This window comes from Sphaeramia orbicularis, chromosome 1 (assembly GCF_902148855.1).
Source record: "Sphaeramia orbicularis chromosome 1, fSphaOr1.1, whole genome shotgun sequence".
Taxonomy (NCBI): domain Eukaryota; kingdom Metazoa; phylum Chordata; class Actinopteri; order Kurtiformes; family Apogonidae; genus Sphaeramia; species Sphaeramia orbicularis.
In genome coordinates, this window is record NC_043957.1 from 46244194 (window position 1) to 46316282 (window position 72089).

Below are 72089 nucleotides of genomic sequence, written 5' to 3' on the forward strand. Positions count from 1 at the left end.
ATTTACTAAATGTTGACATAACACAAGTGCGTAATGTTGTTTTTTCCATTAAATCACAAATGTGATGATTTGTTTATTTATTATCGCAAGATGACATGAGAAGTCATTCCATAAACATGGTGGCAAACGTAAATATCCTGTTGATTTACAGATATATTCATTATTATTATATATTACCCCTCTATCCTGTACTAAATTTAAAAATGATTCAGTTTCCTGGTGTGTTCACACATACTGTGCCATGTTTCTTTTAAAATGCTTCTACTTTGCTTGTTGGAACGTCTGTCAACATCCATTTTTTATTCACGTGACTGGTTGCGGAAAAAGGTCTTTCCATTGCAGTTTTACATGATATACCATTTGCGCTACGCCTGAAACTTGCCAGCGCAAAAACTTTAATCAAAAAAACGAGAGCTGTGGCAAAATTGTAATTTTTCCATTTGGTATGTCTTTATGCGCAAGTTATATTTGTGCAATTTGAGGGTCAATGGAAAAGTGACTAATTTTAGTTTAGCATTAGCAGGTAAAGCATACAGATTCACATCTAAATATTATTTAAATGCATAACAGCAATGATCATTAAACAAAGACATGGGGTATGTGGATGCTTCAGCCTTTCATGCATGAAGCAGAATTATAAGATTTAAGGCATTTGGGAGTATTTCAGTGTGTAAAGGGCAAGGGTGCAAGCCTAAGATGAATATCATGATCTCCAATCCCTCAGATGGCACCGCATCAAGAATTACCATTCATCTATGTTTGATCGAACCACATGGGCTCCGGATTACTGTGATAAACGTATGTCAAACCTAAAGTAGAGCATTACATCCATAAATGCCAACTTTGCAGAATTCCCATCTTTAGTCCAGAGCACACAGCATCTATCTCTTCCAAAAAAGACCACAGTCTGTGTTTCCACTGAGCGATGATCCACCCCAGATGCCTCCAAATCCCTCAACATTCCAATAATTTTCTCACATATTTCTTAACAGACCTTAGCCCAGGACTAGGACGAAATCATGATTAAAACGGCCTTTCACATCACATTGTTTTTCACATTATCTAAACTCATCATTAGTCATAACTGCCCCTGTTCCACCTTTTTATTGAACATGTTTCAGATTGAATGTGAGGAATAGATCTATATTTACCAATGAAATGAAGTTGACCAGACAAACGTGTTCATACTGTTGAGAATATGAACATTTTGTAGACATATTGTCTACAAAACTTTATACATTTTAATATCCCTGCATCCTTTTTCAATTTACATTTTCCATACTATTTCAATGATTTCCTGTTTGAGGGTTTACATTACATTAACGTATGAATGTGCAACACGATGATGATCATGTGACAATAGAATAATACTTATCACCTTATGGAATCCTCTATAGAGTTTTTAATGCAAAATTTTTTAAAAAATTTGTTCAAATAATATTGAAATAAAGTACAGATACAGGCATGGAGACAAACATGTAGGAAAGTGAATATGAAATAGAGCAGCGTATGTGGTGGTTTGGGCATTAAAAGTCAATGATTTTAGTTGAGTGTTTTCTCTTTGCCTTGTTAAGTTTTATATGTTATTTCATATTATTTTTTAAATGCATTGATAATTTGGACAAATATAAAATAATAAAAATATAATTCAAACTGTAATAACATGGAACTTCCCATGTGCCCATTTTATAAAGTGTTTTCATTGAATTTACAGAAACTGTCTTAAACTTTATATGTATGATGATTTTCATGTATCATCTATATGACGTGACCCAATATGATCACATTGTGCTGCTCTAAAATTTCTTGGAATAACATAATTACAAAATTTTGTTTAGGTAATGTCATCAAGCCTCTACCACGTAAAAAGTCCGTTTGCATATCCATTTGAGTGAGTACCTGTCATGAAATACCACCTTTGTTCTGACATGCTAACATGCTAACATGCTACCTCCTCAGTCCCCAAAAAAGGGGTGTCCAAAAACAAGATAAAAACGCTAAATCTGAGAAAAAAGTACTCAAAACAAGCAAAATATCTGACCGTGCAGCAAGAAAATTTCACTTGACAAGATTTTGTGAATTAAGATTGCTAAATCTAGAAATAAGCATGTCTACAGATGTATGAACACTCAGGACATGTCCACATGAAACTGCATCTGTTCCTATCCAATCTTTTTCTTTGTCGTTTTCAAAAAAGTGCTTTGTAGACACAGAATCATTTCAGGAAATATTTGCGTCCACATGAAACCACTGAAAACGATGTAGGACTGATACTAGGCCTGTATGTGGCGTTGTAATGCTCTTGCAAAAAACGGAGAAGAAGACGTAGAACATGCGCATAAAGTTTACTTGGTTCTACTGGATATGATCCAGTTTTTCCTTCTGGTTCTCCCTCTCCGCAGTAGATCCAAGAGCATGTAAGGAATATTGTTAGCTATGGTTGTTTGTTGCTCATTGTAATGAAAGAGTAGCTTAAGATTTTGATTTAACATTACCAATAAGCTCAATAGCTGCTGTAGCACGAGCACTAGTCTGTAGTCCGCCATTGTTGTTGTGAAGTGGGGTCTTGCTTCCGGGGCTAAAGGTTAGAGAGGCGGGGCTATGACATAATCATGTTAGAGAAGTTACAGTTTGGTCATACAGACAAAGACGCGAAACCGACGATTTCAGAGTTATCCATTCTGGGACCCGGTTTCAAAAAGTTGCGGTTTCAGTAGTCGCTTTTCCATTGACCCTCAAATATAACTTGCACATAAAAATTTACCTAATGGAAAAATGACAATTTCGCCAAAAGTCTTATTTTTTGATTAAAAGTTTTTGCGCTGGCAAGAGGTAGTTTTTCAGGCATAGCCAAATGGTATATCACGCAAAACTGCAATGGAAAGACCTTTTTTCGCAACTAGAGTCAGGTGAATTAAAAAAAACGATGTTGACGTACGTTACCACAAATGAAGAAGAAGAAACATGTCGCGGTGTGTGTGGACACACCAGGAAACCCAATCATTTTTTAACTTAGTATGAGATAGAGGGGTAATATATAATAACAATAATGAATATATCTGTAAATCAACACCGTATTTTACGTTCGTCAGCCATGTTTATGGAATGACTTCTTGTGTCATCTCGAGATAATAAATAAACAAATTATCGCATTTGTGATTTAATGGAAAAACCAACATTACGCACTTCTGTTTTTTTAACATTTAGTAAATATCGGTAAAGTTTTGCACAGATAGCCAATGGAAAAGTGACTACTGACTGAAAATGCTGATTTCGTGTGGATGAAAAGCCTATCCGATACAAAACTTTTGCGTTTACAACCGAAACCGTTTTCATCTAGACAGGGCCTTAAAATAAGAAATTAACTCTTAAAACAAGTTAAATTATCTAACGCTTCTAAATCTAAGTTTCTTTTTTTTTTTTTTTTATCTCGGTAAGAACCAAATAATTTGCAGTGAGAGCCTGAGGACTTTAAATCCCAGTTCCTGAGCGACGAGTGGGAGGTGTTTTATGAAGGAGGGGGGGACGATTAGAGAGCTGTCTGTGATGTTATTTAATCTCACTGGCCAGGGAGTGAGCGAACTAGCACGCCCCTGATACATGTTATCAACCTTTGATGACGAGCGATGGGGGGGGGGATCCGGCGCCTCAACACCATACTGCTGCCAACGTCTCCGCCACAGAATGCTCCACGCCGTCTGTCTTGGCCGGCCCTTTCCAGTCAGCAGCTCAATTTGGGTGATGGCAAGCGCGCTCAGTCAGGGGAGAAGTCGGTCCCGGATGATTTCCTCCCTCTCTGCTCATTCTCCTCAGCGTTGGCATTCCTCCCCACCTCAGCAACCGCCCAAATGTGCCTCTGTCCGCTCGTTCCCTCCTACTGTCCCCTTCACCCCCATAACTGCTCACACCCCCTACCCATGAAAACCCCAAGAACCTGCAATTGCTCAGTTGCTTGCTCTATCTCAGGAGCCTGTCTCGCATCACCCCCACCCACCATCCTTCCTTCTCTTGCTTTTCCTCGTCCCTACACCCCCTGTCCCACCCCCCCCCCCCCCCAGTGCATTCCAGCATGACAAACCACATGGGATTTCACTAGTCCTTTAAAGTCTGCTGCCTCTGGGAACCACTCTTCTCCATGCAACATTTTAGTATTCGAGAGAATACGTGACTGGGGAGGCAACCATCGTTGTTCCATTCCTTCTATTTCCTCCTGCTTGTTATTTCTGTTGTAGTTTTGAGTAGAAAAAAAAAAAAAAAAAAGTCGGAAATGGTAGTTATCAGGTGATTATAGTTGATCACTTCCTTTTTTCATCGAATCTTCCACATCAAACATTTCTGTCAAGGTGTCTTTTACTGAAGTCTTTTTTTTTTTTTTTTATTTTAACACATAAAAGCATCACAACAACAATATACAAATTCTTAGTAATCTTTAAAACCAAAACACATTTACACATGCAACAATAGGGTTTAAGACAATGAGTAACTTATTGAATAATTTTGTTTTTGGAATGTGTTAATGTCTTTGTAGGAGAAAGGACTGTTGTTTTTTTGCTCTGCAGGGGACAAGTCCAAACTATCCCTCAGCTCCAGAACAACATCTGATATGTTAAATATGTATAGTGTACGGTAATTAATTCTAAATTTGAGTGATTTTCAACATAACCTACAGTTCCTTTTACTGGCATTACTCGCTACCTTTTAGACAGTTACAACCTTTAGTGCATCAAACTGAAAGAAAGGACAAAAGGAAGAAAGAAAAAAAACATTTGATCACCTACATAAGTTTATATAAAAAAAAAAAAAAACTGGATCATCTTTGAAAGTATGACCTCCAGACACCATTCTGACTCATAAATGTCTGGTGCTGTCACAGTCAAATGATGCCTAATTAGGTTTTTAAGAACTGAAACTCACCACTCAAGACAATGTGCCCCGCTGTGTAGTGAATCCATTCAAATGAGAAAACTTGCGAACAAGTTCATCAAAGACGGAGAAGGAGCAGTTGTCCTTCCAGCTGTCATTCTCAAGCAGACTCGTCATGCAGACAGTGACGGTCCTAACATTAGTTTGGCATTTCAAAATGGTTTCCAGATGAAATAAAAGACAAAACTCTGATAACTCAGTTTGATAAGAAAAAAAAATCACCAGAAATGAAAAAAAGGAAGAATAATCAACAGAATAGGTTATTGCTCCAGAGTAAAGTGTGTTGTATTTGTTATATTTCAATCCTTGTGGCCATTTCTGTTTGACGGATTCAGTGTGATTGTATGATTGTCTGTTTGAGTCCTTTACATAGGATTGGCTGTAAAACTTACAGCCACAACACTGAAAACACATTCATAGACACCAAAAATATACATCATGATACTGTCAAAAGGTACAATAATTACACAGAAAAGGAAATTACAGAGTTAAAACAACACCATTATGTTTTCATTTATCTTTTGTCAGTCCACTTTTTGTCCCTCCGTTTCTCCATATCCGTCAGGTGTGTTGGGCTCTGTGAACCCATCAAGTGGTCCTGGCAGAGAGTCATGAGTCCCACCTGCCCTCCTGCTGGATGGGGGGGCCACGGCTCGCCTCTCTAAAAGAACCACCGAAACGCTTCACCGTTGTTGACCGGCGTCCTCTGCGGGAGACACAATGTGAAGGACATGTTTTAATTTACAGGTTTTTCGAGGTCATGTCATTGTCATGTCATGTATTCTCACACTGTAAAAAAAACCCCGTAAAAAAACGTAATATTCTGGCAGCAGGGGTGCCGAAAAAATACTGTTAAATAAGGGAAAATAGCTATCTCATAAAAATACAGTAATTTTCCATCATTTAAATACAGTTTTTTGCCCTAACTTTACATGAGATTTTGCTTTTTTTTTTTTTTTTTTTGACTTTTTAATGTTTAATAAAGAATGTTTTCAGGTATTAAAACAATCAAATTACCCATATATATATATATATATATATATATATATATATATATATATATATATATATATATAAATAATTTTCAATGAGGCTAAGTTGTACAATCCACTGATAAAACTCTATTTGGACAGTTTATCAGTGCTTATACATGTTATACATTCACAAAAATACATTTATTCAACATTTTTGTTGTGAAACCTCCCGTAATTACACAAGATATTTGACAATTAACAAACAAGTCTTGTTAAACTTACAGAACAAATACTTATTTTATGGTTAATTGTCAGTAATTTTATCTCATTTTATTATTATTATTTTTTTTTTTTACAATATTAAACTTTAAATTAACAGTTTAATCTCATAAATAGAAAATAAATATTTGTGAAATTATGATACATTTGCAAATATATTTTAACTGTATTTTTCTGTGGAAAAAAGAAAAATTTCTTCTAAAAAATGGAAATTTTGATTGGGTTGGTATGGGGGTCACCACTGGTTCTGTGTGTGTGTGTGGGGGGGTTATACTTTGTGTGTCATAGAACCTTGTATTATAAAATGTGAATTTCTTTTTCTTTTGTACTGTACTTCTGAGATGCACAATGAAAACAAATAAAAAATTGATCAAAAAAAAAAAAACAAAAACAAAAAGGAAATTTTATGGTTATATCACAGTTACAGTTTTTTCATGTTATTTTACATTTCACATGTAAAATCAGTCTATTTTTTGTCATTTCACTGATATTTTCCTGTATCTTAAAAATACAGGAAAAATCTGTAAAATAAACAGTGAAAATTCTGTTAAATTACAGATTGTTTTTTTACAGTGCAGGAAAAAAAACCCCAAAAAAACATGGCTTCTCAGAAACAACAGGCATATTCCGACATCAGTAATCAATAATGTTCAGAGTAGCAGCGGATTACAGCACTTTGAATATACATTAAGTAAAGTAAAAACCCACCAGGGCGCTTAAAATGGCTATAACCCACGAGCCCAAACCGAGTATTTCATCAAAGAGGCAGCCAAGGTGATTACATCCATGTCCCACCCACACCCAAATAATCATTACACTGGATGAAATATTCAATACAAATTCCCAAGAAACAACAATGAGGCATTTAATTACTGTGAGCTCTAGCTGCAGTGAGGGGGAACAGTGCATCATTTCAATTTGAGCCTCCGCCAGCAGCCATCCCTCCTCCTTCGCCTAAAAACCTCTATGCCAGAGTGACAACCTCTCCTTTCCGTAACTCATTTGGAAGTCAGAGACACAAAATACTGAAGTTTCCAACCAATCCCCATGACCAATTAGTACATTTTTTTGATTTTTTTTTCCTTTTTTTTTTTCCGGGGCTGTTGACAGAGGGGGAAATGGTGCATAATCACAACTAAAATCACTTTAGTCTGAGTGGAGGGCAATTTGACATTTTAATACCAAGTGTCATCTGTGGCTCCTTAAATGCATGCTGATGAGCGCCTTGGTACCAGACAAGCTCCTACAGCTGTGCCGTTTATGAACCACATGTGTAAACAGTATTTACAGCATACAGTGGAGCCGGGCAGGAATTTAACGGTACTGAAATCAGACTTTAAGGATGTGAACTTATCTGTGTTTTAAAAGTAAATGATGTTAGAATGAACTGTTACACAATTGTGACATCCTGCATTTACTATTACATACAATTCCAGCCAGATATTTAATAGAAAAGGATATACTATTAATATTACGGTATTTAAACCCAGCCTATGCAATGTCTATCACCTGGTGTCTTTCAATTAAAACACTAACAGAAGACTTTTACTATTATAAATATCTCTTTGACTCAGTAGGAGGTCATATTTAACCATAAGGGAATATAAAGACATTTTATTCACATTATATTGGTTCATTCTAATCATATAGCTATGATTAATGTTTATGTTAACGAAAGAAATGCAACAGCACGTAAAGGTAATCAAATGAAACAGGTCAGGATTTTATAAAGAATAACATGACACATTTCTCTGACATGTTTAACATGTTGCATTGGAAATAGCTGATATAACACAACTGCGTAAAGAAATTAATTGAAATTGGCGAGGTTTATAACATATATAAGTACCTGGTAACTGTGCTACCAGTAACTTAACAATATAAATATAAAAGGAAGTATTAATATAAGCCACAGGATATTTCAGTATTTTAACATTGAAAGATTACATGTTAGAGCTTTATTTCATATTTTTAATTATGTACTTTACTTTACTTTACTTTATTTTACCAAGCTGGCTCTAAAGCTATTCTGAATGTATGTAACTATTTAAAGTATAAATTTGGTCGATGTTTATTATTCTGACACTTTCTCAGTAGTATTAGAATAAAGTAGAAAAAAAAATTAACATGACATTAACAGATTTCCAATATTAGTCCATCCTTTGTCCCCAATGGAGTATATTCATTTAGAACAGTTGTTTCCACACTTTTTACAGTGGCGTACCCCCTGAAATATACTTTTTAGTCAAGTATCCCCAACTCTCATTTGAGAATTTTTTATTGAAAAAAAATTGGGCAAAATTTGTTCCTGTGCCAAAGGTGTCTGTTCAAAACTTTGTAAACAAACAACATATATTTAACTGTATATATATATATATATATATATATATATAAAAAGTTTTTTAAAGTACATTTTGTGTGCAAAATATAAACAGAAAAATGCCCTCTTTCATTGATAAGAAAAATGAATAAATAAATTGGTCATTAATTAATAAATGAACCTTTCATCAACAAAAAATAATGACTTAGCGACTTAAATAAACTTATTTTGAATAATATAAAATACAAATGTTCTTAAAGTGTTACCAAAGCTTAAACAAGATGATTTACAATTAAACTATTGTATGAAAGTATTTATTGTGTTTTATATTTCAGCATTAATTCTCATTATTTATTTTGTCTTTGGTACATGATGACTTATTTAATGCATTTGTCCAAAAAAATTTCAACTACCCCCTGGGCTTCTTCCAAGTACCCCTGGGGGGTATGCGTACCCCACTTTGGGAACCCCTGACTTAGAAAGTAAATATATCAGGGAGTTTTTTTGTGTGGTTAATAATCCAGCCAATGGTGGGAGCTGTGCATTGTGGCTGCTATAGTGACTAAACATACCTAAAAAATAATTATAGGACATGATTAAACATAAAAATAACCCCCACGAGCTAAACAGTCACCAGAAGGCAAAAGCATCTACTGATCTAAAACCTTTAATAACTTTTGAAACACTCGTCCTATCAATACATTGAAATAATTCAGGTAAAATGCACTTTTTTTTTTTTTTTTTTTTTTTTAAGCAATATTTGATTTTTCTTTTTTAGACACTTAGAGGATCTGTAGTAACCCATGCAGTTTGAAAAAATGGTAATGGTTGTACATGATTTATTCATTTAGGTTGTTTTTAATGTTAATTAGTGATACACTGTAAACCCAGATAAATTGAGTTTACATCAAAAACTGAGAAAAGTGGTTGCCTTAAAAAAATTAAGTAATGATTAATGAACTTTTTAAGTACGTTTAACTTACATATAACTAAGATTTTAAGTTAATTTACTTAAAAAGTTCATTAATCATTACTTTTTTTTTTTTTTTTTTTTTTTTTGAGGCAACCACTTTTCTCCATTTCTTTAAAGTAAACTCAACTTATCCAGGCTTACAAAGTATAGTTTGCTGAAAAAGTTGCTGTTTCTTCAGTTTTCTCTGTTTTGATATAATTATCTCTGAATTTACACTAAGCTGTTTTGAAAATGTGCACAACTGCAGAGGATAATATTGTAATAAGTAATAATAAATCATTTAGGAAAGGATAAATGTGGGGAAAGTGCTAAGAAAATCGTTCTAGGTTTTTAAGGGTTAACATAATGTACCTATCAGTCACAACCTTAATCACTTAACTTGTATCTGATATTTAGCTGTAAAACAACAGATGATACTCAAATAAACACATTTTCCACATTGTTCCCCTCCAGTGTATGTAATGCCATAACATGCACACACACAAACGTTCATTTTTATGTATGCTACAATCATTTACTGTTTTTTTAACACTCCATGAAACAATTAATATTATCCTTTCAAGTGAATAATGGAGGGACCCAGATCAGTAGGATCCCATCACAACTAATTAAAAGTTACAGATTAAGTCAGACATTGTGTTTTGAAGGGTCAAGATGCAGAAGAGCTGATGTTTTCTGAGGTTTTTTTTTTTGTTTGTTTGTTTTGTTTTTTTCACTGTCTAATTGCAATGAGTTGACACCCTCCATCTTGTTATGTCAGTGTCGCACCAATAATTTTATTTATTTTTTTCCTTTTGGAAGCAATTAGGCTTTTATAAATACATTTAACGCTGTTTCTACTCGATAAGATGTTCAGTAGTAGACAAACAAAAAGGATGTCTGTGTGATGTGAAATTAAGGTGCCAGGAGATAAAGTCACTTATGAACATTGGTAACACTATGGAGCACATTCCTGTTAGTTGGTGCAGATGACAGTAAATGTATGAGACAAAAAAAAAAAAAAAAAATGCAGGAAGCCAACAAAGTAAACACAGTTGTGAGATACAAAGGCTTTGAATTTAAAGAAATGTTTAGATCTGTGGTATACCATCACTAATAATACATCTACGGTCCCAAAAGCAGTGAAACACACCCTCCTCTGATGTTGAGGATACAGCTTTAAGATACAGATTACTCTACTGCTCTGCTCTGATGCAATTATGATACGTGGTTTTACTCTGATTAATATCATATATTACACTCAGCAATTAGAATATGCTGGAGGTGCCTTGATTTAAGTAACAACAGCAACAAAATGCAAATAAAACTTAATCTCATTAGTTGTTATTAATGGTAAATTGCTGTATAGATTATATTACTATGACTTTAAAATTAGTTAATACAGCATATACACCTTTATAGTGGCAGAAAAAATTATTAGACCTTCAAAAGTCATCAAAAACAATGGTTATGTAATCAAGTACAAACTCCTGTGTGTATCATGTGACTAAAACAGACAGAAAAGAAAACATGGAATGCCTAAAAGCACTGTTTTTGTCAGTACAATGCCACAGATCAGTGGTTCCCGACCTTTTTTGGCTCGTGATCCCATTTTAACATCATAAATTTCTGGCGACCCCAGACGTTCAAAATGGAGATTTTTTTTTTTTTTTTTTTTGGGCTAAAATTAATTTATTTTTGATCATGTAATAGTTTGCTTCAGTGCTTCAGTTTCAGTTTTAGAGTTTGTCATGTCTTTTATGTATTGTGATTGTCTCTCTCAACTCACCACATCTTTTTCATTAGTAAGTAGTTTTTGTTTTTTTTCTATCAATTACTAGAAATTTCAGGTGACCCCATTTGAATTCCAGGTGACCCTACGTGGGGTCCTGACCCCAAGGTTGAAAAACACTGCCATAGGTATTGATGTAAGAACTGAAGTGATTTTGGTTATTATCAAGAAAACCTGGAAAATGGATAGATATCAGCTCTGAAATGAAACTCTTATGAGCTATTTTTGTTATCATTGTATTTGTCCAAATAAATGTACCTTTAGTTGTACCAGGCATTAAAATGAACATGAAATTGAAGAAAACAAGGATGGTCTAAATTTTTTCTGCAACTGTATGTGAATAGCGAAGATCTTAGCTATGTAAGATTCACTGACGACTCTGGATTAGTTTGTGTGATTTTGGAGTATTTAGATAGATAGATAGATAGATAGATAGACTTCATTAATCTCCAAGGGGAAATACAAAATACGGTCACCGCTCCACAGAAGCAGGCATACCATATCAACAATCAATAAGTAAATAAATGCAGAGTATAAGTAGCTAAGAATAAGTTAGATTAAAAAGAAAGTAGAATTAAAAGACAAAATGTGTTTTCTACCAATCACATAAAAACAGAAAAGCCAAAATCCCCCGAGGATAGAAGTGTTCCTTTTATGATAATAGAAGTATTTGCATAAGCCATGTTTGGCCTTTAACCTGTCCTGCACAATATGTTACATTTATTTTTTGTAAATAATCATATTCTATATCATATTCAAATAAACCAACAAATAAAAAACTCAAAACAATTAAACAAATGTTAAACTACTACAGTATTGTAAGTCAAAATTCCACACTATACATTATGCTTCACAAAAAAATCTAGTGTTGAGGTAAGGTTTGTATGTGTACAAATATACTTCTTTGTTTTTTTTTTTTGTTTTGTTTTTTTGTAATTGTAATTTTACTTTTACTTAAAGCTGCAGGAGCAGGAAAACAATTGACATTGTCCTTTTGTAGCTCTCTCCTCTCAGTCCAAATCAAAAGACTAAATGTAATATATCATTTATAATCTAATAGAACATAATAAACCTAATGTTGTTTGATGCTGTCAGGTTATTGAGGCACTGAGTTGAACAGCATCACATCCCATTGGTGGTTACAGCTGTCAATCATGTATTTACCCCGCCCCTTCAATACCAGTCTGAAAAAGCCTGTGATAAGACTAAGTGTGTGGATCGGTAGATTTTCTGCAGCATAAAACACAAGTAAAGAAGTGTCATGTTGCTTCAGCTCACTCGATTTACAATATGCTGAGAGGTAATTGTGGAAGTTTTGCAACGTGACACTAACAAACTACGACAAATAACGGTTTACTGCAGTACAGTTCAAATTATACAATAATATAGAATAAAACAAAAGCTCTGTGTACTACAGAATGTGTTTGGAAATGACAGGATCTGTTGTTCTAAGACTGGACAGACTATAGTGGACAGTCAATAGAAGTAAAAAAAAAAAAAAAAAAAAAAAAAAAAGAACATATAAGCCCTAGGCACAAACATGAAGGAATCTGAATCAATTACCTATATTTAAGAGACAAACTCATCTTTAAGTTTATTCCACTTTAAGTGTATATATGCTATGGTGGAACAAAGTGTAGATAGCCTCCTCCAAACTGCACAAATGAATTTCCAGTATGTCCATGGGAATAACCAGTGGCTTTGCCGATGTTGGTTCACGGGGTATTGGTAGCTTTGTGTAAACCTAGTAAACCTAGCAAACATAACCTCATTAGTTTTGCTTACTTAAGCTTAAGCCACATCCATAGTAGATATTAAACACCTGTTAGAGGTTGCATCAAGGATAATTATTTTAATATGACAAAATCATAACCTCCTGAGACCCAGCAATGCCTTTTTGTCCTCTGTATGGGACAAAAGTTTGACAGTTTTACTTAAAAAATCTGATCCATTGCAAAGGACATTCCATTAAAAAATAAATAAATAAATAAAAATAATTAAAAAATGTATCTGAAAAAACTGTCGGATTATGCAGTTTCCAATCAAGACAATTGTTTAATGTAAAAAAAAAAGCTAAAATTTTCACTTTCCTTGGCCTCAGGAGGATAACTGCTACATAACTTATCATCGAGTACATTTAAGATTCTGATTTGACGTTACAAAATTGGTTTTACTTTCGCTCAAGTGTATTTTCACGACAATGACAGTACATTTGAGACAAATAGTTGAGTAATCTAAACACATTCTTACATAATTTTGAGGCTTGAACTAGTGTGACTGATCAATTTTAGCAGAATTCTAATTGAGTGCCAACACATTTCTTTTTAAAAAATGTACTTTAAAAAAGCACATACTAAGAGCTTCAGCAAAATTCTTGCATCGCTTTGACAGTTCTTCTCACAAACAGAGATGAGAATGAACCGACGCTGACAGTTCCAGACATCATGTGCACATCCTCACAAGATCTGAAGCGTTCACTGGGGCATTTAGCGCCTTATGCTTTGCTCCGTTAGCCGAGAATGCGATGCTACTATAAGGGATGAGGCAAAGAGGAAAGCAAGGGGAGGTGAGAATGTTTATCTTGATCCATATTCTCACATTGATCAGTCCCTGGTGGAAGTACGGCTCGCCAGAGACAATAATGACCCTGATCTGGGCACTCGGCATGTCTCTGTTTTGTTAAGTTCCCGCATTATCGATCCAGTGGGGCTCTCGAGTGCTGCTTGGATTCACTCCCGGGCCTCTTCGCCTCGGCACACTGCAGTGACCAGGCACAAAGAAGGCTCAATTAGCACAGCTCCACGTTGTCTGCTCCTCTACCTGCATGCGCCTTCAGAATCACTCCATCAACCAACAGGGAGAGGGAGAGAGAGAGAGAGAGAGAGAGAAGGGGGGGAGAGAGAGAGACAAAAAAAAAAAAAAATAGAAACAACAAAGAGCAAAGCAGAGGCAGGAAGGGAGAAAGGAAAAGTGGGAAAAACAGAAAAGAAAAAGGAGTAGGGAAGGTAAGGGCTGATAGTGTCACGCTAGGCACGATGGAGCAACACTAAGGTTTCACCTCAAATCAAGACACTATGGCAGCAGCTCAGCCTCACGTCAACACCGCTGCCTCTGCAGCAGAGCATACATAACAAGCTGGCTACAATGACACACCGAGGGAAAGACAATTTCCCGCTCTGGCTATGCACACGACCGAGTATTGAACTGACTGAAGGAGGGAGGTAGAGATTTTCGTAGACCTCAAATTAACCCCACCACACCACCTCAGTAGGCAGTGTATTCTAAGTGTCTGCTGGTGGTTTTTGGTGATAACGACACAGTAAAACTGACATGTGGTGGAATATTTCTCTGTGGATTCTGGTGAGGCGGTGTGAGGTCTCTGGGCAGCCGGCGCCCTGTGATCCTAACTGAACCTGGCAGGTGCAGTTAATGCCGAAGCCATGTCCTCAGCTGATTGAGATGAGGCGGTAGAAAAGACGAGGCTGGCTGGAGTGGGACGGTGAATCACAATCAGACTAAACCAGTGACTGTAAATGCAGCTCTAACCTCTGCCGGGCTGCACCAACCTCCAACATCACAATCTTAAACCTCCGGGTTAAGGCCGTTATTTTTTTTATTTATTTATTTTTTTCCACACAAATAATAAAAGCACATGAACAGTCCTCAACCCCCTGAACTGCTCCTCCTCTCCCCCTGCAGCCTTGGCGTCACACTGAGCTGGGGCCAGAGATAAACCACTCAAGACGATGAGGATGATAATGGCAGACGCCGCAGCGCCTCAAAATTCAATCAGCGCCGGGACGTCAATGTGGATGAGTGTAAAAGTGAAATATGCTCGGCGGCGTGTGTTTAAAGACGCCACACAGGGCTCGCAGAAACAACACCGGGCAATGAAGAGGACGACGAGGGAAAAAAATTGTGAGGAAAAAAAAAAAAAAAAATGAGATGAGATGAGAAAAAAAATGAAAATAATGTGTCTCTACTATGCTCCTTCCCGGCACAATCCCACTGGCATTCTGAGCAGCCCTACTTTAACCACAGACTGTGAATAAATTACCCTTTTGAACTCGGGGTGATTGCAAATGTGCCCCGGTTTCTCTTGAGACATGTCTGGCACTAACCCTCAGCTCTATGCTCCCAGCCAGCCTTGTCACAGAGCCCTTCCTCCCTCTCTCCCTCCCTCCCTCCCACCAACACACACACACACACACACAAAACCACAGCACACACACAAAGACAAGCACGACATCACAAAACTTTTAATTCACCATAATTACGGGTGGAATTTTTTCCAGCCAACTACAAACTCTCCCTCTCTTTTTCTGTCTAGGAATTTTGAAGAATCTCATACTCTGTGATAAAAAAAAAAAAAAAAAATGTGTTAGAGATGAGAAAATATCTAGGAAAAAATGTGTAGCGCCCGAAAAAAATCACAGCAGAGATGGAACGGATAGAAGCAGAGCAGAGACAGATACGAGAACGGCAGCAACAGAGGAAGGAAGGGAAGAATCTCAGGGTGAGACAGTGGCACTGGGCAAGTCTGTGGGAATGTGCTGATGTGTTTCAGAATACTCATTATAACACATGGCCCATACATTACCCTGACAACACCCATTATTTATTAACTTACAGGCTGGGAACCAGGCCACTTTTCATAATCGCAATCCTTTGGATGCGGCTCTGACAGGCTGCAAACAAAATATATATACATAAGTATCACTGTCACCCACTCCCCTGACACATGCACACAAACTCTGGCTGACACTACCTTAGTTGTCTCCACGGTGACGTTAAAAAAGAGAAAAAAAACATAATTACACTTTTCAAATGTTGTCAAAACTGTTATTGAAATTTGTGTGCAAACCCAGGTCAGTCAGTTGGTTTTCTTTTTCGCCGTCAACCAATTAAATCCCACACCTGAGAGTTGGAAACTTATTCTGTGATCATTTCAATATCAAAATGACAAAAATGACTTTGAGAGCCAGCCAAACGTTTAGGGTCCATCTCCAGGTCTAAGAAAAAAAGGGGGGAAAAAAGTTTCAGCGGTGCAGTCAGCCTTAACTGATGTGTTATATATTGCCTGTCACTTTATTCTGCAGGAATATTGGGGCGTTGCCAAGCTCAAACCTGGAAGGTATAGCAATCCATCACCTACACCGTTACCAGGCGCTGGTGGGTGGGGGTTGAAATCTCATCTTGAAGCTTGTAGCCAATATTCTAGCCACCCAATGGCATATAAAAGGTACCTCTCCAAGGCCACTATCACGGACAGACTACTCATCTAGTCATCCACACACCACTACCCCCAGTCCTGCAGCACAACACCATAACGCAAACACATTCAACTGTGCCCTGAGCGTACACCTTAAACACAACCTATGCACAGTAAAGGCTGGGGGTGTCGATCATAAAGAAGTGAGCTGTCGTCAATGTAGTCCGAATTTGTTAAAATAAATGAATTAAATCAGATTTTCTTTGCATTTTGTGTACCCAAAAATATTTCATATCACCAATTCATGCAAACTGTAAACTGTAAATTAGAGTCGGAAACATCTGAGCTACCCATTTTTAACCTTAAAACTTATTTATACTTGGAAAACTCATCCAATCTATCCAGTTCTAACTAACTATCTGATTTTTCACTGCCATTTTGAAGCGTACCATAGAATACAGACTACGCTAAAACCTGTGTTTGTCTTTCTGCACGAGTCTTGCATAACAGATAATACAATTTCCACTTCTATTTTAGATTATTGGTGTTAAAATTATGATTAGTATGTCAGTTTGCAGGATAATTAAGTGAAAGAGTCAGGAGTGAAAAATAAATGACTAGTAAAATAATAAGGTTTTGTTGTGTCGTTGAGATCTGACATTGATTCCTGACGCTGTACTTTTCAAATCTGTCCAACAATTTTCAGTCGACACTTGCCACAAAAGGGAAAAGGAAGGATTGAAAAAATATCTGCTACCTGATGTACACAAATAACATAGAATCACACAACCTCTATGATTCACTGACATGAGAAATTGTACACGTTTGTATGTCTTGATAGAAGATCACCAAATCTCCTATATAAATAACCAAATTAATATGTACATTAATTTCTTAATACGTATGGAGATTTCGCATTACCCAAATTTGGAACCACTTGTAAACATTTTTGTGTGTCTGTATGTGGAGTGAAACTTTGGAATAGTCTGGACATCCAACACAAGCAAAATATCCAAAATATCCACAGATTTAAACTGTTCTATAAACAGATGGTCTGGTCCCTGTATACAGATAGAGGGTCCTAATACTGATGTTACATCAATGTTCTGTCTTAAATGTTGATGTGTGGTTGTTGTTCCTCATCTAGTTGATATATGTTGTCCATTACCTTCTCGTACTATTTTTACCATTGCTGGAATGTGCTGCCCTTTACCATTAGTGGTATTGTAATTTTTTGTTGTTTTTTTTTTTTTTTTACCTCCGCCAAGGAGGTTATGTTTTTGCCAGCGCTGGTTTGTCTGTCTGTCTGTATGTGTGCGAGATAACTCAAAAAGTTATGGATGGATTTGGATGACAATTTCAGGAAATTTTGACACTGGCGCAAGGAACCAATGATTAAATTTTGGTGGTGATCGGGGGTGGGCACTAATCTGCCTTGGCGGAGGTCTGCGCTCTCCGAGTGCTTTTCTAGTTTTTCTTTGCTTTTGTTTTTTTATTACCATTGTTGGTATGTAATTACCTCTGCCAAGGAGGTTATGTTTTTGTCAGCGTTGGTTTGTCTGTTTGTCTTTCTGTCTGTCTGTGTGCAAGATAACTCCAAAAGTTATGGACGGATTTTGGATGACAATTTCAGGAAATGTTGATACTGGCACAAGGAACAAATGATTAAATTTTGGTGGTGATCGGGGGTGGGGCACGGGGGCCCACTGATCTGCCTTGGCGGAGGTCTGCGCTGTTTTTTCTAGAAAAGCATTTAAAGAGCGCAGACCTCCGCCAAGGCAAATCAGTGGGCCCCCATGTCCCACCCCCGATCACCACCAAAATTTAATCATTTGTTCCTTGTGCCAGTATCAACATTTCCTGATATTTTCATCCAAATCCGGGGCACTGATCTGCCTTGGCAGAGGTCTGCGCTCTCTGAGTGCTTCTGGTTATTGCTGTTCTTTACCACTTGTGCTATTGTAGCTGTTTTTTGTTTGTTTTGTTTTGTTTTGTTTTGTTTTGTACCATTGTTGGTTTGTAATTATTGCTGTTCTTTACTACTTGTGGTATTGTAGTTTTTTTTTTTTTTTTTCCTTCCCATTGTTGGTATGTAATTATTGCTGTTCTTTACCACTTGTGGTATTGTAGGTTTTTTTTTTTTTTTTTTTCCATTGTTGGTATGTAATTATTATAAGGTAAGTTGACTGGTGTGTTAACCGTTACCCGTGGTAACACCACCAGGGATGTACTTTGCTTCTATTTTTCACACACGTTATGGTTATACAATCTAAATACTGTCAAATGAGTTCATTCTAATTTGGTATAGGTCTATTTTGTTCATTGTTCTGGCTTGAAGTCAATGGACAGGAGTGAGTATTTAAAATGTTATTATGTTATTTGATGATGACAGTGGGGTGGGATTAAATATATTTTTCTTCTTCCCACTCCTTTTTGAGTATAGATGAATGATTTGGGAATTTTGAATTTGCATGTATTCTGTAAATGCTTGAAATAAACAAACAAATGAACTGATATTTTACTACTTATGTATTTAAAAATAATAATATTATTTAGAAATCAGAATGAGTTCTGAACCGGCAGAGCCACAGCTGCAGATCACCTTCTGCACACATTGTCAGTTTATGGGATTTCTCATTTAGTCCCATATATTAACACACTGAGGTGGGACACCATTTATTTCCATCCAGGTTTCCTGTAGATAGTGAATAAATTTCGGAAACTTTATCACCAAAATGTGCTCACTTGTGGACAGACAAAAAAATGCAAGTACACCAATGTTGTGATACCAAACCAGGACTGGGATATAGCCTCAATCTTTTAATACAGGGTCCAGCCTTGCACCAGACTTCCATTCGAGCAAATCAAGCTAAGTGTATTGCGGATGTTTGTGAGTAATGAGGAATTTGGGAGTTTTTTGCTGACTAGGCATGTATGGACTGGGGTGGAGGGGGGGATGTATGATGGTGTGCTTAAGCGCGGTGCCTGTGAGGGGAGGAGGGGGTGGTCACAGGGGGGAGATTAGGCTGAGGGGCAGCGAAGCAAAACCAAATCCATCTCCATCTCAGCAACATCCTAAAGCAGATTACTTACTTCAGTGGGAGAGGAGAGAAAGAGAGAGCGGGGAGGAGAGGAGCATGAGATGGATGAAGGAGCAGAGAAAGAGAGAGAGCAATTAGCATAGATGCAATTCTGGCACAGTCCTCTGACCTGATATTTGACCTTCTGAAAGAGTCTTGCCAAATATCGCCTGAGAAGCGCAGACGGACCATATGGCAAAGTGCTGCTAGAGGCTGAGTGCTGTGTGACTCCAAGCCTCCGTATGCTAATGGGGGAATGTAATTACAGTGCAGTAGTTCTGCAGGACGTATATTTTACTAGCCCTCCATAGGAGTGGATTTGCAATGAGGCAAGCCAAGCCTTGGTGGCTTTAGAAAATACACTTTTTCTTCAAACGGTCAGGAAGCTGTTAAGTGGACAGTGAAATAGAAGAGACGTGCGCAGCATCACATCACATCACGATCGCTGCAATTGCAAATCTACACTCAAAACCATAGATTTTCACAGGATACATTTACAAGCACAAATCCGCCTGTTTTTGCTCTTATTTCAAAAGACACTTTATTCCTACAATACTACATGCTTAGGTAATGAAAATCCCATTACTTCCCATGCATGTACCCTAACATTCTAACCACCCAGGTACCTCTCCAAGGCCACTATCATGGACAGACTACTCATCAAGTCATCCACACACCACTGCCCAGTACTGCAGCACAGCACCATAACGCAAACACAATCTGCCCCTGAGCTTAATCCTTATATATAGCCTACACACAGCAAATGCATAGGCTATATTTTATGTCCCCCAGCCCTTATGCCTCCCGACTACCCCCTACAGTCACCTTGGTAGCTCCGAATTGTTTAATAAACTACAAGAAATATAAATTGTAGGTGATAAAGTGTAGCGCCTTAGAAGGTACTGTAAATCACCTATATTACTGGGATATTAAATCTCATTTTAGGACAATTTTAAGTTAGAATTAAATAAAAAAAAATAGACTTTAATAACCATTGTCTTTGTTTTTGTGCATTTCCAACCTGTTGAACCTTGTTTCCGCTTCGAATCAGAAATGTGGGCCTTTGTTTTGGACATGCGTCTGTTACCCAATCTTAGAAACTGAAGAGGCCACGTGTCAAAAACAGCAAAAACTGTAACGCAAAAGTATAGCCTGAACATCAAATGCAAGGATTCGATGTTTTAATTGGAAAACACTGCACTTACATTCAGAATAATATAGAATACAACATGCTCTTTACATGACTCTATCAAATTTGGAATATACTGTATGTTTTTATCAAATTCAAAATTAAGTTGCACTCCTTCCTACTCTTTTTCGGGCATGTAAATGGAACTATTGTGCTGTTCTTCTGTCTAAGATTGTTGTGATTCTTGATATTTGTATTATTATGTATATTTTGCTAGTTCGCATATATGTTAAATTTCATTGCATGTTCGGAATAAATCACTAAATTAAATTTCATTAGTCTTCCCTGTATATACACCAGCTCCGGACAAATAAAGCCTGTGTGTGTGATTTCATTCTTTATGTAAATACAGGCTGGTTAAAGGTATGGAAAGGTTAGAACTTATAAAGGACAGTAAAACACTCAATGGGAGGCTGTGACTTCAATATACAACCAAATCACAACATAATTAGATTAAATTAGAGATACTTTATTGATCCTGAGGGAAATTCAAGACACTTAAAGAGCCTAAATATTGAACTGAATCCACCTGATGAATGTCAAGTAGCCAGTATTGTCTTTCTAGGTGTTTTGTGTCACCTTCATCACTTCCTGTTAAATATCCATCTGTTTATCTGCACAATGCTCCACTATGTTTATCAGCTGTGTGCAGTGATGGGCAGATGTTTTAAAGTGGATTAATCAGTGATTTCTCAGTGGAAACAACTACCTCCTCCTCTCTACATCTGGAAACAAGGATGATGAAAAAGGTAAGAGTGAAACCAAAAGCAGTGGGCTGCAAACAGCAAAATTCTGTGTTGTACTTAACCCATAAAAACCCAAACAGCCACCAGCGACCAAAACCATTTACTGATCTAAAATGTTTAATAACTGTTGATCCACTAATCCTATCAATCCATGTAAATAATTGGTGTAAAATACAGTTTGTCGTCTTTTCATGATCACCTAATGTGATCCATTTGGACGTTTAGAGGCTCCGTAGTGAATGTGGAAAGACCGTCATCTTCTACAACATTGATACACCAATAAAACCCATGGAGTTGGATCAGTGGCAGTAGATGGACACACTTGTTTTATGTTCAATTATTGATATCTTTGCTTAAAAAAAAAAAAAAAAAAAAAAAAAATCCCTTTTCTGATGTAAAATCCTTCAATTTTAATCTGAGTTTTTAAGAACATGCAATCCAATCCAATCCAACTTTATTTGTAAAGCACTTTAAAACAACCGCAGTGGACCAAAGTGCTGTACAGAAGAATAATTAAAACCAAAACAGACGAATAAAAACACAGAGATAGATTCAAAGACATAGAAACTGTACAAAAAAGAAAAAAGTGCTATAGAGAAGAATAAACAAAACTCATATAAAAGAATAAAATACAAGAATTAGATTAAAAGGCCATACAATTAAAATCAACAAAAATAAATACATAAATAAATAGATAAATAACAATAAACCATATCAAATAAAAACAATAGAATAAAGATAGTACCTTCAAACATCTCATATGGTTTCAAAAGCCAAGGAGAAAAGATGGGTTTTAAGAAGGGATTTTAAAAATAAATAAATAAAAATCTACATGATCAGTGAATAATATAGGAAAAATACCTGATTTTCACTCAAAAAAATGCAAAATACAGAGGATAATATTATGATAAATGACGACAAATCACTTAAAAAAGGTTAAAATAAAGAGAAAAGTTCATTTGGGAACTGCCACAAAAGTAGCACTGGGTCTTTATGGGTTAAATCACAAAAACAGGACAAGGCCTTCATTTTTATTTCTGGTCATCTATTATTCTTTCATCATAACCTTAATATAGAGTGAAAACTGATAAAATGCAGCTACACAGAGTGAGAAATATCTGGGTTACAAAGGGAGACTTTCTGCAGCTCAAACAGTACTCAGATGCCATGCCTCTTCCATTTATCACACATGGAAAATCCCTTCCCACACAGACGGAGGCTGAGCCGACCCTCGTAGGACGACGCTGAGGCTGCACCCCGGGGTCAGGGGCTGCCGCCTGGAGCCAGAATCACCTAACTGCTACTAAGTACAATGGTATAGGCCTCCATTTCAATTAGCCTCACCCAAGTACTCTTGTCCAAGCAGAGTAATTTTAACAGGGCTGCTACAAAACCCTCCTCTGGGAGCAAGTCAGTATGGAAGACGGTAGCCAAGCTTTCAGGTGCTGCTGAAATTTCCAGAAAACAAAACAAAGACGTGCAACAACGAGGTCAATTGAGCTCTGAGATGGGAAATCAGAGCAGTATGAGCGGCGAGAAGGGCAGGCGTTGTAGGATGGGAGCGGAGGAGGGGGAAGATGTGCAGGACACGCGTTTGAATGTGCAGATACCTGAGGGATCTGGTATGGAAATCCCCAATTTCTCAGCCAAGTTGCAGCCCTTTGAACAGCGGAAGGCGTCAGCAAGCACGGGGAGAAGCCATGTGGGTGTAACGAAGCGAGGGCTAAGCGAGGCAACATGCTGCCAGTTCTCTGAAATGTTAAATTGAAATGCAAAGTAGGAGCAGGCCTTCTTGTTTTGAGCAGATTTCTCAGCATCTGTGTGGGAGCCTTTAAACTCACAAGGTCTATATGCAGAGCTCTGCATATTTACTGTAAATCAACATAATATTTAGGTTAGGATTAGGAAATACACACAGCTGAAACTGAGCTTTTAATTTCACCCAGGTAATGGAGAACCAGATTATACGTCAAATTCGGTGAGTAACGAAAAATCTAATAAATTAGCCTTCAATGTATATAGTGCACATAGAGGTGAAGTCATGCACCTTCTGGTTGTGCTCGGCAGGACCAGATATGAGAAAAAAAAAATTATGGAGGTTGACGGTGGGAGGCAATATTTCGATCTAGTTTGGATTGTGCTATGATAACAAATTTTAAAGCCTAAAAGCCTTTTACAAGTCAATAAAGTCATACTAGAGTAGTTTTGTATGAGACAGAACAGTGAATGGCACCTTTCATTGCACATGATACACATCTCTAACACCAAAATCTTCAAGAAAAAGGTGAAGAACTGTTAAAAAGAGGTGAAAATCTTATAAGTATAATCATGTTGACAGATGCAAAAACGTCTTCAGAGGTTTTGAACGGCTTGTGGAGAGAAAAAATTATGATGACGTCACTTTTCAACTTTTGAGTGTGAAGTCTTTACATTGACATATATAAAGCTCTTACAGCTTCTTCAACAGATTTAACAAACAAAAAATATACTTCAATTTGATTAACACCATATGTATAAATGATGGTGTGATTCTTCACAAGGGATCAAAAATTTTTTCTCTCATCCTTGACTGTAATACATTTTTATTTATTTATTTATTTATTTATTTATTTTTCAAAATAAGGTCCCATGAAGTACAACCATACAGAATAAAAAATAAAACAAAGTGCAACAAGTCACTCTGTTAAACATATGTAATTTCTGTTGCTAAGGGTCTTTCAATCCAGTGATGTAGTTTGATGATGTTGGAAAGTAACATTGGATCAGGGACACTGTTTTCACGACTACTGCCAATTAAAATCTCCTATAATTCACAAATAGTATTACATTTATTAACATAATGAATAGTCACATTATGTCATTTTATACCTAAAGGACAGAATTGGTTAATTTGTGGGAATTTTACAGACACAAAATAATATGGATAACATAAAATACACTGGGCAAGGTCCTGCTGTTGGATAATTACTGCAGTGATGGAGCATTTTGACAGACATGAGAGTGAATTTCAATGAGATTGAATCAGTTTAGAGGCTTCAACAACTTCATCAGGAAAAAGCTGGTTCTCTGACCAAAAAGTCAAAGGTACAAACTTTTGCATGAAAAAGCAGTGACGTTATAGGCTTTAAAAGAAAGTGCATTTTGTAATAAATCCTTAACCCTTAGAGGTCTAAGCCTATTTTGAGTACTTCTGACTTTGCCTTTATATACTTTACAAAGAAATGTTTAATATACCAATGTTTGTTTGTTTTTTCAGCACAACTTCATCTATCTCATCTGCCTATTATTTTTTCACTATAACCTACTATATCAACACAAAAGAACAAAAAAACCACAAAAAATATAAAAAGTGATATGTATAAAAGTTTAAAAGTGAATATTGGTTCCAAATATTAGGTATATAAAATCAAAATTGTAATAAATTAAAACTATACTCAAATATTTGACATAAAAGCTTATCTTTACATAGGCGTTTTCTCCGGGTTTCTCACCCCCCACTCACCCCCCCGGTCCTCCTGGTGTCTGCATCCGGTTCAGGTGGGGCTCATTCTTACCCTTACCCGTCATACTAATGCAGTCTGTGGATTAGAATCTGCAGATACGGCCAGTTTTTTCCGTTTTGAAAAAGGATGATGACGAAAATATGGTCCGAAATATAACACCCCCCCACCTCATTTTCATACTTTTATTCATGTTTGTTTGCCCCTGTTTCAAAACGTCATGTCTCCGGTTGTATTTGCTCTATCAACATCAAATAAAAAGTGGGAAAGTGTTTCAAGTCCACATTTTTTAATTCATTTGTCCGCAGTGGTCTACGTGACCGACTTCTGATGCTATGACGTTTTGAAAATGTCACGTGATTGTGCCACGGGACTGTGACCGCGGACCCCTAAGGGTTAATAGATCTGTGAATGAATAGTGAAAGCAATTTAAAAAAAAAACAACTGTAATACCAATTTGGAATAGGTAAAAATACTTGAAAAAGTAGCAGCTGCTTAAAAATCACAACTCTATTGTTCACAGCATTTGAAAAAAATAGGACCAATGGCCCTGTAGCTTACTGGCCAAATTAAAAGCTTTGGGAAATGTATCCAGATGCCATTTATTATCACCCAGTTCTGTGTATTTATTATATTACAGAAATAGCCCATGTTTTGGTCATATTCCAATCCGATCTGTAAAAAATTCCAATTCAAACTTGATATCATTGATACTGATTTATTGGATCAATCCACTTCCTATCTGTTCTAATTGGAAAATTTTTCAAAGTCACACCAAATCCAGAATCAGATCCGGATCGAAATAATTTCAATAACTTGTGCTGACATCATCGTACAGAAGCTGCATACCAAGTTTGAAGTCAATCGGAATTGTAGTTTGGGAGAAGAAGACGATTGAATTTTTTTCCCCATAAGAGCCCATGTTAAATTTTCCGTAAGTTCCCAGATCCAGAAGAAGATCCTGATCAGCATGTGGACATTATGTTTTGGTCATCTCCCCATCACGTCTGTACTATAGAAATTTCAATTTGATTTCATTTATATTTACTGAGTTATTGCATCGATCCACTTCCTATCTCTTATAATAGGGAAAGTTTTCAAAGTCGCACCAAATCCAGAATCAGATCCGGATCCAAATAATTTCACTAACTTTTGTTGACATCATCATAAAGAAGCTGTATACCAAGTTTGAAGTCAATCAGAATTGTAGTTTCGAAGAAGATGATTGAAATTTTTGTAACGGACGACAGACGACAACAGACACCGCATGACAACAATAGCTTACGGCATGTCGGCCGGTAAGCTAAAAAAGGGGTCAAGATATGATTACCAGCCATGAAAAGCAGAAAAAAACCAAACATTTCTGACATGTTCTTCAGGAGTAAAACTGCAACAGTGTGCACATTGTACAAACAAATCCACAATTTGCAAAGAAAGAATACATAGCTTTGTTTGAAACCAAAATGTTTGGAAACCTCTGCAGTAATGAATTAATTTAAACTATCTTGTCAACACCAGTGCTACACAAGTAGGAAGTCTTAAGTGGCTTTTATTTAATTTGGGGGAAATACACATGCAGTTTGAGGTCAGCTCTTTAGATGTGTACCTCCCTGAGAAGAAAGTGAAACAAGGATTAAAGTCATCTAGTTGGATGTGTAAGACTAATACTGTATTTCACCTGCAGCAACCTAAAACGAGGAATTACATAAGCAGGCTTTAGCTAAACTAGAAACTAAATCTTGACAAAGATGAAAACAACAGAGATATCGTTAGGAGAAAGCCAGTGGGCAATGTAATATGCTAAAGGCAGCGTTTAAGACAGCTAATCCAGGCAGACCCCCCCCCCCCCCCCCGCTTAGTCATTCAGACTTCACACTGATCAGACGGCAAACTGGTCAGAGTTTGTCAAAACACAGCTTACACTGGGAACATATTGAAATCATTTCTTTACTCAACAAGAATAGAGACAGATCTTTGGAGGAGTGACAACAAACTGTGAACTGCTCAATGGTTTATCAGTCGTGGAGGACAAAGGGGCTCTCCGCTCAGGAATGAAAATATCCACCTGATGTCATCAACCGGTGCATCATAAATCCTATCCTTTGCCTGGGGGCCACAGACTGACTTCACGCCTCTGTGACACTCTCTAACCCCAGGCTTTCTATCAGAAAAAACCTTGAAATATCTTTCTGGGCATGGTGTCAGATGCTTGCCATGAAATATTCATAATCTGAGTGCCGAGCCACAATAGAGGAGGTGGCGGCATGCGAGGATTTGACTTGCAGAAACTGAGACGCTTAAACCACGTTGACCGATTTCTATCCCATCACCGGTTGTCACTCACAAATTCACTTTCACATCACTTTTCACGGATGAATAACGGAAGCCATCTGTCATTTACTGCCTTTTAACCTATAGACACATTAGTGCATCGGAAATGATGCAATAACACAGTTTTATGGAACATATTTAATGTTTTTGCAAAGACAGTAGAGCTGACAAAAATGGAGAAGGATTTAAGGCTTTCGATCGTTAAAATGTTTAATCAAACATCTATTAATACTGATTATCGTACTCTGGAACAGAAAGAGGAATTTTATTAGTCTGTAGATTTAATTTTAGTCAATTTCTTGTATCCATGTAAATGTGAGGATGTGGGAGTTTTAGCAGATTGCTTTAAAAGAAGTTATTTTTAAAGGTGCGACCTACAATCTGCATCTCATTATAAGCAGAAGCATATTACTAAAATTTATGAGTAATGCCAACAAGTATGCAAAAATTAATTGTTTGTCCTTGACAGGTATGTAGGTAGGTATGTGTTTGTTAGTTTAACAATATATTTAAAAAATTGGAGCAACTAAGAACCACAAAAATGGTGCATTTTTTTGATTGCAGGCAATTTTTTGGGGCCAATTTATGCAGTTAATTGATACTAAATTGCATACAATAAACAATGAATATACAGGGGTTGGACAAAATAATGGAAACACCTTCACCTCAAGATGATAATGCCCCAATCCATACAGCTAGAATTGTTAAAGAATGGCATGAGGAACATTCTAATGAAGTTGAGCATCTCGTATGGTCCCCAGACCTCAACATTATTGAGCATTTATGGTCAGTTTTAGAGATTCAAGGAAGACGTTGATTTCCACCGCCATCGTCTCTAAAAGAGTTGGAGGGTATTCTAACTGAAGAATGGCTTAAAATTCTTTTGGAAACAATTCACAAGTTGTATGAATCAATACCTCGGAGAATTGAGGCTGTAATTGCAGCAAAAGGCGGACCTACACCATATTAAATTATATTTTGTTGATTTTTTAAGGTGTTTCCATTATTTTGTCCAACCCCTGTACTTTATTCTTTGCATGACATTAAACATCAACTCTGACTAGTTTTGTTTTCCTACAGATACTGATATGATTACACTGGGTTACAAAAAATGTTTTTTGCAAGTTGTCTATGTTTTTTCAACTGAATTAGGACCATTTTGCACCGCTAAATCCAAAAATAACATCTGTTTTTCTCAATCAGGTCAGGTTTTTTTGCTAATTTGATTTTGAAAAATTTGATCTTCTCACAAAATTGATTACATTTTTGTGACTTTATCAGTTGATTTTTTTTTTATACAGTTCTCACCCAAAATAGGTTTTAAGAGAAAAAAAAAATCATTTTCTACCAGGATGTATTTATTAAGTGTTACAAACTTTAATTCCTGTAAATTGGCTTATTTTTGCAAGATCTTCTAGTCGAAGCCATCTCATCCACCTGTAATATTAAAAAAAAACTTTAATCATAAATTGGCAAAAGTAAAATCTTCAGAACTCATTTATTGCAAGAAATATGAAAGAATTTTGTATCATATGATGTGAAAATGCCCATAAATGTAAGCAAAAATGTTAAAAAGACAATATGTAGCATAGTTCAGAAAGTTGACCTGATTGAGCAAAATTAATGTGATTTTTGGATTCAGCACACCAAAATTATCCTTAATCAGCTCAAAAAACTTAAACAATAAATTTGTTGTTGACCAGTGTTATGAATCCTAAAATCTGGGATATCAGCCATTACTAAAAGACTTTGCACCAGAGTTCACATTATCATGCATAAATACTGGGACTTTAAAATACACTAAATAGATATAAAATCCTGGGACACATCACACCTACAGATTCTCATCACCATTGATCTGCAATAATGTGATTAAAATGTCCATGTCGGTTGTTGTCAATAATTATCATGATAAATGTCAAATCAATATTTATCTTAGCTTTAAAAGAAGATGTTTCTTCCTGAGTGAGAGTTGAAGAAACCAGGTGATTACTTTAAAGTGATTATTTATAGTCAGAGCACAATAAATATTTCAGAAATCTAGAGATCAATTATATTTCAGTCAATTATGATGATAAAAAAAAATTACATTGAGGAAAAATGAAGTAGTGTAAGTGGTTTAGATGACAATGCAAACAAAATGAGGAAATTATAAAAAAAAAAAAAAAAAGAAAAGAAATCAAAATAGCTTATTTCAATTAAATTTAGCGCAATTTAAATTGATCACATTCATCATTATTGTTTTGTAACCCAGCCATCTGTTTTCAATAAAATACTAGAATTCAATATATCCCCAAACTTTTGTCCATATGTCATAAAAAAAAAAGCTTTAAGGTTTTCTCTTGTAGACAAATGTGTTTTAAACAAGACTCTGAAGTGACACAAAGTGAATAAGTGGTGCCAGGCGCAACAAACCCCGCCCCTCGCGTGTATTGTTGCTTATTTTGGCATCGATCCAGCTGATGTCATCATGTCTATGCGTGAGCTGATGTCATCATATGAACTGCCTCTATATATGTGCCAAGTTTGAAATAATTGAAACAAAATTGATGTTTTTATAGATGTGAAATTTCGCCCATTATAAGTAAATGGGAGAAAAAAAGATTTGAAAAATTCATAAAAAATTTGAACTTTTCCCAAAATGTAACCACGTCTACTCTGGGACACTGGAAACCTATAAACCCAATTTGGTATGAATTCAACCAGTAGTTTTGCTGCTACAGACATGTGAAATTCCGTCCATTATAAGTAAATGGGGAAAAAAAGATTTGAAAAATTCATAAAAATTTTTAACATTGACCCTCTTTTCCCAAAATGTAATCACATCTATTCTGGGTCACTGGTAATCTATAAACCCAATTTGGTATGAATTCAACCAGTAGTTTTGCTGCTAGAGTGTTAACAACCAAATAACCAAACCAAAAACCATACCCCTTACCTCCCCTTTGGGGGCGGGGTAATTATACAGGAGGTAAGAAATCAATCTCAAAACTTTATAGATGAAGTGCAACATTTTCAACATATATTAATAAAAGTGGGTGCAGTATACAGTTGAAAAGAGCATTAAAAAATTAAAGCCGCAAGCGGCATCTAAAGGCCCTCACCACGGGCACGTCCAGTAGAAGTATGTCCATCGTTCAGCAGGTGGCACTCTAGCACCAAATTTCAATGTCTTCTGATGAATGGGTGTAGGCCTGGGAGATCGACAACTGATTCAAATTTGAGGCAAATCTTTGTTTGTATGTCCGAACTAAAGAAAGTTTTGGATAAGTAAATCTGTAGGGGGCGCTATGCAGCTAAAAATAAATTTCTACCATTGAATGGGTGTAGGTTTGCGAGATGTACCACTGAGTCAAATTTGAGCTAAATCAGTGTTCGTATGTCCGAATTGATGCAATTTTCGTGAAGGTAAATTTATAGGGGGCGCTACTGAGCGAAGTTGCAATTTCTTTTGATAAATAGGTGTAGGCTTGGGAGACTGACAACTCATTTAAATTTGAGCCAAATTGGTATTCGTATGTCTAACGTGAAGTAATTTTCGTAAAGGTAAAATTGTAGGGGGCGCTATGGCACCGAATTTCAAATATTTCTGATAAATGGGTGTAGGCCTGGGAGATAGATGTCTGAGTCAAATTTGAGCCAAATCGGTGTTCGTATGTCCGAACTGAAGAAATTTTAATAAAAAAATATTAAAAATTTTTGTAGGGGGGTGCTGTAGTGCAAAATTTCAGTTTCTTTTGACAAATACGTGTAGGCCGGGGAGACACATGTCTGAGTCAAATTTGAGCCAAATTGGTGCTCGTATGTCCGAACTGATTTAATTTTTGTAAATGTACATTTTTAGGGGGCGCTATAGTGCGAAATTTCAATTTCTTTTAATAAATGGGTGTAGGCCTTGGAGATGGACGTCTGAGTCAAAATTCAGCCAAATCGGTGTTCGTATGTCTGAGCTGAAGCAATTTTTGTAATGGTAAATTCACAAAGAAACTTTACAAAGTTTGCGACGTCGTCACACAAAAACGGTGACACCTATCCAAAAAATTCAGCTAACTTTTGATGCCCCACTTCTCTAGATACTATACACCGATTTTGAGCTCATTTGGCCAAACGGTCAAGGAGGAGATAGTTAAAGTACGACGTCAGCGAAAACGCTGACTCAGCATTTTGGAAATTTCAATCCAATATGGCCGACTAAGGGTTGGTTTTGGGGCATGGCCATAATAATATTTTTTGTTTGTCTCCTCATGATGAATCTGTGTACCGATTTTCGTGGCTCTACAACAAACTTTACGTTGGACATGCTCCCATTGGCGTAATGCCTTTCCACTTTTCAAGGGGGCGCTGCGGTAACATTTCTTTACCGACATCTACGAAACCTATATGTAAATTCAATTTCTCGCACTTCTGAATTTTAGGCAAAATTTGGTGAGTTTTTGTAAGTGTTCAGGGGGTCAAATTTGAGCTCAAAGAGCAGGAGAAGAAAAATAAATTAAAAAAAAAAAAATTAAAGCCGCAAGCGGCATCTAAAGGCCCTCACCATGGGCACGTCCAGTAGAAGTATTTCAGTCGTTCAGCAGGTGGTGCTCTAGCACCAAATTTCAATGTCATCTAATGAATGGGTGTAGGCCTGGGAGATTGACAATTGATTCAAATTTGAGACAAATCAATGTTTTTATGTCCAAACTAGAGAAATTGTTGTATAAGTAAATCTGTAGGGGGCGCTATGCAGCTAAAATTAAATTTCTTCCATTGAATGGGTGTAGGCCTGCGAGATGTACCACTGAGTCAAATTTGAGCCAAATCGGTGTTCATATGTCTGAATTAATGCAATTTTCGTGAAGGTAAATTTGTAGGGGGCGCTACTGAGCGACATGGCAATTTCTTCTGATAAATGGGTTTAGGCCTGGGAGATTGACAACTGATCCAAATTTGAGCCAAATTGGTGTTTGTATATCTGAAGTGAAGTAATTTTCATAAAAGTAAATTTGTAGGGGGCGCTATGGCACCAAATTTCAATTTTTTCTGATAAATGGGTGTAGGCCTGGGAGATAGACATCTGAGTCAAATTTGAGCCAAATCGGTGTTCGTATGTCCGAACTGAAGCAATTTTAATAAAAAAATATAAAAAATTTTTGTAGGGGGCGCTGTAGTGCAAAATTTCAGTTTCTTTTGATAAATAGGTGTAGGCCTGGGAGACAGATGTCTGAGTCAAATTTCAGCCAAATCAGTGTTCGTATGTCCGAACTGATGTCATTTTTGTAAATGTACATTTGTAGGGGGCGCTATAGTGCGAAATTTCAATTTCTTTTAATAAATGGGTGTAGGCCTGGGAGATGGACGTCTGAGTCAAATTTCAGCCAAATCGGTGTTTGTATGTTTGAGCTGAAGCAATTTTTGTGATGGTAAATTTTCGAAAAAACTTTGCAAAGTTTGCAACCTCGTCGCACAAAAACGGTGACACCGATTCAAAAAATTCGGCTAACTTTTGATGCCCCACTTGTCTAGATACTGTACACCGATTTTGAGCTCATTTGGCCAAACAGCTTAGTAGGAGATAGTTAAAATACAACGTCAGCGAAAACGTTGACTCAGCATTTTTGAAATTTCAATCCAATATGGCCGACTAAGGGTGGGTTTAGGGGCGTGGCCATAATAATATTTTTTGTTTGTCTCCTCATGATGAATCTGTGTACTGATTTTCGTGGCTCTATGACAAACTTTATGTTGGACGTGCTCCCATTGGCGCAATGCATTTTCACTTTTCAAGGGGGCGCTGCAGCAACATTTCTTTACCGACATCTATGAAATCTATATGTAAATTCAATTTCTCGCACTCCTGAATTTTCGGCAAAATTTGGTGAGTTTTCATAAATGTTCAGGGGGTCAAAATTGAGCTCAAAGAGCAGGAGAAGAAAAAAAAAAAAAAAAAAAAAAAAAAGAAAGAAAAATAATAAGAATCTGAGCAAGAACAATATAGCCGTTTCTATGGCAACCATGTATTTGGCCTTATGTCAAAGCTCTCGAGGTCCCCCACATGTCTGTGGGGTCAGATGTCACGTGTCGTGCACTTACACCCACATGACTGACTGCGACTGGGCGTGTCCCATTGACTCCCATTCATTCTGAGCAGGTGTAAATATGCGATTTGTGCACATGTCATGTACATCGTCGGAAAGGTCTCAGTGCCGTGAATGTGAATATGTGTGAGAGTGGCAACAGTGGCGAAAGGCGACCGCGTCACTGGCGATTTCGTCCCCATGCGCCCACTGCAGTCTCAATAGGCCCTGCGCCGGCTTTACTCGGCTCGGGCCTAATAAATAAGTAAAGAAAAATAATAAGAATCTGAGCAAGAACAATATAGCCGTTTCTATGGCAACCACATATTTGGCCTTATGTGAAAGCTCTCGAGGTCCCCCACATCTGTGGGGTCAGATGTCACGTGTCGTGCACTTACACCCACATGACTGACCCCGAGTGGGCGTGTCCCATTGACTCCCATTCATTCTGAGCAGGTGTAAATATGCGACTTGTGCACATGTCATATACATCGTTGGAAAGGTCTCAGTGCTGTGAATGTGAATGTGTGTGAGAGTGGCGACAGTGGCGAAAGGCGACCGCGTCACTGGCGATTTCGTCCCCATGCGCCCACTGCAGACTCAATAGGCCCTGCGCCGGCTTTACTCGGCTCGGGCCTAAAAAACTAGAAAAGCAGTTGGAGAGCGCAGACCTCCGCCAAGGCAGATCCTCCCCCCCGCCCCACCCCCAATCACCACCAAAATTTAATCATTTGTTCCTTGTGCCAGTATCAACATTTCCTGAAAATTTCATCCAAATCCGTCCAGAACTTTTTGAATTATCCTGCTAACAGACAAACAAACAGACAAACAAACTCCAATGAAAACATAAAAATCAGTACTTTTATTTTTGAAAGAAATATATCTAACAAACGGATGGGAGAGTAAGTCAGATCACTGTCCTTTTGTATTCGGTAAAAATATTATAAGACATCACTGAAGCATTGATTTTGTTTGGCACGTCTGGGTAAAGCCTATTGTAAAGTCTATACTGTAAATAACTGCAGTAATTGACTGATTGAGAAGTTAACAGCGACATCCCAAACCCCTGGCACCACACATCCATTGGAAAACAGCCATAGCAGTTCGCAAATAAAACAAGCGAGAAGAGTTTGAAGTTTGACTTGAGGAAAAGTGTCAAAAATCAATAACAGAACTGTAATTTAGGGCTCTGTCAAAAAGATCAATGTCTGAGTTAGAAGGAGAGACAGACAAGGCAAAGGATACTGAAGGAAAAGGTTCACACTTTAGTAAAACTCAACATGGAGCTAATAATCCAACTGAATGTGGGTTTGAGGAAAAGGTCAACAGAGGGTCAACGTACTTCAACTTGTCCTCCAACCTGAACAATCAGGAGTTTATCGGTAGAAATCAATCCAACATGCATGTAGGTCTACGTCAAGAATATTGGCGTGCTTCGGAGTCAGGCTGCCTACATATATGCATTAGCATGTTTTCTAAGCCCACATTTCATTATTATGGTGCAATACTGCAGTCAGGAACGAGGAAAAAACACGATGGAGCAATGCATCAGCTTCTAAAGACGGGATACTGGTCTGGAAAAGTAGGATATCACTCATTATCTGAGTATAATATGATATCTGAGGTAGATATTCCTCTGTCCCAATAGTTCACCAGTGTGTTAAATGTACATCTGTTAATAGGGCTGGGCGACAAAATGATAATGATATATATCGCGGAAAAACGTACATAAAATGAGACGTGCTCGATATAATTTCAGTAGAATTCATTCGTCCATGTTTTGACAGACATAAGAACTCAATAATTATCATGATAAATGTCGAATCAATATTTATCTTTGATTTAAAGGATGACGTTGAAGAAACCAGGTGGTTACTTTAAAGCAGGGGTGTCAAAATAATTTTCTTCCGGGGGCCACATTCGGCCCAATTTAATCGGAAGCGGGCCAGACCAGTAAAATAATAGCATAATAGCCAATAAATAATGACAACTCCAAATTGTTTTTAGTGCAAAAAATAACATTCAGTTATGCCAATATTTACATTTACAAACTATCCAAACAAAAGGATGTGAATAACCTGAAAAAAAAATGGAATTTGTTAAGAAATATAAGTACAATTTTATCAATATTCTGCCTTGACTTATCATTTACCCATATGCATTACAGATCAGATCTACAAAGGCACAATACGTGGAGTAACAAGCAGGATATTGTTAAAATTCCACTTAATTTTCTTTGGACATTTCAGGTTGTTCATATTTGTTCAGGTTATTCACATTTTATTGTTAAAGGGTAGTTTGTTAATGTAAACATTTTCATAATTTAATGTTTTTTACACTAAATCAAAAAGAAAAAAATGGTGTTGTTATTATTTATAGGTTATTATGACATTATTTTTGACTTTGATGCCCTAACTTGCACTTTGCAAATTCATCCTACGGGCCCGATTGGAACTTTTGGCGGGCCGGATTTGGCTCCCGGGCCGCATGTTTGACACCTGTGCTTTAAAGTGATTATTTATGGTCAGAACACAATAAATCTTCCAGAAATCTAGAGAACATTTCAATCAATTATAATGAGAAAAAAATTAAACACTGAGAAGAATTAAGTAGTGTAAGTGGTTTAGATGACAATGCAAACCAAATTAGGAAATTATTAAGAATTAAGAAATAAAAATGGTTTATTTCAATTCAGTTTAGCACAATATAATGATCATGTTCATCATTATTGTTCTGTAACCCAGCCACCTGTTTTCCATAAAATACTACAATTCAATATATCCTCAAACTTTTGACAATATGTCATAAAAAAAAAAAAAAAAAAAGCTTTAACCCTTGTATGGTGTTTGGGTCGGTCTGTGGGACCTGTTTTCATTATTTATTTATTTATTTTAAGAAAAATGATGGGTAATTATTTTTTATGAATTTTTTCCTCTTATATCTTACGGAAGAGGATTAGGGCCACTGGAAAAAAAAAATGAAATTAAGGTCCAATATATATTTTTATTATTATTCTGAGACAAAAAAAAAGTCAGAACTTTGAGAAAAAAGGCAGAATTCAGTCAGAATTTAATATATATATATATATATATATATATATATATATATATATATATATATATATATATATATATATGTGTGTGTATATATATATATATATATATATATATATATATATATATATATATATATATATATATATATATATATATATATATATTGGACCTTATTTTTTTTTCCAGTGGCCCTAATCCTCTTCCGTGCATATCTTGATTATATAACATTGTATTAAAAAAAAACTAAAAACGAGTACTTTAATTCATAAATTTGATCTCGCAAAAGCAAAAGGTAAATATTAAACATATATTCTTTTTATGTTGTTTGTAATTGCGATGAAGTAAACATCTGTTGAGTATTTTAACATAAAATTGATTATGTTGAATTGAAAACCCACAAATGCAGCAGGTCCACCAGACCCACGAACACTGGCTGAATAACAAAATCTAAACACCACACAAGGGTTAAGGTTTCCTCTCATAGACAAATGTGTTTTAAACAAGACTCTGAAGTGACACAAAGTTAACAAGTGGTGCCAGGCGCAACAAACCCCGCCCCTCGCATATATTGTATCTTATTTTGGCATCGATCCAGCTGATGTCATCATATGAACTGCCTCTATATATGTGCTAAGTCTGAAGTAAACTGAAACAAAATAGATGTTTTTATAGACATGTGAAATTTCGCCCGTTATAAGTAAATGGGACAAAAAAGATTTTAAAAATTCATAAAAAAATTTTGAACTTTTCCCAAAATGTAACCACATGTGTTCTGGGTCACTGGAAACCTATAAACCCAACTTGGTATGAATTCAACCAGTAGCTTTGCTGGTACAGATATGAAATTTTGTCCATTATATGTAAATGGGGGGGGGGAGATTAGTAGGGCTCTGCGATAAAACGATAACACTGGTCAACAACAAATTTATTGTTTAAGTTTTTTGAGCTGATTTAGGATAATTTTGGTGTGCTGAATCCAAAAATCACATTCATTTTGCTCAATCAGGTCAACTTTCTGAACTATGCTACATATTGTCTTTTTAACATTTTTGCTTACATTTATGGGCATTTTCACATCATATGATACAAAATTCTTTCATATTTCTTGCAATAAATGAGTTCTGAAGATTTTACTTTTGCCAATTTATAATTAATGTTTTTTTTTAATATTACAGGTGAATGAAATGGCTTCGACTAGAAGATCTTGCAAAAATAAGCCTGACGTATTCTGCTACATCTGCGGTGGATACATAATAAATAATAAATACATCCTGTTAGAAAATGATTTTTTTTCTCTTAAAACCTATTTTGGGTGAGAACTATATAAAAAAAATCAACTGATAAAGTCACAAAAATGTAATCAATTTTGTGAGAAGATCACATTTTTCAAAATCAAATTAGCAAAAAAACCTGACCTGATTGAGAAAAACAGATGTCATTTTTGGATTTAGCGGTGCAAAATGGTCCTAATTCAGTTGAAAAAACCTACACAACTTGCAAAAAACATTTTTTTGTAACCCAGTGTTATCTATATTATATAGCCTAAATGTCGTCTAAAATTAATATTTATTTGCAACATAGCATAGCAAACTATTACATGATCAAAAACAAATTAATTTTAGCAAAAAAATGTCTCTGTTTTGAATATCTGGGGTCACCAGAAACTTGTGATGTTAAAATGGGGTCAATAAACGAGTTCTGAAGATTTTACTTTTGCCAATTTATGATTAATGGTTTTTTTTAATATTACAGGTGAATGAAATGGCTTCGACTAGAAGATCTTGCAAAAATAAGCCAAGTTACAGGAATTAAAGTTTGTAACACTTCATAAATACATCCTGTTAGAAAATGATTTTTTTTTTCTCTCTTAAAGCCTATTTTGGGTGAGAACTATATAAAAAAAATCAACTGATAAAGTCACAAAAATGTAATCAATTTTGTGAGAAGATCAAATTTTTCAAAATCAAATTAGTAAAAAAAACCTGACCTGATTGAGAAAATTTAGCGGATTTTTTGGATTTAGCGGTGCAAAATGGTCCTAATTCAGTTGAAAAAACCTGGACAACTTGCAAAAAACATTTTTTTTGTAACCCAATGTAATGATATATATTGCAAAATAACTTATATATACCATGAGACGTGCTCGATACAATTTCGATAGAACTCATTCGTCCATCTTTTGACAGACATAAGAACAGCCAATCATAATTAAGTTTAAGTCAAATCAAGTTAGGTTGACACACACAGCACAGGTGTAAGAGCAGCCGCGGCACACATGCTAATGTTTGGGCTGCAGCGGGTGGTTATGAGTGTTACCCCGAAAGAAATTTGGACCGAGAACGTGGGCGACTGGGTTACTGAAAAGTAGGGTGTGAACTTTTTCGGTTCTGGTGTACAACAGAGGCATTGAAGCTGGGAGTCGGACGTTTAAAGCATGTTAAGTTTCATTTTCGCTTTACGCCAGTTATGGTAGTTACAGCAGTTACGTATATACCCCTGGTTTTGTTTGGTGAAGATGGTCTGTTTAGTTTGTGTTCTCTTTTAAAACTTGAAAGCTTTTGCCTGCTAGTCATACTTTTTTTTTTTTTTATTAGTGATAGTTAACAAGACATTGTGGACAGAAAAACAACAACACATAAACAAAGGGGAAAATCAAACAAATAAACAAACCAAAAACAACAACAACAATGATGACAGAGTAATGACAAACAACGACAACATCATATTACAATGAAAAAGATCATAAATGTAAAGAGTAACTAAACAATATAGCTTGGTTAGGGGAGATAGGGAAAAGGGGAAGAGGGGAGTGTGAGAGGGGGGAGTGATTATTATTGTTGTAATAATACAAAAATATATAATAATAATACCAATAGCCTAATTTGCTAGTATTATTGTGGCAGTGGTAGTGGCGGAGGCAGCCACAATACAACAAGTTAAATCATTTAGTATTTGTAATGATGTATTTGTATTTGGGGGAAGGGGTCATGAAGATGGTCTGTTTTGTTTGTGTTCTCTTCTAAAACTTGAAACCTTTTGCCTGCTGGTCAGACTGTTAGTTTAGTTTTAAATATATGTACCTGTTTTATTTATCTGAAACAGTTGTATAATCCAGCACATCTATCATGTTCAACCTCTAACAGAAAATAACTCATATTTAAATCAAAAATAACCTTCTGATGTCTTCACAACTAACTTATGAGTAACAGAAAATTTCAGCTTGACAAAAATAGTGATATGTTTTATATCGTGATACATATCAATATCGTCCGATATGAAAAAAAAAAGTGATGTTGAAGGATTTTTTTCCATCTTGCCCGGCCCTACCTGTTACCAACTCATAAACAAAAGTATTCCTTCACAGTCCTTTTGGTTTCTCAATCCAACATCATCTGAATTCCACCAATTCCACCCCCTTCTGTGTCTGTGAACACATACCAGGTTGGAACAGAGCTGTGTGATTTTTATAAAGCCATTTTTTTTTTGTTTTGTTTACAGAGTCAGGGCTGTGTATAAACATTTTTCAACTTTGCAATTTTCTTACTAGATTTGGTGACTTTCTGATTTTTAAAAAACCTCCAACAAACCAAGTGTCATTTTGACCAGTTCACAGCTTTGAAACACAGATGGTTCTCAGTGATCGTATTTCCAGTCTCTGCATCTAACCTCCCCCCTTTCTTCACTTGGTAACTCTTTTACCCATGTCTTTGTCCTAAATTACTCATTACTATTTAGATTCACATTTATATCCTTCCAGCACAAGTACATGACCATGTAATGTATCCTATACTCTATACCAGTGGCTCTTACACTTTTTACAGCGGAGTACCCCCTGCAATATATTTTTTAACCAAGTACCCTCAACTCTCACTTCAGGATTTTTGATTGAAAAAAATTGAAAAAATTTGTTCCTGTGCCAAAGGTGTCTGTTTATATTTTCAAAACTTTGTAAACAACATATATTTAATTGTGATATATTAAAAATAACACATTTTTATAAGTAAATTTTGTGCTAAATATAAACTGAAAAGTAAACACTTTCACTGATAAGAAAACTAAATCAAATGGTCATTAATGGATAAATGAACCTTTCATCGACAAAAAATACTTAATTACTCAAATTAACTCATCTTGAATAATACAGAATAGAAATATTCTTAAAATATTACCAAAGCTTACACAAGATGACTGACAATAATAACATAAAAAATACTGAAATGAAATAAGGTCAGGAGTGTCAATTTTATTATGTATATATATATTTATAATGTCTTAATTGTGTTTTATATTTCAGCATTAATTCTCATTATTTATTTTGTATTCAGTACATGATGACCAAAAAATGTTAAGTACCCCCTGGGGTTCTTCCAACTACCCCTGGGGGTACGTTTACCCCATTGGAGAAAGACTGCTCTATACTACAAATATATTTTTAGCCAAGTACCCTCAACTCTCACTTAAGCATTTTTGATTGAAAAAATTTGGCAAAATTTGTTCCTGTGCCAAAGCTGTCTGTTTATGTTTTCAAAACTTTGTAAACATCATATATTTAACTGTAATATATTAAAAATAACACATTTTTATAAGTAAATTTTGGACAAAATATAAACTGGAAGTGCCCTCTTTTATTGAAAAATTCAAGAAAAACACATAAATTTATCATTAATGAGTAAATGAACCTTTCATCGACAAAAAATACTTAATTACTCAAATGAACTCATCTTGAATAATATAGAATATTAGAAATATTCTTAAAATGTTATCGAAGCTTAAACAAGATGACTGACAATAAAAATATTAAAAATATCAAAATGAAATAAGGTCACGAGTGTCAATTTTATTATATGAATGCATTAATTGTGTTTTATATTTCAGCATTAATTCTCATTATTTATTTTGTATTCAGTACATGATGACCAAAAAATGTTAAGTACCCCCTGGGGTTCTTCCAACTACCCCTGGGGGTACGTTTACCCCCATTGGAGAAAGACTGCTCTATACTACAAATATATTTGTAGCCAAGTACCCTCAACTCTCACTTAAGCATTTTTGATTGAAAAAATTTGGCAAAATTTGTTCCTGTGCCAAAGCTGTCTGTTTATGTTTTCAAAACTTTGTAAACATCATATATTTAACGGTAATATATTAAAAATAACACATTTTTATAAGTAAATTTTGGACAAAACATAAACTGAAAAGTGCCTTCTTTTATTGAAAAAATCAAGAAAAACACATAAATTGGTCATTAATGAGTAAATGAACCTTTCGTCAACAAAAATACTTACTTAATTACTCAAATTAACTCATCTTGAGTAACACAGAATAATAGAAATATTCTTAAAACGTTACCGAAGCTTAAACAAGATGACTGACAATAAAAATATTAAAAATATCGAAATGAAATAAAGTCACGAGTGTCAATTTTATTATATGAATGCATTAATTGTGTTTTATATTTCAGCATTAATTCTCATTTATTTTGTATTCAGTACATGATGACCAAAAAACATTAAGTACCCCCTGGGATTCTTCCAACTACCCCCGGGGGTACGTTTACCCCCACTGGAGAAAGACTGCTTTATACTACAAATATATTTGTAGCCAAGTACCCTCAACTCTCACTTCAGCATTTTTCATTGAAAAAATTTGGTAAAATTTGTGCCTGTGCCAAAGGTGTCTGTTTATGTTTTCAAAACTTTGTAAACATCATATATTTAACTGTAATATATTAAAAATAACACATTTTTATAAGTAAATTTTGGACAAAATATAAACTGGAAGTGCCTTCTTTTATTGAAAAATTCAAGAAAAACACATAAATTTGTCATTAATGAGTAAATGAACCTTTCATCGACAAAAAATACTTAATTACTCAAATTAACTCATCTTGAATAATATAGAATAATAGAAATATTCTTAAAACGTTACCGAAGCTTAAACAAGATGACTGACAATAAAAATATTAAAAATATCGAAATGAAATAAGGTCAGGAGTGTCAATTTTATTATATGAATGCATTAATTGTGTTTTATATTTCAGCATTAATTCTCATTTATTTTGTATTCAGTACATGATGACCAAAAAACATTAAGTACCCCCTGGGATTCTTCCAACTACCCCCGGGGGTACGTTTACCCCCACTGGAGAAAGACTGCTTTATACTACAAATATATTTGTAGCCACGTACCCTCAACTCTCACTTCAGCATTTTTCATTGAAAAAATTTGGTAAAATTTGTGCCTGTGCCAAAGGTGTCTGTTTATGTTTTCAAAACTTTGTAAACATCATATATTTAACTGTAATATATTAAAAATAACACATTTTTATAAGTAAATTTTGGACAAAATATAAACTGGAAGTGCCCTCTTTTATTGAAAAATTCAAGAAAAACACATAAATTTGTCATTAATGAGTAAATGAACCTTTCGTCAACAAAAATACTTACTTAATTACTCAAATTAACTCATCTTGAATAACACAGAATAATAGAAATATTCTTAAAACGATACCGAAGCTTAAACAAGATGACTGACAATAAAAATATTAAAAATATCGAAATGAAATAAAGTCACGAGTGTCAATTTTATTATATGAATGCATTAATTGTGTTTTATATTTCAACATTAATTCTCATTTATTTTGTATTAAGTACATGATGACCAAAAAATGTTAAGTACCCCCTGGGGTTCTTCCAACTACCCCTGGGGGTACGTTTACCCCCACTGCTTTATACTACATATATATTTTTAGCCAAGTACCCTCAACTCTCACTTAAGCATTTTTGATTGAAAAAATTTGGCAAAATTTGTTCCTGTGCCAAAGCTGTCTGTTTATGTTTTCAAAACTTTGTAAACATCATATATTTAACTGTAATATATTAAAAATAACACATTTTTATAAGTAAATTTTGGACAAAACATAAACTGAAAAGTGCCTTCTTTTTTTGAAAAATTCAAGAAAAACACATAAATTTGTCATTAATGAGTAAATGAACCTTTCATCGACAAAAAATACTTAATTACTCAAATTAACTCATCTTGAATAATATAGAATAATAGAAATATTCTTAAAACGTTACCGAAGCTTAAACAAGATGACTGACAATAAAAATATTAAAAATATCGAAATGAAATAAGGTCAGGAGTGTCAATTTTATTATATGAATGCATTAATTGTGTTTTATATTTCAGCATTAATTCTCATTATTTATTTTGTATTCAGTACATGATGACCAAAAAATGTTAAGTACCCCCTGGGGTTCTTCCAACTACCCCTGGGGGTACGTTTACCCCCATTGGAGAAAGACTGCTCTATACTACATACAAAATAATCTATTCTACACACCAGCATACGTATGTAAACTAACAGCATGTGTCTTTCCTGATGCTTTGCTCAGGGTGAATGCATGTCACTTCCTGATAGCTGCCTTACCAGTTTAGGGCTGGTAACCTTGGTAACCGACCAATCTCACCTCTAGTGGCGTCTGTGCAATACTACTGACTACCGGCAACTGGGCTGCAATCGCCTTCAGTTGATATCACCACGTCTGCATTGCATTATAGGATATTTATGCTGGCGTGTGCCCAGTGATATTTACCCAGAAATAGTATGCAAATCACATACTATTGGGTTTCATCCAATGGTTTCAGACCTGCTATTTAGCATGCTAACATTGAATTTCAGACACCACCTTCATGACTTTCCAAGCAGGCCTCAGCTACAGCCCATTGAAGATCTATTTTTTCTGCTCATATGGATAACTAACAGGTAGCAGACCATGTGGAGATATTAGCTGAATTTGGCGATAAGTACATTAACTTAGAATTGTGCACTCCACCTTTAAATAAAAACGTAATGTTGAAGCTGATATTCAACAAAACGTCATATGTGATGCCAGCAAAAGCAAAGTATCCTCATGCATATTTCTGGAGTTTAACAGCCAATTAAAACAACTAATCTGGTTCTTAATGTTACACTACCAACATGCCCTCTCCATATTAACACAGATATTTTGTGAAATTAACCTTTTTCTCTATGTTTGCGCATCACGTACATACATAAATAGATGGTGTTTTATTTCATTACGATGGGGATTTTTATTACAACGTCATCAAAAGTGAATATTTTTAACCCTTAGGGGTCTGCGGTCACGGCCCTGTGACTCAATCACATGACGTTTTCAACACGTCATAGCGTCGGAAGTCGATCACGTAGACCATTGCAGACAATTACATTTGAAAGTGCAGACTTGAAAGACTCTCCCACTTTGATATTGATAGAGCAAATACAACCGGAGATGTGACCGGAGAAAACGCCTTCTGTAAAGATCTGTTTTTATGTCAAATATTTGAGTATAGTTTTAATTTATTACAATTTTGATTTTATATACCTAATATTTGGAACCAATATTCACTTTTAAAGTCTTTGAAAAGGTACGTTAAGGATCTTTGTGTTATTTATGAAATAAATTATATCCATTTTTCAAATCGGATTTTATATTTTTTTGTCTTTTTTGGCCTTTTATGTTGATATAGTAGGTTAAAGTAAAAAAAAATAATAGGCAGATGATATAGATGAAGTTGTGCTGAAAAAAAAAAAGATACCAAACATGGGTATAGTAAACATTTCTTTATATAGTATATAAAGGCAAAATCAAAAGTACTCAAAAACGCCCAAAATAGGCTCAGACCCCTAAGGGTTAAGAACTCCAATGGAATCACAACCTGATTTAAGGATGCCTGATGTTTGTTTGTGTAGTAAACATTCCCTAGAAACATCAAATATACATTTAGTCAGTGCAGTGGACTATAGATACATTTGGAAGATGAACACCTGTCCTGGTACTGTGGTGGAAAATCGTTAAAAAACCACAACATTTAACTGAACTTACCAGTACGTTTAGAACATCGAAACATCATTGTTCTTAAACTTCATAAAAGACTAAAGCCTTTGCCTCTGCTACATCCAATATTATTGTCTGAAGAGCAGACTTTGGCATCAATCAAAAACAGTGATTTGTGAGCATTAACATCTGTTTGTAATCATTTTTGAGTTCTAGCGCGTACAGAAATATTCGGCCAAACAAAGATCATATGGACAGTCGAGGAAAAATATTTGTGTGAACAGAGCATGAGCCTCATTCTGCTAGCCTCATACTTGACCAACCTTTCCTTCATGAGAATCACTTTTTCAACTAGAAAAGCACTCGGACAGCACAGACCTCCGCCAAGGCAGATCCCCCCCCCCCCCCCCCCCCCCCCCCGGATCACCACCAAAATTGAATCTTTTTTTCCTTGTGCCAGTATCAACATTTCCTGAAATTTTCATCCAAATCCATCCATAACTTTTTGAGTTATCTTGCACACGGACAGACAGACAAACCAACGCCGGCAAAAACATAACCCCCTTGGCGGAGGTAAAAAGTATTGTTTTACTATCATAACTATTATAATGGTTGGAGCGTTATATTAGAGTCAATTCTTGCTCTTCTGAAGAACAAAAACACCTTGTTGTGATGTGATGCTGCGTTCATTGAAATCCCCTGCTGGATTCACTGAAGACTTTTCTCTCACACTTTCTCATACAGGCTCTCAGTAATGACGAGATACCTTTTAACTTCTCAGCCAGAGTCAGCATCAATAATTTATTCTCATCTGTTTAAAATTTAAAGTGCCACACATTAACGTCCTCCCGCACCTGCTCTTTCACGCTGTCCACCCTCCACTGGGCTGCTTTCTACCCCCATCCCTGCCTCGCTCTTTCTCTCTCCTCGCACTATAATAAAGACAATGACAATGAGTTCTCTTTCACCACTGAACCAGGGATGTTAAATCAAATGGGGGCAGAGGGGGCGACAGACCACATAATGTAAGGGCATCGTCCAGACGCCTCCGATTACGCTTTGCCCTTAATTGGTGGCAGTGGCAAAACCGATGAATTCTTTAACAGTGTCGTGCCGTCGTGCCTCTCTGAGCAAAGCAAAGGCCCGAGAACCGTTCTACGCAAATGGAAGCTGACAGAAAATCCACACGGCACGACCGATCTAGGGGAAAAAGGGCATGACAATGAATAAGGTGGTCCATGGTCTTAAGTAGCTGAGGGTAGCTTGCAGGGGAAGATGTGTATAATTAAGCGGTCTGCGTCGTGGTTCAGATGGCAAAATCCTATTGTCTTGACAGGAGCTTAAGGTTGCCCTTTAGGTTGAGATGCGTGGCGGTGTACAGCCTCATTTTTCTTTTTTTTTTCACACCCCCTCAGACCTCTGCGGCCAAATTAATCTGCAGTTTTAAAGCTTGAATAAATCCAGTAAGTTAGAGATCTGCAGATCTAAAGACCGTCTGTCCCTCAGGCTTTTCCTTCCCTCCCTTTTTTTTTTATTTCTTTCCCCCCCTCTCCTTTGCCCAAAGAGATTGGCTGGGAGCACTTGTTATCTCCAGGGAGGCAAAGGTTGGGGGAGGGGGTGAAGGCCACAGATTTGTCCTTATCTATTCTGAGCACACCTAAAACAAATTAGACCTCGCTGCCGTTGCTTATTTGGCTCCTGCGCTCTCATTAAGGGGCTGAATCCAAGCTATTTTCCTCAAGGTCCTGCTTCCTACCATTTTGGGCCTGTCTTTCATCACAATAGCAAAGGTTTCTAGGCAGCTGTACCACCTTTTCATCTCACCCATTTCATGTAGTCATATCAACACCATACAAAGAACAGAAAAAGAGAGAGAGAAAAGAAACATCCTCAGGATGCTGTTTTCTTGCACCTGACTTGATGCTGCCCTTTGACATTTGCTAATCGAAAGGATGAATGGGTTCAATTGGATTTTGTTTTGCCCCTTTGCTGCTGTTTCTACTCGGTGTTCTGCTACTAATCAAATGCTCTCAGGATGTTGTTATTTCAAAGCTTTTGTCTTTGCTGTGTTTTTAAAAAGCAATAAGTCTAATTGGTGTCCAAATCATATTTTTTTTCCTGTAAATATACCCAACAAAGGACCCTGGCACTCAGAACGCTGTGATTGCAAAGATGCACCAATTCTCTCAAAACCAAAAGTAAAAGACACAAGTTGACATGTGTACTTATTAGGCTGTGGTTATAGTAATACCCGTACAAACTACAAGAAAATAAACATGCATGCGTTGTGCACAGTTGAACTCCAAATGGTCTGATTAAGTAGAAGGACAGTGTGACTGCAATGAAGGCATTTCTGTGGGAATTTACACCAATGGTCAGACTTTGGTCGAAAAAACTTTTGTTGAAGAGCATGTAGTAATTGTATTTGACTTATTTCTACAAAATACTGTATAGAAGTGAATTTGACACCATTCTTTCATAAATTTCTAAATGTCCTGTTCAAGTCTCTACTTGTTAAGTTAAAATCTAAACATTAATGACACAACCTCATGTAAACTGACATGGTTCAAAATGTAAATACTGTGTATTTTTTAAATTGAATTCCGTGAAAGTTTGTACTGGAAATGGAAAATATCTGTCCTGTTCAATCACTGTTTGCTAATGAACCACTTGTTGGATGTAAAGTATTTTATAAAATGATGAGTATTAGTATCTATAGATGTACCTGCACCATGTCAGAAGCAGCTCCATCTGTAGAGCAAAAACAAGCTTAACTTCAGACACTTCCCATGAGCTTCTTGGCAGAAATAAAAAAGTTGAGGTAAACAAGTGAGGTAAAAAGAGGTGAAGTCCCGGCTTGCCCATATACGAGTATTATTGCATTTGAAAGTTAATGAAGGACCTTTGAGCCATAGGAGCCCTAGCTATGTAAAGGTAACTGCTCTGGAAATGTTAGGTTAGATGAGATTCCTCTGCCAGACTAATCCATCCTGGAGCCCGAGAGCAGCACAGAGACAGAGAGAGAGCAGATTCTGCAGCAGAACAGCACAGCAGTGACACAGGGCAATTCTCTAGGGCCTTGCATTAGCGCGCTAAATTAAAGGGGGTATTAGATTAAATTGGCTCTCCGATTTCAGGGGTGTGAGTAAAATTCTGATTTGCATTTTCCACCGCTGCTTAAGATATAATTAGTTCAGGGTGATTCCCATGTGGAAAACACTGACAGCCAAATCTAACTGGCTGCCATTAGCTTATCGTCTCTTCCAAGGCGAACCGCACACTCTGCGATGTTTGGCGTGTGCGTTTGTTTGTTTGTGAATATGAGGTGTGGATGTGAGTGAGATGTGTGTGCTTGTCTATCTCCTCGTGTAGAACAGTGAGAGAGACATATGTGACCATCACATGTGAACATACACGTGCTGTCAACAGTCTTCCTGAACACACCTCAGCGATGTTATCTTAACAATAAAGCCACACTAAAACAATTAGCACCATCAACAAGGTGAAAAAAGCTCTCTCTGTTAATGTGTGTATAAAAGTTTGTCTACGCAAGGGCGCAACTTACACCTCTAAAATGCCTTTAAACTCAAACCCATTTCCGCAGCAGAAGGTGCACCTGTAATTACAGATGTAGAGTCAAAAATAACAATTACTTCAGGTGGAGCAGTCCATAATATGAATTACTGAACCCAGCCAAGGATCTTTTTAAAGCATGTGTGGATTTGTTTTGGGGGTTTTCACACCCTTAGTAATTCTAACCATCTTTGCAAATGGATGTTTTCCAACAGGGAGTCTACCCATGCATTATAAATGTGAGGCCAGCTTCCTGGACACCTGTTTAGGACACCTGTTAGTACATGAGATATTCAGTCAACAATAAATGAACTTCCGATTGCCACTTCTGGTGTGGATGTCCGACCTAGAACCTGTAACCCATTGGTGACCATTTACTCAAACTCCAATGCTGGTTCTACCACAGTTTTACAGCTTCGGGAATATGACAAGTTGGCATATTTGTGAATTATATGAACCCTCTAAGTTTCAAATCAAGAACATTTTCCCTAATTCTACTTGTTACACACAAATAAAGTAAACTAGGAGATTTTTTTTTCACCTGTTACAAAAAATGACTCATGGTTAGAATCTTAATTCCAGACAGATGGATATTTTTTGCAGTGCTTATATATAAAATTTGGTAGAATCTGATAAAATTTGGTAAATTTAATAGGCTAGGCATTGATAAGACAAGTATTAGTATCTCAAGGGCTAATATCGATCTTCTCACCTGGAATTACTGACTTTAAAGGAAAATGATCCCATCTACATTTTTTACAGTTTCATATTCATTTCCAGATGCACTGAGCAGCGATTTTTGGATTAATTTTGTCCATTTTCTCATGAAGACTCATTTCCAAAGGTGTCAGAATTATTGGAGGGATGATATCAACTGATGAAATGACAATTGGCTTTTTCCTGTTTCAAACTGTCAGCATCATATCTAACTACCCACTGCTCAGTTATCTTTGATAAAGATGTAAGAATAAAAGACCTGTTAGTCTTTGACTTCTTTTTGTTTTAGTAGAAAAGTGAGCAACATTTTGGTGGTTTGGATTCAGTCAAAATCATAAAGAAGTAGAAACATATTAATTTGGGACATAAGCATCATGTGGACTAAATAGTACTAAATAGAAAACATCTATATGACAAAGAGGACAAACAGTGATGAGAGGTGAGTCAAAAAATACTATTTTCACCAGATATAAAGGACTTATTCTCACTAAATGAACAAAAACAAGCCCCATCATTTACATTCAAATACAATTTCAATTTGAAGCTTAATACAAAGTAAAAATCAGCTGACATTTTCAACTCTGAACCCATGACAATCCAATATAAGCATAATTCAACATAAATATGTGTAAAAATGAATGATAAGGTCATGAATCGTGGATTTACACACTATTAAATATTTTAGGTTTAAAATGACTTTAAACTGAACACTTTAGACTGAACAAAGGAATCCAAACATGGTGTTTTTCCATAAGTAGATTAGGTAATATTTTCTAATTACCCTTTTTTTCTTCTCTGTGTAATTACTTAATTAATGAGCGAATCATTGGGCCCTCAGGTTGCTGTTGTTGGTGACTCATCTATACAGGTTCGTGTTAACTCAATGAACAAGTTCAAACTCTCAAGATAAAAAGAAACACATCCACTACTTAATATTCGATAACTAGATCAGCTACAAACTAAACCAATTAAAATGAACCTTTTAGAAAACACTGCCCTCCAATTATATACTGATGCAACGTGTCAATTAAGTTAACCCTCAGTGTGTTTTTCTCTTCTCTAGGTGAGGCTGATGTTTTCTGCCTCTGCCCTTCTCCTCATATGCATCATGGTGCAGATTGATCCCAAATGACACAAATACTGTATTATATAAAATGATTTTTTCTCTATTGTACTGTATATGCACAATCACTTCACACATCAGAGGAAGAGGGTGCTTCACTCCCCTCCCTACACAAAACTTGGGGGATGTTTTGAGAAACGCCATCAGCAGCCCTGCCATCACTCTCACCATCTCCTGGTGGTCGGAGGCTGAGGCTTTGTGGGATATTGATTCTCCCCATCCAGAGACGGTTTCCATAATTGGTTAAAATGACCGGGTGCAGAGAGGGATGGCTCTCTGCTGAAAACCATTTCCCAGCCCTGCTTGGAGCTGAGCCAAGCTCAGGGTTGTTCGGATGCGTTCCAGCCCCAGCCTGACTGGCAGCAATTAGGGGTGTCTGAGCCAAGCTCAGCTTGCGCTCCGCACAAACACCCCTAATTACTGCCAATTAGGCTAGGCGGGTAGGCAGATTTGAGAAGCCAGGGGGATGTTCAGGCATGGGTGGGCATGGAAACAATTTTCAAGGGCTTAGAACGTGACTGGATGAAAAGGTTAATGCTTTGGAGTGCAAGGGGATAATAACAAAAGAAGGGGAAGCAGAGCCCCTGTTCTCACCTCCAGCGATGAGCCTGGCTTCTTTTTCAGCTCTTCGCATTTCCTAAATTTGCAGATCTGGTGGCCCGTTTTGCGGTTCCGACAACTGCTGCAGACACCACAGTTGATTAGCCGCCTGCAGGGTGCACAGACCCCACACCTTTTCCTTTTCTTCTTCGCTGGGTTTCCACTGGATGCTGAGGAATTATTCTGTGGGCAGTCTGCCAGATTGGCAATTTGAAACGCACTGTCTGTAACGGCTGCTGAGGCTGCGGGGGAGTGAAGGGCTGTCATGACGATGACCCCGGGAGGTAATGAGATGCCCCCTAAAGCCGGAATAGCGGAAAAAGTTCCAACGCGTTCTGGGAGATTCATTATCTCTGCTTCAGCAGCGCCGCATTTCAGCTTGTTCATGCATTCTCCTGCTAAAGGTCTGCAGTGTTCGGGGGATAAGGTAGAGAGGAAATTATTATTTGCCATTTGCAGCGTCTCTGGCGGCACGCCAGGCTTCCCCGGCCTCTGGGAGTCATTTCTATGCATGCTGGTCCTATTAGGGTTTATTGCCGCTGATTTCCTTCCCCAGAGCATGGCGTTATCGCAGTTCCAAGGGGACATGCCAATTCTAGCACTGGGAAAAATGGGCGTTGTGATGCGGGCAATCTTAGCAGTCTGTGGAAATGCCCCATTTGTTTTATAAAAGTTTGCAAAAGACCTGTACCTTTCCATTTCTGCGTTATAATCCAAAAGCTGGCTTAATCCACCATCCTGAAGATTATCCTTTTGTAAGAGAGACACATCTGCGTTCTGTCCGTTCTCAATGCAGAGCGCATTGTTTATGTTAGACATGGCTGAGAAATGGTTGTCAATGTTTAGGAGAAGAAAGTGAGGTTACAGTGGCCTTTGTCGAAAGTGAAGCTGGTTACAAACAGTGTGTTACCATCCTGGTTTATCTTCTCCAGTGCTAAAAGCAAAAACAAACAAAAAAACAAAAGTTACACATAAAAGAGGCAAATATTTCATTCTAATCAGTTTTAATTTCCCTACTTTAACTTTCTCTGAAGCCTACATCTGAACATTTGAAGAATTCTCTGGTGCATTGTTTACGCTCTGACGTCTTATAATGAAACTATCACAAATAGTCAGAACTGATCTACATCTGTTGACAGTGGCATGATAGCTGTGACAGACCAACATGTGATTATTATAATAAGGGGAAAAATTAGCATGCTTGAAAAACGCTAGGCTTTCGAGATGTTTTTAGATGTCTTGTCACAAAAATCATATCAACAACATATTTTGAAAAAAAAAAAAAAATCCAATCAGCTACTTCACAGAATGAATAAATGCATTTGAGACACGAGGGAACATTTTACTGGAAGAAATATTTTTTTCAATCTAACTAAAATGTCACTATTTAAAAAAAAAAAAAAGTTAGCACAAGCACAAGTTGCTGGGAAAAACAACGCCAAAAAAATTAAACTGAATGTCTTTCACCATGTAAACATGAGTGTGTTGAGCCTCTGTGGTATTCATTCATAGCTAGCTCTTTTACATTTACTCAATGACAGCACAGATAGCCACTGGTGAATTTACATCAAGATCATGAACCAGACCAACTCCAGTGTCAGCTGCCTTCGGAGGGTGTGTTTAGGTGTCTATGTGTGTATGAGTGGGTGGGTGGAGGGTGTGTGTGTGGGGGGGTCCATTTCCTCTCTCTCTCTCTCTCTCTCTCTCCACCAGTCTGTCTGGATTTGGTTTCCACAGATAAAAGCCCATTAGACACATCTCCCCCTACTTCCATTACCTTTTTCTGGGCTTTCTCTCTTAATTGCCAAAGCTGATCCATTGCTGGAACACTAAAGCATTTCAAATCACTTCCATGGTGATACTCGGCAGCTGTCTCGAAAAAATGAATTATAAATATGCACACATGGAACTGGAGAGATCATACTGGGTGGCATTATTACAGTCCTTTGAATACTGAAGTGCATCCTCTTCTAAACATCTCCTAGAAGGTATATTCTCCTTGTTAAAATAACAACCAAATTTTTCAGACAGTATCATCTCAATATTTTCCTAGTGGCTACAATCTATTTTATGACACTTTTTTTTTTGTTTTTGTTTTTTTTTTTTGTTTTTTTTTTTTTAACATGCACTTAAATATCCAACATGATCTAACCAATCAAAAGTGTTATTAGTTTATATATTAATGGCACCGATGTAAAACCCACAGTGTTGTCTACAGTCCACGTTAGATCTGAAGGTTCAATGTCAATGTGGCATCCCAAACTACCCGCAGCCACCGGTAAACAAAACCTCCTTGGCTTAATGATCAGCCCTCCTCAGGGTCATTATTACTTAATCAATTCACCCCTGGAGCGAAATACGCAGCCCAAAGGCAATCAAGTCACGGACATTGATTTTCAGCCTGTAAACAAAGTTTAGAGAGACAGAAATGTTCAATACTTTGAGCTGGAGAGAAGCACAGAGCGAGGAGAGAAAGAGAGAAAGAAAGAAAGGGGAGACTGAAGAAAGAAAAGTAGAAAAAAAAAAAGAAAGACAGAAAGAAAGCCACGTCCGATGACGAACCATTGTGCCGCTGCTGCGCCACGGTGCCATTAATTACACTCAGTCTGGTCTGTGGTAGACATTCAGATCAAAGGTCATGCACAGATAATCCAAGGAGGGGAATGCGGTGCAATAGTGCAAATAAAACCCCATAAAAATTAATCTGACATTGCCTGGATCACTTGGCAGCCGCACAGATACAAATCGGAGGACGGGAGAGAGGAGAAAAGAAAAAAAAAAAAAAAAAAGGGGGAGCAAAGCGCATGCAAAAGGTATGACAGTGACTTAAAGGCAAAACATGGACGGACACCGAGAGAGGGAGAGCATCACCTACCAGGTTCCTGTTGAGAAGAGCTCCAGAGATGCTACCAGCCTGCGACCGCGTAAAGGCACATGACTGCCGAGCGTGTGTGTGGTGGTGGAAGGAAGGAAAGAAGGAAGGAAGGAAAAGGAGAAAAGGGGGGAAAAAATAATGCAAAAGAAACGAGAAAACGCACACAGACACACGGGCTGCCGAAAAGGAAAGCGAGTGTGTGTGTGCGTATGTGTATGTGTATGTGCGTGTGTGTATGTGCGTGTTTTCTGAGCGCTCAAAACAAAAGGAGCATTTTTATCGACTTTCGTGTCACGTTAAAAAAAAAAAAGGTTGGAAAGTGCATAAATAAGCCCCCCCCAAAAAAAAAAAAAAAAAAAAAAAAAAAAAAAAAGGGTGTCGTAGAAATAAAGACGAAGGGGGGGAGTCGCAGTTGGGGGGTGAGGTGTTTCCTCTCCTCTTGATCCGGGGGCTGTATTGTGTGTGTCTGCCTGGTCTGTGCTCAGTCCGTGTCTCCTGTCGCTGTGTGTGGCTGATTGGTGCTGAGGTGAGGAAGCAGGGATGTGGACACCTACTGATCATTGGCTGGAAATTACTATAGAAACACTCGGGAGGTGGGAGGGATGGATGGCTCAGGGCGCCCTACAGGGAGAAAAATATCTACGGGAAATATCTGCGTCTCCTTGTACCCTCTCTCTCTCTCTCTCTCTCTCTCTCTCTCTCTCTCTCTCTTTTTTTTTTTTTTTTTTTTTTTTTTCTTTTTCAAAAATATTTTTTAATATATTCCTTCGGACGCAATGACGAGGCATTTGGGCAGGAGGAGGGGGTTGTCATTTGCCAGACGCGTCTTTTAATAAGGATTGGGGAAACTTGTCAAATTAATTTGAATGGAGCTGAGCTGTGATTAAGATAAAATGCCTCCGCCGGGTTGCACTCCACTCCCACTCCCACCCCCACGTCCCCCCCTTTCTCTCTCTTCCCCCCTCTCTCTCTCTCTCTCCGTCCAGCGACAGCCATAATTACTAAAACCTCCGGGATTCATCACCATTATAAATCCCGCCTGCTGGCCACCCATGCCTACAGCTCCCACAGGCTGACAACACACGGGCACGCGTGGCACATTCATTCCACAAGCCCCCATGTGCGACACTGTGCGTTCATTCATGTTGATGCCTATAAGCCTTGAGTTAAAATGAAATTATGACTCCAATCAGACTGCAGGATTATTTTCTCCCTCTCAGCGCTTATCTGGAAGCTTCAGGGAACAGTTTAGAAAAAAAAAAAAAAAAAAAGTAAACACGGGACCATCACCTCTGTAACTTCAATCTGGGGCTAATTATTAATTAATCGCCTTCAGAGCATTACTTAAGGCAGACCTGTATTTGATTTCATTGCAGTTTAGAGAGAAGTTAAAATAATATCCACCGTTGTTGAGTTTAACCCTTTCATGCATGAATTAGGAGTTTGTTTGTTTTTTCCTGAGTGTTTTTATTCCTCTTTAGGCATGAAAAAAAAAAACAATGCGATTGAAATTTTTTTATGAACCTATTTTTCGTGGAGACACAAAAATGTCCACTCAGCTGGACATCAATTTTTGAAGCAAAAAAACATGTACACTGTAAGCCCGGATAAGTAGAGTTTACTCAAAAAAATTTGAGGCAAGTTGATTGCACTTAAATGATTTGAGTAATGATCGACTAATCAGTTGGTTTAAGTAGTTGAACTTTAATGCTAAAAGTATTGAACTTAAACTATTAAGTAGAAAACACTAAAAGACAAGTTATTTGTACTTTAAATCTGTTGTAAAATCAACCCCACTATCAAACTATACAACTCTGCATTTTAGGTTACACTGATTGATTTACTCTATTGCAGCCAAATTATTTTATCATTGAGTATACAATTTCTTTTAAGACTACCAAACTTAACCTTCCATACCTATCCATAATAGTTACTAAGTTATTCAACATGTTACATTACAATGTGAACAATCAACTACTTTATGTCAATAATAAAACACAGGCAATGCTTTATTCTTATCAAAATACAAAATTTTTTACAGTTCAACAAACTTTTAGGATGAACAGGAAAGTTATTGTTCTTCCTATGGCTCTGACTCATGGTGCAGCTCTACAAAAATACAAAAACAAACACAAAAAGTCCAATAAACACTGCCATACACACATTGAATCCAAATTAACACTAACACCACAACCCCACTGAACCCCTGCACAGAAAAATAACACATTTTCAACAACATGCCCAATACCCACAATGCAATGCGAAGATAAAAAGGTGTGGTCATGACTGAAACTTAGTGATTGAATTCCACTGAACTTAAACTTTTTCGTACTTTCAGCTATGTCTACAAATTAGTAGAATATACTTAACATTTTATAGTAACATCATAAAACTTAAATCATTTAAGTGCATTGTAATTAAAGCATTTTAGTAAATACAAATTCCGGGCTTACAGTGTTTAGGCATGAAAAAAACAATGCGATTGAAATTTTTTTATGAACCTATTTTTCGTGGAGACACAAAAATGTCCACTCAGCTGGACATCAATTTTTGAAGCAGAAAAACATGTATTTAAAACCCATCGTCAGAAAGTGATAAACTGCGTGAAAACTATGAAATAAAAACATTTTTCATGCAGCTAATCTGACGTTTTCTCACATTTTAACATACTCTAATACTAGTTATTACTAACTTCATGCAGACAATATGCAAAAAAAAAACCTTTTTGATTAAGAAAACTGTTGATTACAGTCTAATAACGATTAGCAATTGATTTAACACATGTTACTGCAGATCAGGTTGATAAACCTGATCTGCAAAGTTACAGTAATGGTATGAATTACAGTGTATTATGGGATGATGCATAAATGTCCACTGTGTCGGCTGATATGGAACTAAAACAACAAAACCCATGAATATATAAGAGAAGAGCTGGAGAAGAACTGTCCACTGGAGTGACCACTATGCATGAAAGGGTTAAACATGACTTCACAGACATTATGCATAATAAGAACAGCGTTATAATGCCTCTATTATCTCATTAGCCCCCCCCCCCCAAAAAAAAGATTATTTTACACCAGTCTTTTCAAATAATTGGCAATCAGTGTCAATAAAAGCTCTAATCAGTGATCATTTCCTTTATCAACTGCAAAAACTGTCAGAGAAACTAGAAGTAATGCAATGATGACACATTAACCCAGGGGTGTCAAACTCATGTTAGTTCAGAGGCCACATACAGACTAATATGGCACTGGTGGATCAACAGGTATGACACAGTTTATACCAGTAGATGGTCTGTGTCACCAGTGGCTGTTTGGGTCTGTATGGGTTAAATGATTTAAGTGGTCCAGCCAAAAGTCTGTAGATACTCAAGAATACTTAAAATAAGACAAAGATTAGCAGTAATGTACTGACATTTTTGAAATGCAGAAGTGGGAAAGTACACACATACACATACATACATATACACATACATAAATACATACAAATACACACATACATACATACATAAATACATACAAATACACACATACATACATACATATACACATACAGACATACATACATACATACATACATGCATGCTTGCATATACACATACATACATATATTTTACACTTACATACATACATATGTAAGGGTACAGACTGCGATCTGGTAGGATCGGCGATTCTACCAGTAGAAACTCTGATCAGAGTCTCTACTGGTAGAAAGTCCGATCCTGCCAGTAGAAGGGTTAGGGTTAGGGTTAGGGTTCGGATCGGAGTTTCTACCAGTAGAGACTCTGATCGGAGTTTCTACTGGTAGAGACTACGATCGGAGTCTCTACTGGTAGAATCGCCGATCCTACCAGATCGCAGTCTCTACCCTGACATATACATATACACATACATATACACATACATACATACATGCACATACAAACATACATACATACATATATACATACATACATATTCACATGCATACACACATACATACATGCATACATACATACATGCATATACACATACATACATATATTTTACACTTACATACATATATACATATACACATACATATACACATACATACATACATGCACATACAAACATACATACATACATATATTTTACACTTACATATATACATACATATACACATGCATACATACATACACACTTACATACATACATGTACACGTACATACATACATACATACATACATACATGCATACACACACACACACACACACACACACACATACATACATACATGTATCTGTCCATTCATACACACAAACATCCATACACACAACAGTGCTACTTTTGTGGTGGTTTCCAAATTATTCTTTTTTCTCTATATTAATCATTCTTAAGTGATTCATCACCATTTATTCTAATATTAACCTTTATATTTTGCTTTTCTCATTGAAAATCAGGTATTTTCCTATATTTGATTTACTGATCATGTAGATGTTCATAAAGATTAAAGTTCAAGGTTATTGTAACAGAAAACAGAGACAACTGAAGAAAACGTAACTTTTTCAGACAAGATATCAATGACTGAATGTAAAAATAAGTGTCTCCAACCGCTGTTAATGATCAATCTATATTTGTTTTACTGGTGAATCAATGTTGGAGAAGCTGACTGTGTTTCTGTGCTCACTATGGAGCCTCTGAATGTACAAATGGATCATATATGATGACCATGACAAGCTGAGAAACTGCATTTTTCTGTCTGATTTACATATACTGATAGGATTAGTGGTTCAACAGTTATTAAACAGTTTAGATCAGTAGATGCTTTTGGCTGATGGTGGATGTTTGGGTCTTCATGGGTCAAGTATAGGTGATTGTATTAAAAGACCCTGGTAACGTAGTACTTTACTTCACGCCCTTACACTTTATATTAAAGTCCTTTTTCGCATGGTTCTGCTGCATGTTTGTACTTTATTGAAATAAAGTGGATCACTTTACGTCATCTATATTTCATTTGTGGTTGCCCTACGGAGGGACAGTAAATGCCTGAGCTGAATAATCAGCATCGTTACTCAAGTAAATGTACAAAATTATGAGTCTTAAAGGAGTAAAAGTATTTCTACTGGCTGGTTTAATGCTAAGCTAACTCAACCTCACATCATCCAGGTTAGTATGATTTCATTTTATGACTTATCTTCTTACTTACCTTGTCCATGTATGAAGAAATTTGTCATATTGGGAATGTCCACTATGATATAAACTAAAAAATACTGATAATTCACTTTCCTTCAAATGCATCAAACCTAAAAAAACAAGCCTGTTATTATAAGGAGTAGAAAGTCAAGAGATTTGGATTAAAATATAGAGAGCAAAGTTATCAGAAAATTTAACTCATAAGAACCCAGTGTTACGTTTGTGTCAGTTCTCAAATACATTTTTCTTTATATTTAACCTTCCTTAAATGATTTATCACCATTTATTATAATATTATCTTCTGTATTTTGTGTTTTTTCAGCAAAAATCAGGTATTTTCCTATATTTAATTTATTGATCATGTGGATGTTCATAAAAGCTCAGAGAAAATTCAAAGGTTATTATATTAGAAACAGAGAAAACAGAAGAAAAAGTGACATTTTCAGCAAATCTATCATTAATTTAACATAAACCCAGTGTCTCCATCCACTGTCATTGATCTAACTCCATGGGTTTTACTGGTGAATCAATGTTGTAGAAGATGACGGTGTTTCGGGTGTTTCTGAATGTCCAAATGGGTCATATTTAATTTGCATGAAAAGATGACAAACTGTATTTAAAGGGATTGATAGGATTAGTGGATCAACAGGTATTAAACATTTTAGATCAGATGCATTAGGTCAAAGATGGATGTTTGGGTCTTTATGGGTTAAATCTATTTAAAAATGTGTATGATGTTCGTCACCGATTTTGCATCAAATCTGTAAACCCTGAATGAGCATTGTAAAGCGGAGTTGATAATATTATTTATCTTGTTGAGTTGTTGTTTTTTTTCCCTTTTTTTGTGTTTAATAGGTTTGTAGGTTTGTTGTATAATTTTTTTTGTACTGTATCTGTGTGGCTCCTTATGTCTAATGCTGCGTTTCCACTACGTGGTATCAGCTCAACTCGACTCGGCCTTTTTGCGTTTCCTTTGTGAAAAAGGACCTGGAATCTGGTACCTGGTAATAGTTTTTTGGAGTCATCTCTGCTGAGGTTCCAAGACTGGGGACCAGATACTAAAATGTGACGTGTAAACACTGCAGACCACTGATTGGTCAGAGAGTCATCTGTGTGACCCACCATTTTACAAAAAACAGATGCGGAAGTTTACAGTAAATATAGCGGTAGGTTAATCCACATGATGACAGTCCGAAAACTACACCGTGGTTTGTCAAGGAGGTTCAGATGTAAAAATTCAGCATGAGCTTGATGGAGCAACACACAACAAGCAAGTTTATCAGTAACTCTCTGAACAGACGACACGGAAGTAACGCACCGCATCACTATGATGTCCAGGTACTGTAAAGTCGATAGTATCCTGTAATGGAAACGGTCTCCAGGAATAGGACCTGGTACCCAAGTCGAGTCAAGCCAGTTCCACATGGTAGAAACGCGGCATAAGTATATCTTTATGTTAATGTATAATTTAATAAAAATAAATAAATAAGAAAAAACCTGATTGATAGCCTTAGTGTCACAAATCCGTAAGTCTTTCCGTGATTACGCACCTGAATCACTCCCCTCACGGTGAACAACTTCGAAGTGTACTCTGTCACAAGCAGTCTGTTTGTTTACATACCAAACTGAAACCTAAATGAAACCACCACTGGGGTTTTTTCAGGATTCCACGCAGCCGCAGTTGTAAAAAATAATTAAGTAATTTGTCATGTTTGTTGCCACTACAGCCATACTGCGGCTGTGTGGAATTCTGGAAAAAAAAAACAAAAGACAAACATGACTGTTTTGTTTAGCTTTCAGTTTGGTAGCTGCAGCAGAAGTATGGCTGCAGCAGCAACAAACATGGAAACGGCTTCCTTGATTCTTGCTGCTGCGGTTGCGTTGAATTCCGAAAAAGCCCAAGTGACAGTTTGGTTTCAGTTTCAGTTTGGTTTGTAAACAAATGGACTCCTTGTGGTGGAGCACATGATGAAGTTGTTCACTGTGAGGGGAGTGACTCAAGTGCATAATCACGGAAAGACTAACTAACTTAGGCTATCACTTGGGAAGGGCTGGGCGATATGGAAAAAAATCATATCACAACTAGAAGCACTCGGAGAGCGCAGACCTCCGCCAAGGCTGATCAGTGGCCCCCCCGTGGGCCCTCCCACGCCAAGGAGGTGATGTTTTTGCCAGGGTTTGTTTGTTTGTCTGTCTGTCTGTTTGTCTGTCTGTTAGTGTGCAACATCACTCAAAAAGTTATGGACAGATTTTGATGAAATTTTGTGGTCTTCGCCCCCCCGTGGGCCCCCCCACCCCCGATCACTACCAAAATTTAATCACTTCTTCCTTATCCCATTTCCAACAAACCCTGAAAATTTCATCCAAATCTGTCCATAACTTTTTGAGTTATGTTGCACACTAACGGACAGACAAACAAACAGACAAACAAACAAACAAACCCTGGCAAAAACATAACCTCCTTGGCAGAGGTAATAATTTTTTTCATATCAGATGATATCGGTATGTATCAAATCAAATCACTATGTTTGTCAAGCTTAAATTTTCTGTTACTCATATCTCCCACTGAACCCCAAACATTAGTGTGTGTACCTCAACCTAACTTGACGTGGCTCTAGCGTGATTGGTTCAGTGCAGCGCTACTTATTATGATATGATTGGCTGTTCTTATGTCTGTCAAAACATGGACGAATGAATTCTATCAAAATTGTAATGAGTGTGTCTCATATTTCTATCCAGGGAAAGTTATATCGCAATATCTATCGTTATCGTTTTATCGTCGAGCCCTACACTCGGGTTTTACAGATCTGATGAAAAATTGGTGACGAACATCATACGCAGCTTCAAGTACAAGAACAGAGTATTTGTGCTTTACTTTCAACCTTTCTACAAACGAAGTTTATCAAAATTATATATTTAGCTTTGAATAACATATTACTGAAGCTGACTCCGTGCCACTGTGGAATAAACACAAATCTGTCTTTTACTCCTACTTTAAGACAGGCTTAGGTGTGAGTAAACAAACTGACAGCAACACTGACACTTTTCCAAGTCATACAGCCTTCCAGGTGAGCTGTGTGACACAGGCCTGCAGGGTGCTAAAGGCTACACTTTGATGAATTTATTGAGAACTGGCAATAGAAAGGACTGGGGTAAAGTTAAGGCTTTAACCTCAAAAGTTGCTCAGTTACATGTCAGCAAATATGTAAATATAGCCTTCTCTTTCTTCATAAGTGACTATTGGTTTGTCAGTAGACGTTTTGTTTTAATTCCAATTAAAATTTATTTTTGCTTTAAACATTAAATATTTTTTTTATGCACACAAAGATCCTAACCAGAGGGACTTAAATAAACCATAAACCTCTCCATTTAGCAGTTGTTCCTGTTCTACTGACCGTCATTTTGGGCATTTTGGCCAAAACAACAGGTATGTGTAGCATTATAACAGAGTTTAACCAACAGAGTTAAGTTTATTAAGGCAAATGAGTTTTTATGTAAATGAGGATTGGCTATAGGAGGTAAATGCTAGAATAAATACTGTCTGTTGTCACACTCATCACCTTATAGCTGCAGTTACCCTCCCTCAGCTTCATCCTGTCCTTATATTTTATTAGTAAAGAAATGAATCACTTTGTTTTTTACATTTTCAACACACACAGCTTTTCAGTGGCTAGCTCAGACTAGTTTTAACCAGATTTCTGTCCAGTCTTTCAGTGCTGGCACAGACATTTTGTCCAGATATGTCAGGTTCTTGTTTCCAACCATGAATCACTTGACATGAAAAGAGAGACAATGGAGGGAAAATTGCATCTTACGTCTATATACCTTTGGCTTTTCCAGGCTCCTGCCAGCCAACTGACTCTTAATTTAGAGGTTCTGCTGTACTTGTTCCATCTCCATGCAGAAGGAACAGCACAGGCAGAAACTGCAATCTCGTCTTTCATCATATGTTTCATATTAGTGTAAGTTGTATTTTGATCCATTTGCACAAAAAAAGAATAACAGATCTGTTCTGTCAAATGTTTTTATCAAAAAATGTGTCACCACCCCATCATTACCCCAAAACAATGACAAATCAGAGCTTTGGTTCTTATATATGAGGTTGGATTGACATTAAAAAAGGGAAAAATCTAGAATCCTGATTTCCTGACTGTCCTCAGTATCAGAGCCTGTACATCTGTGTGCGCAGAGGCTCCTCTGTCTGAAAATCATTTTATCTTCCGGGCGATAATAGCCCCCAGGGGAAATCTTCCTAGGTGGTCCTAACCTCTGTCTGCACAGCTTCAGCAGTATGTGGGTCTGGAGCAGTGGGAGGCATGAACCCCCGTGGCAGGCCTTTGTTCCTGCCTGCGTGCACTGCCGTCGCTCCCCTTGCGTCTACTCCTCCTCCTGTTTTTCTGGGCTTTTAACTGAAGACGGAGGAGTAATTAAAAACCATGACCCCAGATTTAAATGTAGCTCGCATTTAGTCGATGGAAATAGAATCACAGAGGAGTGAAGTCATAAGATATGGGTGTTTGGAAGGTGATAGTGTGAATCCATTGATTCATCTGGCTCAATTTGATCGGCGCAATGTGCTCACATCTGTTTGCGTTTGTGCGTGCATGTTTGTTTGGTTGTGAGCAAGATAACTCCAAAAGTTATGGATGGATTTTCATGAAATTTACAGGAAATATTGATACTGGCACAAGGAAGAAATGATTAAATTTTGGTGGTGATCGGGGGGGGGGGGGGGGGGGGGGCAGATCTGTCTGTCTCTGTGCTCTGAGTGCTTTTCTTGTTAAACATGCAACCCCTTAACAATTAGAGTAAATTACAAAACAACATACATACACAGTTGTGGAAAATATTATTAGACCACCTGTGTTTTCTTCAATTTCTTGTTCATTTTAATGCCTGGTACAACTAAAGGTACATTTGTTTGGACAAATATAATGATAACAACTAAAATAGCTCATAAGAGCTTAATTGCAGAGCTGATAAATATTCATTTTCCATGTTTTCTTGATAATAATTAAAATTACTTCAGTTCTTACATCAAGAGCTACGGCATTTTATTGACAGAACAGTGCTTTTAGGAATTCCATGTTTTCTTTTCTGTCTGTTTTAGTCACATGATACACACAGGAGTTAGTACTTGATTGCATAACAATTACTGTTGATGGTCTAATAATTTTTTCTGCAACTGTATATATAGGTCCAAATGTGAACATAGGTAACCACACTTCCCTACCTTTTATTTCAAGCCTGTATTTTCTTGTTTTTTGGAAGTTTAGCAGGATGTATAGATTTTTGTATGCAAACAAACAAACAAACAAACAAACCCTCAGAGTCACTGTTGTTTCTCAGAGGAATTATAAAAAATCTGACCAGAAAAAGGGAGAAGCACAACTGTGTCTCCTGGAGGTGTTTCTGATGGGCTCACACAGACTGTTATGGTAAACAGCATTCCTCTGAGGCCTTTAAAGCATGAAGAGAAAGACACAGACAAAAAGAGAGTGAGAAGAGAGCGAGAGGGAGAGGAACTTGAGAAAATAAACAGTATGAGATTATGGGTTTGGCAGTGATGCGCCACAGTGCACCAGCAACCTTGGCAGCATTTATTTAGAAACCTGCCTGATTTCCCGCTGCAGCTTGTAATGTATGGTGCCCTCACCTCACACACATTAGCCTTTTACTGCGACTTGGTGATGATGACCCAGTTTTACACACATTTTCCTAAGATACAGTCGAGCAATTCCTCCTCCCATCGCCATCACCAGCTAATTGGAGTGTATGGAGCACCCTTAATTATCCAGTTAGTAGCTTTGCTGAAAGAAAGCTGACTCCTGGCACACAGTCTGGTACAGATGACAGCATCCACACACAATCACTTCCACAGTAAAGACCCAACTAACATGTGGATAGAAAATATCTGCACAAATGGAAGTTTGTAAATGTGGTTGATGAAAATAGGGATAAACTAGAAAAGCACTTAGTGCAAACCTCTGCCAAGACAGATCAGTCCCCCCGATCACCACCAAAATGCAATCATTTGTTCCTTGTGCCAGTATCAACATTTCTTGAAAATTTAATGAAAATCCGTCTGTAACTTTTTGAGTTATCTTGCTAACAGACAAACAAACAAACAGACGGACAGACAAACCCCGATGAAAACATAACCTCTGCCGTTTCACTTGGTGGAAGTAATAATAATAATAATAACTAGAAAAGCACTCAGAGAGCACAGACCTCCGCCAAGGCAGATCACCTCCCCCACCCCCCATCACTACCAAAATTTAATTATTACCTCTGCCAGGAGGTATTGTGATCACTTTGCTTTGTGTGTTTGTTTGTTTGCGTGTTTGTTTGTTTGTTTGTTTGTTAACAACTTTACGGGAAAACTATTATAACCATCTTTACCAAATTGTACCCACAGATAGGCCTAGGCCCTGGGACCAACCCACTAAATTTTGGGCCAAGTACGCCAAAGTTCAAGGTCACAGCAAGGTCACAAATTCTCAAATTTTCCTATCTCTCATCATTGAGCAATTTTCAAAAATTCATTAAAAATTCAAAACGACTCCGATTAGCCTCAAATTTCATACACCCGTAGCTTATAAAAATATCTTGTATCTGGCACAAAATTGTCCACATCCACTGTGGAATGTGGACTCTGTGGACATTGCAATTTAACATTGAAAATCCCATTTATGACACAGTTTTCATTATAACTCAACAAATATTGATTAAAATTGAATATAATTTGACATACACATGACTGGTACCAAGCTTCAACTTTTTCAACTGTATGGAACAACCTTGAAACTGTTTAATTAAAAAAAAAAATTTGTCGTTCCACACATGCACACCATTCGGGGTGCTTGGCGGAGGTTTGCATTCTCTGAACACTTGTTTGTTCCTTGTGCCAGTATCAACATTTCCTGAAAATTTCATCCAAATCCATCCATAACTTTTTGAGTTATCTTGCTTACAGACAGAAAAACAAACAGACAGACAGACAGACAGACAGACAAACCCTGATGAAAACACAACCTTTGCCATTTCACTTGGCAGAGGTAACAACTAGAAAAGCACTCAGAGAAAATTTCATCAACACTCCCCCATCCCCCCAATCACCAACAAAATTTAATCATTTTTTCCTTGTGCAAGTATCAACATTTCCTGAAAATTTCATCCAAATCCGTCCATAACTTTTTGAGGTATCTTGCTAACAGACAAACAAACACACAGACAAACCCCGATGAAAACATAACCTCTGACATTACAGTCGGTGGAGGTAATAATAATAATAATAATAATAATAATAATAATAATAATGGATTAGATTTCTATAGGGCTTTTCAAGGCACCCAACGTGCTTTACATTATTGATCCATTATTCATTCACTCTCACATTATCACTCTGGGATGCATCGATACCGATACCAGTATCAGGTATTGGTCCGATACTAAGTGTGTGTAGTAACATTCGTACTCGTAAAAGTGCTCCAATACAAACACACCGATACCACCTGACGGCAGCGTGACGTTCACCTCATTGTGCAGCAGGTACGCGTTGGAGGAGTAATGTCAGCAGTGTGGAGATTTTTAAAAATAAACGACAGTGACCAAAGTAAAGGTCACTGCAAGTTACGTTAAAGACAGAGACGGATATGGATGGTCTTGTCCGTCCTCTGCGTACATTCTATATGTAATTCTGTCCATTTTCCAGGAGCTAGTGGATGCGTACCCAGAGCCATATAAAGATCATCATATTATCTTATATATGTAAGGCTCAGAAGTTAAAGTAATTTATGTTGAAGAAATGTAAGGTTTAACAGTGAAATAAATTACAGGGAATATGTTAATTCACGTGGTTAGCACACGTGCCTCACAGCAAGAAGGTCCTGGGTTCAATTCCAACACCAGTCGACGGGGGGTGGGACCTTTCTGTGTGGAGTTTGCATGTTCTCCCCGTGTCTGCGTGGGTTCTCTCCGGGTACTCCGGCTTCCTCCCACAGTCCAAAGACATGCACTAATAGGTTAATTGGTTAATCTAAATTGCCCATAGGTGTGAATGTGAGAGTGATTGTTTGTCTCTATATGTTCAGCCCTGCAATGAACTGGCGACTTGTCCAGGGTGTACCCCGCCTTCGCCCCTATGTAGCTGGGATAGGCTCCAAGCGACCCCCGTGACCCTAGTGAGGATAAAGCGGGTTCAGAAAATGAATGAATGAATGAATGTTAATTCACGTATTTGTTAAAAAATATATTGACAGTGTTTACCTTAATTAAGTATTGATATTTATGTTTGCAGAATTATTATTTACACATGTAAATATTCTCATTTGTAGTATACAAGCAGCTAAGATAATCTGATAAATCTGCCTTTCTAAATCATTAACATTTACCGATCTACAGGGTGGGGAAGCAAAATTTACAATGGACATTTAGTTGTTTTTTCTCAGCAGGCACTACGTCAATTGTTTTGAAACCAAACATATATTGATGTCATAATCATACCTAACACTATTACCCATACCTTTTCAGAAACTTTTGCCCATATGAGTAATCAGGAAAGCAAACGTCAAAGAGTGTGTGATTTGCTGAATGCACTCGTCACACCAAAGGAGATTTCAAAAATAGTTGGAGTGTCCATAAAGACTGTTTATAATGGAAAGAAGAGAATGACTATGAGCAAAACTATTACGAGAAAGTCTGGAAGATACTATTAAAGAAGAATGGGAGAAGTTGTCACCTGAATATTTGAGGAACACTTGCGCAAGTTTCAGGAAGCGTGTGAAGGCAGTTATTGAGAAAGAAGGAGGACACATAGAATAAAAACATTTTCTATTTTGTAAATTTTCTTGTGGCAAATAAATTCTCATGACTTTCAATAAACTAATTGGTCATACACTGTCTTTCAATCCCTGCCTCAAAATATTGTAAATTTTGCTTCCCCACCCTGTAAGTACTGCTAGCTCCTGATTGGTTAGTTCAGTCATGTGAGGAGATGCGTCAGGAAGTGTTACAGCGGTATTTGCCGCGTGTGAAAAAGTAAAGCACTGTTTAAGAAGAAATCCGTCTCCATCCCGCTCTCTCATTTTGTAAAGAATGAACCATTAACCACCAACGAACCCTCTGTGCGAACCCAGACGGAAACGGAGAAACGGTACCACCGGGAACCGTGGAGGTAGCGGATCTTTTCAAAAAGCGACTGTGTGAGTTAGTGAAAAACTACTGACATATTTATGACAACTGCCCTCATCAATATCAACATTAGTATTCACATTAATATTACCTCCTCTGTTGTCACTATGTTTGTTATTACTGGCTTTCTTCTTTGTTTCAAAAAACTTTACTCTTCTTCGTGGTGTTTGGCAAGTATGGTTAATTAAAAGCAGCGCCCTCTGGTGGATTGATTGAGAAACGCTCATTCCAATGCATTAAATGTCAGTAGCAGCACTTTGTTACAGTCAGACAAATGACAATAGACGCTTTTCCATTAGACATCTGCGAAAAACTTTACCGATATTTGCTAAATATCGAAAAAACAGAAGTGCGTAATGTCGGTTTTTCCATTAAATCACAAATGCGATGATTTGTTTATTTATTATTGCAAGATGACACAAGAAGTAATTCCATAAATATGGCGACGAATGTAAATATGGTGTTGATTTACGGATATATTCATTACACTGGTCAACAACAAATTTATGGTTTAAGTTTTTTGAGCTGATTTAGGATCATTTTGGTGTGCTGAATCCAAAAATCACATTAATTTTGCTCAGTCAGGTCAACTTTCTGAACTATGCTACATATTGGCTTTTTAACATTTTTGCTTACATTTATGGGCATTTTCACATCATATCATACAAAATTCTTTCATATTTCTTGCAATAAACGAGTTCTGAAGATTTTACTTTTGCCAATTTATGATTAATGTTTTTTTTAATATTACAGGTGAATGAAATGGCTTCGACTAGAAGACCTTGCAAAAATAAGCCTGACGTATTCTGCTACATCTGCGGTGAATACACCATTGTACCTAACAGGAATCAAGTCACAAGTTTCATGAAGTGTGCTTACCAATCTTATTTTGGTATTAATTATTATATTTTGTGAGAAGACCAAATTTTTCAAAATCAAATTAGCAAAAAAACCTGTGCTGATTGAGAAAAACAAATGTCATTTTTGGATTTATGGTGCAAAATGGTCCTAATTCAGTTGAAAAAACCTAGACAACTTGCAAAAAACATTTTTTTGTAACCCAGTGTTATTATTATATATTACCCCTCTTTCTCGTACTAAATTAAAAAATGATCGGGTTTCCTGGTATGTCCACACATACCGCGACATGTTCCTTCTTCAACTTCACTTGTTGTAACGTACGTCAACATCCACTTTTTTAATTCACCTGACTTTAGTTACGAAAAACTTTCCATTGCGGTTTTGCGCGATATACCATTTGCGCTACACCCAAAAAACCACCTCTTACCAGCGCAAAAACTTTTAAAATAGAATAGAATAGAATAAATAGCATAGAATAGAATAGAATAGAATAGAATAAATGGCATACAATAGCATAGCATAGAATAGAATAGAATAAATAGCATAGAATAGCATAGAATAGAATAGAATAAATAGCATAGAATAGCATAGCATAGAATAGAACAGAATAGAATAGAATAAATAGCATAGAATAGAACAGAACAGAATAGAATAGAATAAATAGAATAGAATAGAATAAATAGCATAGAATAGCATAGCATAGAATAGAACAGAATAGAATAAATAGCATAGAATAGAATAGAATAGAATAGAATAGAATAAATAGCATAGAATAGAATAGAATAAATGGCATACAATAGCATAGCATAGAATAGAATAGAACAGAATAGAATAAATAGCATAGAATAGCATAGAATAGAATAGAATAGAATAGAATAGAATAAATAGCATAGAATAGCATAGCATAGAATAGAATAGAATAAATAGCATAGAATAGCATAGCATAGAATAGAACAGAACAGAATAGAATAGAATAAATAGAATAGAATAAATAGCATAGAATAGCATAGCATAGAATAGAACAGAATAGAATAAATAGCATAGAATAGAATAGAATAGAATAGAATAGAATAGAATAAAAAGCATAGAATAGCATAGCATAGAATAGAACAGAATAGAATAGAATGAATAGCATAGAATAGCATAGCATAGAATAGAACAGAACAGAATAGAACAGAATAAATAGCATAGAATAGCATAGCATAGAATAGAACAGAAGAGAATAGAATAGAATAAATAGCATAGAATAGCATAGAATAGAATAAATAACATAGAATAGCATAGCATAGAATAGAACAGTACAGAACAGAATAGAATAGAACAGAATAGAACAGAATAGATAGCATAGAATAGAATAGAATAGAATAAATAGCATAGAATAGCATAGCATAGAATAGAACAGAACAGAATAGAATAGAATAGAACAGAATAAATAGCATAGAATAGCATAGCATAGAATAGAATAGAATAGAATAGAATGTCTTTATTGCCACTGTGCAGGTACAATGAAATTTTAAAAAAGTGCAATCATCCTAGGTGCCATAAAAAGTATAAATAATGTATATAAAAGAGTATAAAAGCTAAAATAGAAAAGAAAAACCCTGATGGCATAAATATCTAAAAAAAAAAAAAAAAAAAAAAAAAAAAAAAAGCAGCATAAAAAAGTGTTACTAGAAGTATAAAAGACACAAAAAACATCATCATATACTCTGGACAACATTCAGCATTCCACACAATTAATTCATGTCCAGCAGTATTCAGTGCAATTATGGCTCTGGGACACGAGAAAGGTCGTTTTGAGCGCTGGCCCTTTAAATGCAAATGAGCCACTTCACACCCCACCCCCTCCAGGTTGCTGGTTGTCCTGTTCAGCCAATTGTGTTCATTAATACAACCAACAAATGAACATTGTAGGTAATCAACTCGAAGTTTGGATATATTTTCAGTATTTACTACAACCACTGCTGCTGCCAAACAATTATATCGTACTCGGAGAAAAATTCGTTGGAAGTCTTGACCTTATATGTGCAAATGTCGTGATGAAACAGAACAAATTAACAAGGAATTAAAACGGGTTGTACAAATCCACTCAGTTTTTGCCGGAATGAATATAAAGATAACTTTGCAGCACCTAGAGGGTTCAAATTCAAACTTTTTGAACAATTAGGGTCCAAATACACAAATAAATGTACCAAAGACTAAGAAAAGTGGGTTTAGCAAAATATGACCACTTTAAGTGCCTTTAGATAATCATGCAATATGGCACTATATTTAACTGGGTGTCATATCTCCCCAAAGAATCATTGTCATTTATATGTATTTTAAATACACCACATATTTGTCTTTTTATGTACAGTGTTGCCCATAAAGTTGAAATAAAGTGTTGAAATAGCACATTCTTCTTTTTTTTTTTTTTTTCAAATAATTTTTTTATTGTGTTTTCAGAAAAATACAAGAGAAAAGAAAAACAGCAGGGTTAGGCAGGTAGGGTTACATTGTACACAGAAAAAAAAGGGAATGGTGTGTGGACTTAACATTTTTTAGTCCTATTTCTACACATCAGTAATCATCTTTGACCAAGTACAATGATTACATACTGAGTCTTAGTTACACTTTATTAGTCAACTGTCAAGAATAAATAATGTTGTCATGAGCATTTCATGAAAAGAGGTAAAAAGATTTTATTCCAATTTTTTGCATAACTGTACGTATGGTTGGAGTCAGAACTTTGCATACAATGG

The 72089-nt window shown here is 36.6% G+C and overlaps 1 protein-coding gene across 1 annotated transcript; it reads right to left on the reverse strand.

The window, feature by feature from the left end:
- Positions 1–4410: 4410 nt before the first annotated feature.
- Positions 4411–54469, reverse strand: cxxc4 (CXXC finger 4). The gene is made up of 3 exons (XM_030148991.1): positions 54142–54469; positions 51261–52200; positions 4411–5629 (listed from the first exon to the last, which is right to left on the reverse strand). Exons 2-3 carry the CDS (start codon positions 52083–52085, stop codon positions 5585–5587), a joined length of 870 nt encoding a protein of 289 aa, XP_030004851.1. The 5' UTR covers positions 52086–52200; positions 54142–54469; the 3' UTR covers positions 4411–5584.
- Positions 54470–72089: the final 17620 nt, after the last annotated feature.

Excerpts from the sequence above, each read along its gene's own strand:
- cxxc4 (XM_030148991.1), bottom strand. The coding sequence starts at position 52,085 with ATGTCTAACATAAACAATGCGCTCTGCATTGAGAACGGACAGAACGCA. Across the intron at positions 5,630-51,260 it reads AGCCAGGCTCATCGCTGGAG|AGGACGCCGGTCAACAACGG; the intron begins GTGAGAACAGGG and ends TGTCTCCCGCAG.